Below are 72,089 nucleotides of genomic sequence, written 5' to 3'. Positions count from 1 at the left end.
TGGAGGTTGCTTGACAAACACTTTTTCCTTTAGATAGCCATTTAGGAAGGCACTCTTGACGTCCATCTGGTGGAGGGTGAATTCCATATAAGCAGCAAAGGCTATGAGAAGTCTTATTGCTTCCAACTTTGCAACTGGAGCAAAGGTTTCATCATAGTCTATGCCCTCCTCTTGGCTATATCCTTGAACCACCAATCTTGCCTTGTTCCTTGTAACAGTTCCATCTTTATCAAGTTTGTTTCTGAAGAACCATTTTATGCCAATTACTAACCAGATGCCAAACTTGACTCCTTTCAAATTGGTTGAGTTCATCTTGTATTGCATTTACCCAGTCTGCATCCTGCAAAGCCTCAACAATATTTTTAGGTTCAATAAGAGATAAGAAAGTATCAAAAGCACAAATATTCTTTAATGAAGATCTGGTTTTGATTCCAGAGGTTGGATCAGTAATTATGTTCTCAATGGGATGAGAACTTTGATACTTGTAAGGTTTCACAACCAACTGATTTCCCCTTGATGTTCCTTCAATGCTTTGTTGTTGTGGAACAGGTTCATGGACAGGTTCCCTTGAGGTTTGAGAATCATTTCCTCTTTGTTCTATTCCCCCTGTCAGGTTACCCTAGGTAGAAGGACTTGTTCCATCACATGTTCCTTCTTCCAATGCAGCTTTAATCTGGGTTGTGGTTTCATTTACGTTTCTTACGAGCCCAATTGCTTCATTGTCATGTTCATGTCTCTCAGAAAGAATGTTAGTTTCATCAAAAATTATATGAACACTTTCTTCAACACACATAGTTCTTTTATTATAGACTTTATAAGCTTCGCTATGTGAAGAATATCCCAAGAATACTCCCTCATCACTTCTGGGATCAAACTTACCGAGGGAGTCTTTACCATTGTTATGCACAAAGCACTTGCATCCAAATGCCCTAAGATGGGATATATTTGGTTTTCTCCCTTTAAGTAACTCATAGGGAGTTTTCTCAACAAGAGGTCTAGTCATGCACCTATTTATAATGTAGCATGTAGTATTTACAACTTCTGCCCAGAAGTTATGTGGCAGTTTACTAGAAAGAAGCATAGTCCTAACCATATCTTCAAGTGTCCTATTCTTTCTTTCAACTACTCCATTTTGTTGTGGAGTCCTAGGAGAAGAAAAATTATGATCTATGCCATGCTCATCACAAAAATAAGCAAATTTAGCATTTTCAAATTCAGTGCCATGATCGGACCTAATTGATGCAAGTTGATTACCTAGTTGTTTATGAATTTTTCTAATAAAAGAAGTGAACATGTCAAATGCTTCATCTTTAGATGTTAAAAACAATGTCCAAGTAAACCTAGAGTAATCATCAGCAAGCATCATCACATATCTTTTACCACTTCTGCTTAATGTTCTCATTGGACCACACAGATCCATATGAACCAATTCCATCGTTCTGGTGGTACTTACCACTTTCTTGTATTTAAAAGAGGATCTTACCTCATTCCCCCTTGCACAAGCCTCATAAACTTTGTCTTCCTTGAACTTGATGTTAGGCAGTCCTATCACCAAGTCCTTGGAGACTAATTTGTTGAGTTGACTCAGACTTGCATGTCCAAGTCTCTTGTGCCAAATGAGGGAATCATTGACCAACACACTTAAGCAAGTGAGTTTATTTTTTGACAGTGTGGACAGATCTACAATATATATATATATATATATATATATATATATAGATAGATCTACAATATATATATTGTTCACTCTTTTTTCCTGCAAAACAATCTTGTCAGTGGTAAGATTAATCACAAAGCATTTATTAGAGGTGAATGCTACCAAGTTACCTCTATCACACAGTGGTGATACACTAATTAGACTGTATTTTAGGCCGTCTATCAAATAGACATTCTCAATCGAGTGAGAGTCAGTCTTACCTACATTACCAACCCCAATGATCTCATCTTTCTTCCCATTTCCAAAGGAGACATTACCTCATTTGAGGTTCTTAAGTGAAAGGAACTGCCTCTTGCTTCCTGTCATGTGCTTTGAGCAGCCACTATCCATGTACCATATTTGGCTGCTCCCCTTCACTTGGACCTGCAAAAGGAAATCAGGGGTTAGTCTTAGGAACCCAAACTAGTTTGGGTCCCTTTCTATAGGCAAAAGGATGAATCAAATTTTTTTTAGCCCAACCTGGCAGCCTATTTTTCCCTTGAACAAACTTTTTATTCTTTTGACTAGCCTTTTCTTTTGCAGTGCATTCACCTTTATAGTGACCAGTCTTACTACAGTGTGTGCAAATTTTGTTCTCAGGAAGTGTGAGATACTTGCTTTTGGGATCCTATTTAGGTGGCAGATTCCCAAAGCCAATTCATCTTCTATTGCTACTGTGATGTTCCTGTAGCCATGACAGTGCATCAGAGGACCTGTTCCATTTACAAGTTCTGTCTAGTTCATGCTTGACCTTGCCTAGATCCTTTATCAAAATTCTTATCTGCTCATCATTCTTATACAACTCATCTTTTAGTTTACCTACATTTTCTTCTAGAGTGAGTTGTGTGCAATCAGCTGTCTTCTTACTTGTTCCTAATTTCAGTTTTAGGTTTTCAAATTTAAGTTCTAGTACATTTGATTCAAATGCATGAACCTGGTTCTTTAGTGCAGTATTTTCACTTACAGTCTCACTAACTCTAAGTTTCAAGTTCTTACATTTTGCTTTTAAAATCACACATTCTTTAGATAGATGTTTCTTGTCTTTGTTTATATCCTCAGATTCATCAATGAAATCTAGAAGTAACTTAGATAACCTTTCTTTATACAAAAACTTAATCTTGTCTTTAAGATGGATTATACTTACTTCAGATTCCTCATCGGATTCTCCAATTGCCATAAGTGTTTGTTCATCTTCATCATCTAAGTCCTTATCTGAGCTTTCTCCCCAAGCAGCAACCATAGCCTTTGTTTATCCTTTGTTCTTCTTAAGATGAACTTGTTCCTTCTTTCTGTTTCTTCGTTCAGCTCTTTCCTTCTTCCATTCAATTTCCCATTGAGGGCAGTTTTTGATGTGGTAATCAGTCTTCCCACACTTGTAGCAACCCTCATTGGTCTGTTTTTCACGAACCCTTGGTTTGCTGTAGCCTCCACTTCTTGAAGAACCCTTTCCTCTCATTAGGTACTTCTTGAAGTCCTTTGTGATCATAGCCATTTCATCATCTTCTAGATCAGAACTTTCAGTGATTCTGAGTGCCAGGCTTTTTTCCTTCTTGGGTACATCCATCTTCATGGTTTTCCTTCTAAGTTCATAAGCAGTGAGATTTCCAATTAGCTCATCCAACCTAAGAGTGGCAATGTTCTTTGATTCCTGAATAGCAGTGATTTTGCTCTCCCATGAGACTGGCAGAACCCTTGTCAAAATCTTCTAAACTTTGTCTTCTTCAAGAATAACCCTTCCAAGAGACTTAAGTTCATTTGTTAGTGTGGTGAACCTTGTATACATCTCTTGGATGGTTTTTCCTTCCTTCATGGTGAAATTCTCATATTGAGAATATAGTAGTGTTCCTCTGGACCTCTTCACTTGAGATGTTCTCTCATAGGCCACTTGCAAAGTGTCCCAGATTTTCTTGGCAGTGGTACAGCTTTGTATTCTATTGTACTCATTTGGACCGAGTCCACAAACAAGCCATTTTTTGGCTTTAGCATTCTTCTCCCATTTTCTCAAGTCGTCAGCAGTGCAGTCACCTCTTGTTTCTGCCACCTCTTCTCCTATGGCATTTATCTTCATGGAAGCCAGTGGACCATGTGAGCACCTAATTTTTGACTATATTTGAATTTTTATCACTTTCTACTATTTAATTACTTCTAGAAATTTAATATATATATTTTTTAGCTTTGTTATATTTTTTTTTATATAGGGTAAGAATTAAAAATAATCTAAAATGTTAAATTATTACTATTAGTATCATTTTTATTTTTGATCTTTATTTTTAAATGAAATAAATTTAAAAAAAACAGAAAAAATTAAATATTTTTTTAAATTTTCGGATGGGAATTAAATAATAGGAAAATTAAAAGTATGGACTAAAAAAAGTAAAAGTAAAAGTAGGTAAAAATTATTCTTTAAAAAAAGTAAAAGAAAGTGGAAAATTAAAAAAATAAAAGTAAAAGAATGTGAAAATTTTAAAAATGAAAAGTAAAAGAAGTTGGAATTAAAAAATAAAAGTAAAGGTAGCTGACTTTTTTTTTTAAAGTAAAAGAAAGTAGAAATTAAAAGAAAAAAGAAAAGTAAGATAAGTGGATATTAAAAAAAAAAAGAAAAGTAAAATAAGTGGAAAATAAAAATTAAAAAAAAAGTAAAAAGTGAAAAATTAAAAAAAGAAAAATAAAGGAAAGTGGGGAATTATTTTTTTTTAAAAAAAGAAGAAAAATGGGAAGTGGGAATTTTTTTTAATTAAAAAATAATAAAATAATTAAAAAATCTGAAAAAAAGTCCGAATTATTTTTCTATAAATAGAAGAGAAATGGAGGAGAGAGGGGGAGGGAGAAGGAGAAAAAAAGGAAGGAAGGAATTGAGAGAAATTATTTTTCTTCTTCTACGCTAAGAAAATTTCTACTCGTGTCATTCTTTCTTCGTCTTTCTTTCAAAGAAATCCAGCAAGTCATCACCCAAAACCCAATAAAAATACTTCATAACATCCCTTTTTACATGCCAAAAAGTGGAGTCAATAGTCAAGGTCGAGGATTCCGTTGGAGCTCCATTCACTATGTTTGATGTTATTCGTTGCTTATGCTTGTTCGGCGTTCGTCTGAGTTATTGTACTTGTTCTTGAAGACTCATTTAATTGAAAAATTTTTCATTAAAGGTTAATTCTTTCCTCTATTCTTTTTATCTTATTTCATGTGATTTTATTTATTTGCCTTTAAATTTTATAAATAATAATATAAATTAGTCCTTAAAAGCTATATGCTTAATTATGTTTCTCGAAATATGGTATTCAAATTTGTTTTAAAGTTGGAAAGATTTGGATCCTAATAAGTTTGGGCTTCAATTGTGGGGTTATAGGGTATTGGTATATGATGGTTTATTATGATGACCTAAAATATCATCTTTAAATTTTATAATTAATTCAGTGTTCTAAGACCTCGAAAAGCACTATTTATCATTTCTCGACTTGCGTGCGCGCAGTCCATAAAATTTTCCGAAAAGTTTTTAATGTGAAAAATGGATTAAAGCATGAATTAGAGCTTTAATACTCAACTCAGTTGACTTTGGTCAATATTTTAAGCAAACGGATTCGGATCAGTATTTTAACAGTTCTGGTAGGTCCGTATTGTGATTTAAGACTTGAGCATATGCCGGAATCAAATTCCGAGATCCCTAGCCCGAGATATGGAATTTTGATAAAAAAATTAAAAGTTTAAGTTTAAATAGTGATCGGATGTCGCATTTTGTGCAAACGACCTCGGAATAGAATTTTGATGAATCCAACAGCTCCGTATGGTGATTTTGGACTTGGGAGCGTGATTGAAATTTTATTTGAAAGTCCGTAGTGAAATTAGGCTTGAAATGGCTAAAATAAGAATTTAAGCTTGAAAGTTTGACCGGGGATTTGACTTTTTGATATCGGGGTCGGAATCCAGTTCTGAAAATTTTTACAGCTCCGTTATGTCATTTATGACTTATGTGCAAACTTTGAGGTCAATCGGACTTGATTTGATAGGTTTCGACATCGAATGTAGAAGTTGGAAATTCTTAAGTTTCATTAAGCTTGAATTGGGGTGTGATTTGTGATTTTAGCGTTGTTTGATGTGATTTAAAGTTTCGACTAAGTTCTTATAATGTTTTAGGACATGTTGGTATATTTGGTTAGGGTCTCGGGTGAGTTTCGGATGATTAACGGATCAAATTCGGACTTAAAAGAAATCTGGAAAACTTTCTGTCTTCTGGTGTAATCGCACCTGCAAAAAATTGACCGCAGGTGCAATGCCGCAGATGCGGCTCATGTTGCGTAGAAGCGCTTGCGCAGAAGCGAGAGGAAGGGCATAGGTGCGGGCAAGCCAGCAGGTGCGATGGAATTTTTCGCACCTGCGAAGGCGCAGATGCGGTCCAAAGCTCGCAGAAGCGAGGTAGCTGGGCTGAGCAATTTTCACAGATGCGGTATTTTACCGCAGATGCGGGACCGCAAGTGCAAGAATTTTGTCCGCAGGTGCGAAAGCACTGGGCAGTGTACAAAACAGAAGGGTCCGAGAAATTTTGTCATTTTTGACATGTCCAAAAGCGGGTGAGGCGATTTTTGAGCGAGAAATCACGGAAAATCTTGAGGTAAGTCACATGTGATCATTGTTAGTCAATTATATTGGATTATCATTGAATATTTCGAATAGATTACATGTTTTTGAGGTGAAATTAGAGGATTTGGGCCTAGAGATTGCAATACAAGAATTTGAGATTTGGAGGTCAAGTTAATGTCGGATTTTAGTAAAAATGGTATGGTTGGACTCGTGGTTGAATGGCGTTCATATTTCGTAACTTTCGCCGGATTCCGAGACGTGGGCCCCACGGGCCATTTTTGAGTTAAATTCGGATTTTATTGAAAAATATAGTATTTTCTTATGGAATTGATTCTATAATTTTTGTTGACTGTATCGAATTAATTATGACTAGATACGAGTCGATCGGAGTCGAAAAATTGAGGGAAAGGCATATTATATGATTAAATTGGAGCAAGTCGAGGTAAGTGACTTGTCTAACCTTGTGTGGGAGAAATTTTTTCTAGGATTGGTATTAATTGTAATGTGATAAAAGTCGTGTACACGAGGTGACGAGCGTGTGCATGGGCTAAATGTGAAGGATTATGTTTTAAATTGTGTAGATCACTGTTGCATATTAATTAAATTATTAAATCTTGTTATATTCTCCATCATTAATTTGATTTATATACTTTAAATTTGCTTGACCTTTTTCCTGCTAATTGTTTTACTTGTTTAGTTAGAACTTGGTTTCTTTTATTCTGTGCATTATTTGCAGGTTGATTTTCTTTAAATTAAATATTATTAATATGAAGTATTTGATATTTTTTAAAATTAGTATTGAAGTAACGTATTAAAGATTTTGAAATATTATTTTGCTGAATTAGTTATTCCTGAATATTATTAATGATTTATTTTGGCATGAGCCGTGAACTCTTTATTGTGGAAAAATATTATTGTTGAATTATTTTGGCAAGTTAAATTATTTGAGCACTTGAGGTGCAAATTGTGATATATTGTGATATTGATACGCATGCAGTGGTATAAGGTCTGGGTATTGAAACGCATGCGGTGAGATACGAGTGGCTTGATACGTGTGACTAGTAGGGGAAACTACTAGAAGTCATGCGGTGTGATAAGGATGGCTAAAACGCGGGATGCTATTTCGGAAAAAAATATTTTCTTTAAAATAAATTGTGAAGGCTCCCGCGGTGAGATAAGAAAATGAGATATTCTGAATTTACTTATGATTTGGGACTACGAGGCGGTACCTCGTGAGTGCCCTTGTTGATATTGATTTATAGCCATAGTTGCCTTTGATTATTTGTTGTGATTTTCATAAAGTTAAATGAAAATTCTGTTTTGATTCCAAGAGATATTATTTGCCATTATTTTATGTAATTAAATGGTGACATGCTACTTGATTCATTTCCATTGTCATTTTATTTTATTATATTGTTAAATATTTTACCATGAAATTATTATTTTCTAGTAGGGTCTGATCTGACCTCGTCACTACTCTACCGAGGTTAGGCTTGGCACTTACTGGGTACCGCTGTGGTGTACTCATACTACGCTTCTGCACATCTTTTTGTGCAGATCCAGGCACTCTTTACCAGCTCCTTCTTCAGTGAGTTACCTATACACGGAGACTTCGAGGTATATCTGTCAGCGTCCGCAGACTCCGGAGTCCCCTTCTATCATTATTATGTTGCTTCCCTATTTTTCTTTAGACCTTGATATATAGAGACGTTGAGGATAAAATTCTTAGAAGCTTGTGACTTATTTCTACCGGGTTTAAGGAGTTGAAATTGTTTGAATTGTAATTTATTTATTTCAGATTTAAATTTTTATTCTGCATTGATAGGCTTACCTAGTCTTAGAGACTAGGTGCCATCACGACATCCTACGGAGGGAATTTGGGGTCGTGCCATTTATTTATTCAAATATCTAAAATCATACACTTCTTCCACAAGTAATTCCATAATTCATGACCTCACAATAATCTCAAAGTTTAGGAAGAATAATGAACATCGTTAGAGTGCATTAGGCGTGATTTTAATTAGTTTATCGCGATTATGTATACGTTCGCGTGGCATAATTGTGATTTTCAAAATTAAAACCGAAGTATGTGTTCGCGCAATTTTGGTCAAAACAATCTTAATATAATAAAAATGCTATTAATTGCGTGCACGTACTCGTGACATAATTTTGGTACAATAAATAAAACGTATTCACACACGTGATTCGTTTCAAAGATAATTTCATATTTTAATATAAAAGCGGATATATAAAACATGTAAACCAATGCATCACAGTTTATCTAAAATTAATTAAATCCAAGTTGTAGTCAATAAAATGACCGTGCTAGAACCACAGGACTCGGAAAATGCCTTACACCTTCTCCCCGGTCAACATAATTTCTTACCCGAACTTTGTTTTCACAGACCAATAATAATAGAGTCAAACCTTCCTTTGACTAGGGATTCAAATAAAAAGTGACTTGGAATACCTAAAAAATCAATTCCAAGTGGTGACTCTGTAAATAAAATAATCCCTACTCAAATTTGTCACTTTAATTGAAAAAACTCTTTAACCCATAATAATCCATAATACATATCTTTTTTGGAGGGTATAAAAGAGGTGTGACAGACCATCTGTGACAATGTCCCATAGCTCATAGTATTCTCCTATGATGTGATCTCCCATCCTGTTTTTCCACCAAGAGTAATACTGGTCGTTGAAGAGTGGTGGCCTAGCAGTGGATTGCCCTTCCCAGTTTTCAGGTGGTGCACTCATCTTGATCTTCTCCTAAGGTGTTAGCCTCTTCAAGGATAACTTGCTCTGATACCAACTGATGTTTTAACTTCAATACCACACAAGAGGGGAGTGATTTGTGTGGTGTCAATTTTTCGTGTGCACAGATTATAGAAGGACCTGATTCTTCTATATGTTCCTTATACAACTGTTGCGGAATAATAAATGCAGAAATTAAAGAACACAAGTATTTTATGTGGAAAATACCTGGCTCAAAAGGTGAAAAAAATCATGACATACTTCCCAGTAGTATTTTTCCAAACTCTCCACTAAATTACTGAGCCAAAAACTACATTTACAAAATACTTTTGTAAACCTAGGATTAACTATAATCCCGTTGTAACAACCAGCCTCTAACTGCTGCGACAACTTCAAGTTAACTCTAACTTGAATACTATGAATACCTATTACAATTGCCTCTAGATAAAGCTGAAAGGTACAATATGAAAACACATACTACAATTGAACTAGAATAAAAGACAGACACTTGGAGCTGATTCTTCTCTCTAGTTCATGTAGTTTCAGGTTCGCACACTTGAATCACACATGAACTGCTTGCAAAATGCCTTGCTATTTTGTTCTCAATTCACGTTTAATTTCTGCTTTTGTGCGTCACTTGTTGAATGAGAGCATCCTGCGATTTATAGAGTTAGTAGAGTGGAAAATAACTAGAGTTCTAATGCTACTCTTCCTTGGTGGAAGAGTTCTAGTTAATCTCAACTCCTAACTCCTTCCTTATCTTGGATAATGTTCTCGTTGAGTAAGGAGTCATTCTCCTTATTAATTATGCAATCTTTTCGATCAGGAGATATCTATTATTATGCCAGATTTCATTTATCTCCTACATGTGCATCTCACGTGCTTTGAATCTGCCCGTGTCTATGCCTACCAGTGATGGACCTGGTTCATCCATGAGTTCCTTTGTCAATCTTCAAAACTATTCTTTACTTGGGCCAACAAACTGACTCTTGATCCTGGATTTGTTAGCTCTATAAGCTATCATTATAGAGAATATCTCAATTGTTCTTATCAAATTCAACTTGACTTGACTTTCTGCTCTCAGTGGGGTATTTAGCATTTCTCAACTTGATTGTAATATATACATACAATCAGGGGTGGAGCTAGAGATAGAGGTGCGGATTCGGGCGAATCGAGTAACTTTGATCCAAACTCTATATTTGTCTTAAGAAATTTATTTAATATGTTCAAATTATTAATATAGAATCCAGTAACTTAAAAAGGCTAAAATCTTGAATTCAAAAATTTCAGATTCTGGTTCCGCCTCTACATACACCAGTCATAGTAGTATGAGTTTAATAGCCTATTTAGCCAAGTTTATTTTTGGGCCAAAAGTATTTTTTTATTTTACCAAAAGTACTTTTGGCCAAAAATTGAGGTGATTGGCCAAGCTTTTGTAAGGATAAAAAAGTGTTTTTGAGAAGAAGCAGAAACACTTTTTGAGAAGCAGAAAAAAATAGCTTCTTTTCAAAAGCACTTTTCTGATAAGCACTTTTGAGAAAAATACACTTAAAAGCAGTTTTCAAAAGCTTAGCCAAACACTAATTACTGCTCAGAAGTGCTTTTCAACTTAATTAGCCAAACACAAACTGCTTCTCACTAAAAGTAAAAATATTTTTGAGAAAAGCACTTCTCAAAATAAGCTGATTTTAAAAGCTTGGCCAAACAGGCTATATGACGGAAAAGGACTAAATGATATGAGTTAAGTGCTAGTGGTGAATAGATTAGAGAAATGGGGCTGTGGGTTGGGGCAAGAAGTCAGCAGAGTGCATGTGCATATAAAATTAAGGTCTGGGACCAGATGACTCAGAAAGGAACCCCATGACCACTCAATTAAATGGTTTGCATCCCATAAATTTGGCCTTATATGGGCAACTTTTTGCCCTCCTAATAAAGACAGTGATATTTTGACACCTTTTCATTTCTCTCTTTAATGTGAATAGTCATTTTTTTCATCTGAGACCTGCAGTTAGTATGCTACATATTTATCATGATTTTCTTGTTATTGTAACTTTGTTAGTTTATTAGTAATCTTTTCAACTGCTTCTGGCTTTTGTAAAAAAAGGGCACTATTTTTGCCTTCATATTATGAGCCAGCAGATGATATTGATATGGATTTAGCTTATACAGTCCACTGATGATGTAATGAAAATTTTACAGCATTTGTTCAATTTAAATCCGATTACCTACAATTTTTGCCTTCAATTTTACATGTTATTGCTAATTACCTACAATTATTAAATCCGATTGATATACATCCCAAAAAAAAAACTTGTCTTATTGTCACTTAATGATGGGCCATATGCATTTATTTTTCAAGAATCGGCATTTATAGTATAGAGCATCACTGGAAAATTTTCAAAGTCAAGCAGACTTGGACAAACTGGTAAACTCTGCAAAGACCAAGCCTTCAATCATGGCCAATGGAGTCAAGAAATTTTGTTTTTAATGGTCCTGTTATGTCAGCAAATAATAATTCAAGAATGGCTATAATTGCAATCCAATTAAGGTCATATATATAATTGGTATTATAGCAGAACTAACTGTAGTTTATGTAATTGCTAATGATTTCCTGCCTAGTTGTATGCTGCTCAATCTTGGTATCCTGTTAATTGGGTTTTCACATGTTTTCCGCACTAACTTGTTGTTCCATAAAAATATGAACAGAATTCCATGTGAGGCACATAATTTGGATTTTTGTTGCATGTCAGGGATCTACTGAGATTCGTTGTAGCAGAACAATGTTAAATGGTCCGTTTAAAATGTGTCCACTGTTGTTGTGGATGTAGTGAACAGAGGCGGCTCAACAGATCTCGGGGCCTAAGTCGAAATCATATTCGGAGGCCCTTAATCCCAGTATAATTTCAATAGTGGGATCTTGAGAGAGTAGTTTGTACACAGACCTTACCCCTACCCTGGAGTAGAGAGGTTGTTTCCGATAGACCCTCGACTCCCTCCCTCCAAGAACTCCTCATTTTGCTTTTGGGGTGACTCGAACTCACAACATCTTGGTTGGAGGTGGAGGGTGCTCACCACTATAACAACTCACTCTTGTCAAATATACTAATTAATGAGGGAAGAAAATTATCATAATTTATAAATTTATTGTATAAAATAACCTCAATCAAGTAACAAAAAATGTACTGTAACACTTTCTTTATTTTAGTTATTTATATAAATTATATAATATATAATAGTAACAATAATAATAAGAATTTAAAATAAATTTGGGGGCATTCAAAATTTAGGGGCCTAAGACAATGGCCTTATTACCCAAAGCCTTGGAGCCGCCCCGGTGGTGAAGAGTTTGAACTTCTATAAATGGTCAGTGTAAAGGAATTTTCAAAGATAATTATAACTTATAAGTACCTGTCTATGATATTAGTAACCTAAAAGATAGAATAAGTAACTTGCTAGAATTGGTTAATATATACAAACGGTTTTTTTTATTTGTATTGTTAACGTATATAAGTTAAATCCCTGGTAAAAAGTGCAATGATTGTGGCAAGTTGTTCCCAACTTGAGAAACAACTTTGGGTCCTTTATTTTGCAATTGAGTAGTTTAATGTGTATAAATATGTCATATAGGTAATGTATACTCAAAAAATCACAAATTTTCAATATTAAAAAAGTAAAAAAAAGGAGAGGAAAGAAGTACTTCAAAACTAGCGTGTGGTATTTGTGAAATCAAATAGTTGGAGTATACTAGCTTGTAAGGGTATACATGGGTCGGGTTGGTTCGGGTTTTTTAATTACCAAACCTAGTCAATTGTATCGGGTTATTAAATCTAAAGACCAAACCAAACCAATAAAAGTCAGATTTTTTAACCTCAGTTTTTTTTGGGTTTTTTGGATTTTCGGGTTTTTTCAAGTTTTTTTCATAAAGTCTTCATACCACAAAATATAGAATTTGTGCTCCAAATATTTCTTTAATCCAAGTAAGACAGAACTATATAAGGTATTTTTTAAGAAAACAACATAAAATATGAGATGATTTATGATATCTGTCACGACCCAAAATCACGTGACTGTCACCCGGCACACTACCCGATCCGAGCGAACCAAACCATGTGATGCACCCAATTCATATGCATCAAAATCAATTTAACTGCGGAAGCTCCTTGAAAATCATATACATTTTCAAGTTAAATGATAAAATATTTTCCAATTCAAAATCTCACATGACGTCTTTCATGATAATAACAATGAGACTAAGTAAAATAAATATACTTTCATGTATGTCGTGTACAACTCCGTTACTATAACCTTTCACAACTATCTATGGAGCCTCTATACCAAAGAATAGAACCAACCGTTGGAGTAATTTCAACAAAATAAAATAAGAAAAAACATGATAGCTACCACGAAATAAAAGTGGTGCTTCATAATACCTCGAAAAGAGATGCATCCTAGCCTGACCGCATGCCACGTATCATACATCATCCTGAAACATGTAAAGTAAGTAGGGCCCTGGAGGGAGGGGGGCCTAAGGGCTGAGTACACCACAGCGGTACTCAATAAGTGTCATAGACTCTCTCTAACTTAAGTTCTTGGGATAAACTTTATAAAAATAATGCACCAATATTTGATATAAAACAATAAGAAATTTTATCAATTCTTGACCCTTGTTATTTTAAATAGCAACCAAGTAAAAATATAATCCACCATATAAACTTTTAAGACATTTACATCAATCCAAGATTTTGGATAAAATTATACAAAATCATTCAATTTGTTTTAAGTCATAGAAATCACTTTCGGCTCCTTAGGCCTAAACATAAGAAAATCATCCTTATTTTTCAATGGGAGTATTATTACATCACTGACATAAGAAGGTCAACTAGGTTATGTACTTAGCGACAAGTATCATATACCCTACTTGCTCAGGTCGTCTCATTGTAGTGTCGTACGAATCGACTCAGCCATGCTAATAATAGCATAAAATAGTACTCTCTCGAGGGAGAGCACTTTGTCATAGTCTATACCACAAAGTGGACATCTACACCTACACCGGCACGTGTAGTTTTATGACAACGAACACAATATATCCGAAGTCAATCTCGGTAAACATAAGTAACTCCCAAAACATTTGATACTTCAAAAATAGATTCATAGTATAGTAGCTTCAAAGGATCTATTTTTATCAACTCATAGCATTTATATAAAATCTAAATCATTTGAACAAAAATTAAATAAACAACATTTTGCATGCTAAAGCCTTTAGCAATTTAACAATCTTTAAAAGATACCACAAGTGCTATTCTATTCGTCAATTTTCAAAAGAAATACTTTCCATAAAAACTTATCTTTAGCACTCAAATATGTATACTCTTGTCAATACGTAAGTTTTGATAAAAACTTATAACATTTACCTTGAGTGTCATTTTGCCAACAAGGTTTAAAATAAAATTTTATAAAACGGTATGACACTACATATGCAACATAATATTCTAGTACATGGAGATATCCGTACTTGTTTGTCCCCACAAGTATGAAAGCACATTTGCAAACAACTTAAGTATTAACTTGAAACATGCTTTTAGAGAAAGTCCCTCAAGAAGAGTAAGTTTTAATCAAATTACCTCGCTTTCGCTTTATTAACATTCACAAGCTTTCAATCCTCCTCCATCATTCTAATGTTGATTAAAATGCTCAACATCACCAGCAAGTCGATATCTACAATTAGATATCCTAATTACATCAAAATATGACCTAAGATATTGATCAACATCCATATATGGCTCATAAGTTGGCTACAAGCCTCTAACAACTCAAATCGCCAAATAGTTTTATATGCTAGACCATTCAACTTCATTCTTATGTTTTAATACTCATTCAAAGTCATTAATGATACTACATCAATTGTCCATTGCTACCAAGTTAATATTCATCGTCTTCCAAAATCAACACTTGCAAAATATAGAATTCGGGTGATTACTTAGTTATCACTTTTACCTTTTGCTAACAAATAATTCCATAGGTTCATTGTATTCATAAATTTCATCGCCAAGATTATCATTCATCTTCTCTCTTATTTTCTCAAAAGTAATATTCATGCCATGAAACAGAGTTTTATAATCCAATCTTTCAACCATTAAAACTTGCAACAAATTTTTCAAATACTTCTAACTACTCATAATAAACAAGTTTGAAGCATTGAAATTACCTCTAGTAGCTCAATCTTGAAAAATCACAACTTTGGTGATTTTAGTGTTCTTAAGGATTTGATGATGAAATCTAGCATTTGGATGCAAGAATGATGTTAGAACTCATGTATATTGAGTAAGAATCAACCCAAAACAACATTAACAACTTAACTTGGTTGATTTGAGCTTAAAATTGCCCCTTCACCTCAAGAACCCTAACCCTCAATACTCAAAATACTCTCCTTCCCCGACTTTATATTTATAGTCCCAGATTTTTGGGTTTCGGACGTGGCCTTGGATGTTATGGCAGCACTTCACTGCCAGCCATTCTTTCGGACACGGCCCCGGATGCTTTGCATCCGTAGACTTCTCTGCCAGCCTTTGGTAATTTGGTCATAACTTCTTGTAGGAATGTCCAAATGACAAACAGTTTGAATTGTTAGAAACTAGACTAGAAGATCTTTCATTTGATATGTTGTCCATCACATAACTCCTTATATATATATATATATATATATATATATATATATATATATATATATATATATATATATATATATATATATATATATATATATATATATATAAGTTTGGTCTTGTGCGTACTCATTTGGAACTTTAGCCTATCATGTAATTTCTAACTTGACTTGGACTTAGGGCTATCCTTAGACCCCACATCACTTATAATATGCCTCGTACACTTATTACCATATCCAATTGATATCCATCATATTAATAGTCCTGGTCTGCACACAAAATTATATAATTAGTGCACATCAACTTTCTTAATAGCGCTAAAGTATTTCGAAATTTTCCGGGGTGCTACAACATTATGCTAAAATATTCAATAATAAAGATTATAAAATCGCATACAAAATATTATTAATAAGTCATAATAAAAATGAACATAATCTAAAATTACAAAGTGGAATAAGTACGACTAATAACTACTAGTATTATTTACATGACTAAACACTAAAAAAAGTTATGTATTTTTTCTAAACCATGGAAGAACTAAAAAAACAGATATCCAACACTATGGTCATTCCTAGTACAATTGAATTAAATGTCTTTTGTTAGCATTAGTATTGATTTGATTTTTGTTTAGATTTTATTTGAGTTACTAACATTTATGGAGTAAAAAACTTATTGGAGCCTTCAAAAATTATAAGTACAAACTTGAAATAATACGTTAAAAGATAAAACTATGAAAATGTTAAAAAATATTTATAAATTACATTACAATAAATACTTTTATATATTAAATATATTTAAAACTTCTATACATGTAATGTCGGATTAAGTTTGGTTGTAGTTTGACTTTTTTTAATTAAAATCAAACCAAACCAATTATGGTCGGGGTTTTTTATGTTTTATAATCCGTAATTTTTGGGGAGGTTCCCCAACATCAAACCAAATCAAATCGAACTATACTTGGGTTGTTTCCCTCTTTTTTACTTGGATTATCGGTTTGGTACGGTTTTTCGGTTTCCTTTGTACACCGCTGGCTGTTGCAAATATTTTGTTGAACATAACACTGTATAACTAATATCAATTGCCAATGGCCAAGACTTATTCTCTTTATTTCCCTACCCCATTAGTAAGCCAACTGGCAAATTTTGATTCTTCACAAAATTAAAGAAAAAACAATAAAGGCAATGGATAAAGCAAACGACAAACCAGTGTACTAGTCTCAGTGCTAAGTTTGGTATTATATACCTTACTCTTCTCTTCTCCCTACTTATAAATAGACTACCAACAAAGAGGAATCAGTCCATTTTAATCTTTAATTCTATCTTTTTCACCAACTTTTCTTTTCAAAAAGAGCCTCTACTCTGAAGAAACAAAGCTGAAATCTTTTTAGGTGAATTTGTTGCTAAGAAAGTCTAAAGAATGAACATATCAGCTTCTGAATGCACTAATGAGTGTGAATCTGGTTGGACAATGTACTTTGATGAATTCTCATATTCAGCAGATAAATGCAATAGAATTAAAGGGAGAAATAATATTCATGAAATTGATGGTAGGGGAAAAACAGCATATGTGGATGAAGAAGATTTGTCTATGGTTTCTGATGCTTCATCTGGTCCACCAAATTTCCATGAGGATAAAGAATACTACTCTGAAGAAAATGGACATGTTTTTTATCCTTTAGTTTCTGAATACGCAATGGCAAAGCAGAACAAGAAAATAAAAGAGCAGAGTGGAAAACAAAACAATCTCTGTCTTGATGATACTGCTAGTTCTGCAGTTTCCAGCTCCCCTAAGGCAAGTTCAATCATACAATTGTCAATAGTCTTACAAACCAAAAAGTGCCACTTTGAATTTCTTTTTTTTTCTTATCAAAAGACGTCGAGCCTTGGAGCAACGGTTAAATTGTGTTTGTGTGACTTATATGGAATCACCCATCAATAATGTGTTAGTTGCCTACATCACACCCTCTTGGGGTGCGGCCTTTTTTTCAAATCCTACGTTAAAAGCCTTCTTGTGATGGTATTTACCTTGAGACATGTATGTAGATATCACCGAAAAAGCAGAAAACTAAGAAGACTTTGTCTCGCCCCGGTGGGTTAGGCACTGGCGTTTACCTCTTGTATTACATGTAGGAGGGCATGTAATACCTTAACTCTACCGTGTTGATGTGTGTTACTATCTCGTCCAAAAACTTATATTATCATAGAAAGAATACTTATCGTGACTTAATTATATTATATATGTCTCAACAGTACTCACATCGTATATGAAAAACTCATTCTTTTACAATTGCCATTCCTAATGAGAAGGGCAAGTTCTACTTAATCTTCTTCTTTAATACTTAACTTTGCCACTTATATTTTCAGGATACTACAGGTTTTTATAATGATACTACAACTTACATGGAGCAAGTTGCAGGCTACTCTGGAACATATCCCAAGGTATTTTTTCTATTTCCCTTCTTTGCTTTTCTATTGTCAATTTGTCATGGTTTATTCATTGACCATTATATGCAATGCCAATCCCTTTTTTATTTCAGGGTAAATCTGTTCTGGGGAAACATTTTGGTTTCTTGAAAACATCTCTGAATGGGAAAGCTTCATCTGAGAAATCTGGTGTGTAATGCAGTTAAGATTAAAAAAAGGCTAGTTTCAATTATTGAATTAGTATTATAAAAAATAAATGATTTCTTTTGTATATATAAAAGGTTTGGCTTTGTGCTTTTTGCAGGTTCTTTGAAGGGAAGAAAGAAGGGATGAGGATTTTACAATTAGAGTTCTGAGGATCTTGTATTTATCCTTCTTATCTTTTTTTTTTTTTAAATCCTTCTTCTACTTATTTGTTCCTGTACATGTAATGGAAAAAAACCTGAAAGCATAAATGTGAAAAAAAGAAGAAGAAGAAGAAGAAGAAGAAAATTACGTCTTTATTTAAAATAGTAGCTAATCTTAATAAAGGAATAGGACCTTTTATCACTGCAATAGTGCTCATCAATGTCTATCATTCTTTACCACTATGCTATAGTATCCTCTCTGATTGTTCAAATAATTTATAAAATAATCTCTTACCCCACCCCACCTCACCCCCACAAAATGAAAAAAAAATAAAAAAATCGATGTCTCATTGTCTTGTGCTTCAAATGATAGAATTCTTGCATAAGACCAATCATTCACAGACTGCATTTGAGAAATAGCCAATATGGAGAAATTAAAAACAACCTATGTTGACATCAAAGGTAACAACTAGTATTTACATGTATCCGATGTTGACACCAAACTATGTTAATTTCTTATAATTATAATTTAGTGGTAATACTGTATTTAAAGGCACATGTCATGTATTTATTCACGAGTTGGTATAAACCCAGAGTGTGGTCGGTAACTTTTTTCGGAGCATTGACAGCCTAGCTGTGGGAATACATTGGGGGTGATTGAATCAGGTAATGTAATCAGGTAAAAATGTAACAAGACAAGATGAATGATAAAGATTGATCCATTTAAAGTCACCAAAAAGGCACAATCCCACCTTCTAATGACAGCTACACACTATATATAAATGACATCTATATATTGGTGCAATGCAATTATTGATTTTTGTCCTAGTGAAGGTTCTCCCTCCAAATCTTTATTGGTCATATGATCCTTAGAATTGCCATCCGTATCTTGGAGAGTGACATAGTTTCTGGAAAAAAGACAACACCTCCAGCTATTGTTCCTGAGTCCTGACAATGGTCCACTCTAATCAATTGTTATTAGTTATTACTAATATCATAGAGTAAAATTGGAATGCACTACCTGCAGAATTTGAAGAGAATAATGCAACTCCACTATCATATTGCACTCTTATTCTTTTCTTCTTTCTTTCTTTTTTCTTTTCGATAAAGATATATGGTGGTCGGGCAAATTTGCAGGGGTAAATTTAGGGGTTTCACCCGAACCTCTTTGGCCAAAAAAATCACACTTTACATATAAGGCAAGTGTCACGTCCTTAGTCTTGAACCAAGCGCATGTGCGGCACTTGACAACTTGCTTACGATCTTACACAACTCGATCACGATCTTGCTGCGCCAAGTCAGCACTCAAGATCGCTAAGAGAATATTAGATAAGAAAGACGAGAAATTTGCCAAAGGAGGCTTTTTATTTTAGAGAACTTGATTATTTTGCTTGGTGAATTACAAATGAATGGCCCCTTTTATATACTAGTCTCCTAGGAGCTATTATGTAAATATTAATTGTTACACAAGTCCTTAATATTTAAGATAAGGGCTTTCTCTAGAACTCTCTACAAACCTATAAGATTCCAAGGACTTTCCTAGCAAATACATAGGGATCTAGGGTCTTCCTAAGGAAGTGTTCATACTTCTCTAGAATCTTCTCACAAATGCTAGCATTCCTCCTTTGTAAGCTTCCACATGGCATTAATACATGTCAAATGGCACCTATGTGGCATGATGATGTGTCGGGTCATGACACAAGCCTCTATATTTTGTATTTTAAATCATCTTAATACATCCAAAAAGCATACATCATTGGTCAAGGAGGTTCAAAACTTTTTTGAGGTTGCTGGTTCAATTCACATTGGCCATAGTCTTTTTCAAATTTTTTTCTTTATCTTTTTTGAACCCCCTTAGCAGAAATTTTGTCTTCGCCACTGCCAACTTTTGTTTACCTCGACTATTCTGCCAGATATTTATTATCTCCCTCCATAGCACATGTATAGAGTAATTCTAAATGTTGTACTCTTTTATTCCCTTTCAACATTTATTGATTCTTTGAGGTTTTCTTTTGACAAAGAAATTAGGATATGCTATTGTGCCTTGTTCAAGGAAAAAGCACCTGTCAAACAATTGCTTCCCAAAACCAGAAAGGTCACGAAGCAAAAATCTTAAATCAATAGGAGTAGATTTGAACTACGTACGACCTGATTTAGGTGCGGTGTCAAGAAAAATAAAAATAAAAAGTAGGAGTAGATATCACCTTTCATATGTGTATTCTTGCAGGTTGCATGTGATTGAATGTTCCCTTTGACCCCTGCTAACATTGTGCAATACAAGGATGATCAAATTTTGTAAAACATGAGCGATACCTATTTTCACTCTATTGCTTTGTTTTAGTGTGTCCAGAAGAATAAAGAAATACCGTCTATACTCAAATAAGCATTAATGTAACATAAGATTTTCCACAAAGTGAGTTTTATCATGAGGACTATTTTAGGACTACTGACGATCGCTCATAAAGTTTATTACCAATTAGACCCTGCAAAGAAAAGCTTTATTCCAACAAATAAAAAATATTCGGAAAGAACACAGGATAATAGAAGATTTAGCATGTAGAACACGACGATTATCGTAAATCTTATGAACCAGAGATGCCTTGTATTTCAAAAGCTTTGATTTTAGCAAATTTTTTTTTTTTGTTAAGTGAGTAGTCACAACTAAACATACAGTTGACCAGCCATATAAACCATGTATGTATTGCTATCTTATTTTCGAGTCTATCATAATTGAGGAAAAACAAAACTACGTCGATAAATGGTAAGTTAAACTAATGTAAGCATGGGTGGAGCTAGAGGGTGGAAGCGGTCTATCCGAACTCCCTTAACCAAAAAATTATTATCATATATATATATATATATATATATATATATATATATATATATATATATATAAAATGAATTTCCTTAGTGAAAACCTCACTTTAGCGCCGCTAGATGTAAGAATATTGCGTCCAACTAATTCTAGATCTTATTGTGCTACAGAACGATCACACCAATCAATAACTAATTTTATTAGTCTAACTAGTGCTTTTGAGTGCACGAACACGAAGCGGTGTTGCTTACTTCAACGCTGAGTAGCTTTCTGCTCGAGTCATGAGATTTTTATGTGGAAAAATTACCAAACTTTTTCTTTTAATTGTTCTAGTGAAGAGAGTCGTTATTGTTGTTGAACTTAAAGGTAACGAATTCAAGTTATGAAAACTGTCTCTTGCAATTTTATATAGAATATAAAGTATTCTTATCCTTCTCGAAACTCACACATAGCAAGAGTTTAATGCTTTATGCTATTTTTTTTTATTAAGTTGTTACATTGAATATAAAATATTTTTAAGATACTGGCACAATTATTATCCATATTATCTTAACAAAATGAAAAAAAGAAGCATAGAGTTAGGCCTGGCGATTGCTTCCACAAAATCTTTACTTTGTGTCAATTATTGAAGATATCAATGCGCACACGTGCACGTATACACTAAGATCCGTTCAAGTCATGTGTTTGAACTTTGTAGGATAAATACCAAACTTTATTTATACAAAATAATAATAATAATTTGAAAGATTAATCAATAAAATTCACCACTATTAATTGATATTTCTGCTTCTATAATAAATAAATAAATCTACGACTCAAGGACGAAAGTCACCCCGTTCATGTGCTAATGTTTTTTTTTTTTTTTTGGTATTCAGCAAGTGTCTTAATCGTATTTGTATTGGAACTAACTAAACCGAAGTGTTTTATATTAGGGTTAAAAAGCAAAACACATGTATCCCATTTGTTTCAGTAAACGAAAATATTCTCTCACCTTTTCCAAACCTGGTTTTCCTGATATACCCATTTACCACCGTTATTTTGACTCTTTGCCTACTTTTCTCTAGGGAAGAGTTGAGGTTTGTATTGTATGGGTCAAAATCTGCTTCGGCGGGATTTAGCATGAGGCGGTATCGTGAAAAGCGATATGGTCGAGGTTGATTAGTAGATAACGGGATTCGTAGCCGAGTAGTCAATAACGACCGAGGTCGAGTATCAAGGGCAGTGCTAACGACTAGTTTTTGAATATTCTTGGTGTCTGTACTTTTAGGATTGACTAGGGAATGTCCTATATAAAGAGAAAAGGAGATATGGAGAGAGATATGTAATATTCTCTAATAAGAACATTCTTGGAAAGCAGACTTTCTCTCTAGATTAAAGACAATCACTACCTTTCTAAAGAGATTCGATTGTCTATTATTCCACAATTTTTTCATTAGATCCGAGAAGGATCCCAACATTCCAGTATTTGTCTATCATTCATCATTGTCAAAAAGAAGAATCATCTACCTCATTCAATATTGGGTGAATCATTTTTCTTATTTACTTTAATATCATTTATCGTTATTTATTGCTTGATATTCCCCCATCGTTATTTGTGTTAATCGATTATAGATATTAAGTTATTATCATTAACTAGGTTTAGCCCTTCGTCATACAAAATTAATTAGTTTAATCAAAAGTCTAAATTTTTTTGTCAAACAATTTGGCAGCGTATGTGGAGATTATCTAGTTAAGTTTTTAGTTTCTTCTAGATCTATAACTGACACAGTTCACAAAAAAAAAAAAACTCCTACTTCCTTATACACACGGATCTGACATGGCAGGTAATGGAGAAGAAAGAATGAAGGCAGTGGCCGATCTCACTACCAACCTCGTAAACACCATCAATGAGGTCTCCGAAATAAAAGGCGAAAACATAACACCTAACATCTCTCCCCGGCGAAGTGGGTTGCCCCTCCCTCATGGTAGTATCACAACATCACGTGGTAAAGGAGCTTCCACGTCCACCGCGAAAGAGGCGCCACCAGCGGTGAAGAAGCTACTCGAGGCTTGACTGACAAATACGCTGATCGGCATCCTCAACAAGCCCACCCAGGAGGCAGTTAGAGAAAATGCAAGGACTTTCTTTGCACCAGTAACGGCCAAGTAGCACGGCTCTCCCCCTCCAGTAACAGGTATCACTCGCAATATTAATAATGTAGGTAACGACACCCTCACAGTCATTCTCAGGAAAATGGAAGAAAAGGAAAATGAAAACAAAATGTTTCGGGATCAAATGAGAGAACACCAAAAAAGAGTCGACAAAATACTGGGTGCCCCAAAACTCTTGCAAAAAAGAGACGTTGGTCGGTTTGTTGAGCAACCCTACAGTGATGAAGCCACCCCGCATGCCATACCCAAGACCTTCAAGATGCCGCCTTATCTGAAAATTTATGACGGTACGACCGACTTCGAAGATCATGTAACTCACTATGTCACCGCGGTAAAGGGCAATGATCTCGCCGAAGAACAAATATCCTCCATCTTGTTGAAAAAGTTCGGCGAGACCCTTACCGGACGAGCATTAACTTGGTATTCACAGCTGCCCGCGCGCTCCATTGAAACATTCGAAAAGATGGCCGACAAGTTCGTAACGGCCCATGTTGGGGTTAAAAAGGCGGAGGCAAGAGTGAATGATATATTTACCATCAAACAATCACCCGGAGAGGGATTGAGGGACTTCCTCGGTCGATTCAACAGAGTAAGGATGACCTTACCGAATGTATCGGAAGGAATGGTTGTAGCAGCTTTCCAGAATGGGTTGAACATGAATGGCTCAAGGGCGACCAGAAAACTATTAAGTCGGCTTATGAAATATCCTCCAACCACTTGGTATGAAATATACAACGCCTACTGTGTCAAGGTCCGTGCCGACGAAGACGACCTGAATGAGCCAACCCATCGATTGACCTCGGTACAAGCCGAAACCAGGAAGGATCGAAGAAATGATGTCAGGAGAGATCTTTCAGCTCCACGATCCAACCTAGAAAGGCATCATCCATATGTCAGAATCGCCATCATGCCCCCATCCCGCCACGAAGATGGCCCATCTAGGCCAAGGACAGGGACTCACCGGAACAAGAGAGGTATGCCCACTTTACTATCCGCTCACATTTTTTGTCTGTCACCCTCAGAAATAGTCTACGTATTGGAGAAGCTCAGACCAAAAGTAAAGTGGCCACAGAAGATGAGTTCAGATCCAAGCACTTAAAAATCTAACGCTATCTGCGAGTTCCACCAAGAGCGAGGTCACAAAACCGAGGACTGCATCGCCCTAAGATATGAGGTTGTGAACATGCTTCATCAAGGACACCTCAAAGAATTGTTGAGCGACCGAGGGAGGACCAACTTTGCGAGAGGACTTAAATAACACCAGGGACCGACGAAACCACCCTCACCGACTCGCACCATTCAAATGATCATCGGGGGCGGCGATGACGTTTTGATCAACATTGTAAAGTTCGCCATAACCCACAAGCTCAAATGGCCAATCACTCATGAACGGTACGACGAACTCGAAGAAAGTATCATCTTCGATAAGTCATATACCCACGGTTTGGTTTTCCCTCACTATGATACCCTTGTTATCACTTTATGAATATTAGATACAGATGTAAGACGCATTATGGTGGACGATGGGAGCGGTGCGTGCATTGTCCATCCTCGAGTACTTGCACAAATGAAACTCGAGGATAAGATATTGTCGCGCTGTATCATGCTAACAAGTTTTAACAATGCAGTTGAATGAACATGCGGGGAAATCACACTCCTCATCCTGGTCGGTGACGTCACTCTGGAAACCACATTCCACAAGATGGACCAGGATACGGCGTACAACGCTGTAATAGGTCAACCTTGGATACACGCTATGAGGGCTATCCCCTCCAGCTTGTACCAAATTATCAAATTTCCAACCCCATGGGAAGTATTTTACATACGAGGAGAACAACGCACATCTCGAGAATGCTATCGCATCGCCCTAGATTGTACATATACCCAACAAATGAAGGGGAAAGTAGAGGATGCATAGCAATTAATAGGGTCAAGGTCGAGCTGTGATGAAAAGACTTCATTAGAGATCCCGAAATAATAGACGCCATAGGATCAACCGTAGAAGACCTCGACCCCGTCCAACTTGATGAAAATGACCACAGCAAGAAAGCCTATGTCGGCCGCAAGCTTCAAGAACCATGTAAATTCCGTCAATTCTTAACTGCTAACACAGACTTGTTTGCTTTTTCCCACGCAGACATGCCAGGTATCCCGAAGGAGGTCCGCACACAAAATTTGAACATCGACTTGTTCTACCCCCTCCCTCCCCCCCCCGGTAAGGCAGGTTAGGCGAAAGTTCAATTCTGCAATAAACGATGCAGTCCGCGAGGAGGTCGAAAAAGTTTTAGAAAATGGCTCCATCAGGGAATCAAAATACCCCCAATGGGTCGCCAATGTGGTCATGGTGAAAAAGAAGAAAGAAAAGTGGCAGATGTGTGTAGACTTTACGGATTTAAACAAAGCACGCCCTAAAGATTCATTCTCGCTACCTCACACTGACCAACTCATTGATGCAACGGCCGGGCATGAACTGCTGAGCTTTTTGGATGCCTACTCGGGCTACAATCAGATCCTCATGGAAGAGGAGGACCAGGAGAAGACCACCTTCATCACCGAACAAGGAATGTACTACAATAGGGTGATGCCCTTCGTACTGAAAAATGCGGAGGCGACATACCAAAGGTTGGTGACCAAAATATTCAAAGACCAATTCGGCAAGACCATGGAAGTCTGCATAGACGACATGTTGGTCAAGTCCAAAAGGAAAGAATATCACATCAACCACCTCAAAGAAGCCTTGGATATACTCAGACGATACGAAATGAAGCTGAATCCAGAAAAGTGTGCATTCGGTATGACCTCAGGAAAATTCTTGGGCTTCCTAGTATCGCAAATGGGCATTGAGGTCAACCCCGACCAAATCAAAGCCATAGAAGGAATACAAGAGTACTTAACTAGCAAAAAACAGGTTCAGAGGCTGACCGACTGCATCGCCGCCTTGTCGAGATTTATCTCACGATCATAAGTTTTTCAGCGTACTCAAGAAAGACATCGACCTCCAATGGACTTCCGAGTACGTTCAAGCCCTGAAGGAATTAAAAGCTTATATGTCGTCACCATCGTTTCTTTCCAAAGCGGAACCGGGGGAACGCCTTCTCGTCTACCTCGCCGTATTTGAAGTAGCGGTGAGTGCAATCCTGGTCTAAGAAGATAAAGGTACGCAATCCCCCATCTATTACATTAGTAGAACCTTAATCAATGCTGAGACGAGGAATCCCCGCCTCGAAAAATTGGCCCTGGCCTTGATCATAGCTTCACGAAAGCTTAGACCTTACTTTCAGTGCCACCCCATCTCGATAATCACAACATCCCCCTTGCGAAGTACTTTGCATAAGTCTGAGATATCAGGCAGGTTAGCCAAGTGGACCATAGAATTGAGCGAGCATGATATCTTTAACGACCCGGCCGGTCGTTTTGAGAGTTAGAGCCCCTATCCCTGATTAATGGCTTTTCCCATATCTATTTCTACTATTGTGACTTGCCAGGAGATTTCGTTTTGGTTTTTGGAAGTATTTGGGACACTTAGTCCCTAAATGGAGGTTTAAGCCTTAGGATTTGGATCGTAGTTAGAACTGTGTGAAGACGACTCCAGAATGGAGTTCTGTTGATTCTGTTAGCTCCGTTAGGTGATTTTGGGCTTAAAGGCGTGTCCGGAGTATGTTTTGGAAGTTTGTAGCTCATTTAAGCTTGAAATGGCGAAAGTTGAATTTTTGGAGTTTTGGACCGGTAGTGGAATTTTTGATATCGGGGTCGGATGTAGATTCTGAAAGTTGGAGTAGGTCTGTATGGTTGAATATAACTTGTGTGCAAAATTTAAGGTCATTCGGGCATGGTTTGATAGGTTTCGGCGTCAGTTGTGAAAGTTTGAAAGTTTCAAGTTCTTTAAGTTTGAATTGGAGGGTGATTCGTGATTTTAGCGTTGTTTTATGCGGTTTGAGGGCTCGACTAAGTTCGTATGGTATTTTAGGACTTGTTGGTATATTTTGTTGAGGTCCCGGGAGCCTCGGGAGTATTTCAGATGCTTAACGTGTTGATATTTGGACTTAGGCCATTGCTGAAGTTTCAGACATCTGGTGTTTTTGCACCTGCGGTGGGGATACCGCATGTGCGGGATCGCAAATGCGAATAAATAAGCGCATAAGCGGATTTAGGAAGCTCAGGCTAGGATCGTAGGTGCGAGGTTAGTTCCGCATCTGCGATGCCCGCAGATGCGAGAGAGGAATCACAGATGTGGCGAAGGACCGCAGAAGCGGATAGGTATCTGCAGGCGAGCTCACGCAGATGCGGACCTATCCTTCATGAGTGACTTTCGCACATGCGATGCTTTTCCCGCGGGTACGGTACTGCACGTGCGGTTCTAGGCTCGCAGAAGCGAGTTCGCTGGGCAGAAAAGAGAGAGTTCCGAGGGTTAGAATTCATTCTACATTTTGGACTTGAAAGCTCGGAAATTGGCGATTTATTGAAAGATATTCGGAGGAAGCTATTGGGTAATGATTTCTAACTCGTTTTTGGTTGTATTCCATTAATCTATAGTTGAATTCATCATTTAATTAGGGATTTGAGTTGGAAAATTGGGGGAAAATGGTAGAAACTTCATAGACTAAAATTTTGAGTTTTGGAAGACAATTTGAGGTCGAATTTGAGTAATTCTTGTATGGTTAGACTCGTGAGTGAATGGGTGTTCATATTTGGTGACTTTTACCCAATTCCGAGACGTGGGCCCGGGGAGGCTTTTTGGGCGATGTTTCTAATTTCTTGTGTTAGCTTTGATTTCATTAGTTAGATTAGTTTCTTGTAGTTATATTTATATTATGTAATTGGTTTTGGCTAGATTTGGGCCACTCAGAGACGGATATTCGTGGGAAAAGCATTGTGACCGATTGATTGAGCTTGGTTCGAGGTAAGTGGCTTGCCTAACCTTGTGTAGGGGAACTCCCCTTAGGATTTGGTATTGCTTTCGATATATGAGCGCCGTGTACGTGAGGTGACGAGTGCGTACACGGGCTATTATTTCTAAACTCTATTTTCATTAAATAAAATACATGTCTTCATTTAGTCTAGAACAGCATGTCTACGTATCTTAATTGCTTATGTGAACTCTGTACAGCATGCTTATGAATTTCATGCTTCTTCCTTGACTCGTACTTAGTCTAAATCGTAAGATTTTTTTGAAGTAGTTGTATTTCTATTGTTTGCGCTGCGTATTTACTGTGGGACTATGGAGCGGTATTCCGGTAGATCCCTCTGCTCTGCATATTTACTTTGGGACTACGGAACGGTATTCCGATAGATCCCATGTCCTGTATATTTACTTTGGGACTACGGAACGGTATTCCGATAGATCTCCCTGCTCTGCATATTTACTTTGGGACTACGGAATGGTATTTCGGTAGATCCCCATGTCCTGTATATTTACTTTGGGACAACGGAATGGTATTCTGATAGATCCCCCTACTCTGCATATTTACTTTGGGACTACGGAACGATATTCCGGTAGATCCCCCATGTCCTGCATATTTACTTTGGGACTACGGAACGGTATTCCGGTAGATTCCCATGCTCTGCATATTTACTTTGGGACTGCGAAACGGTATTCCGGTAGATCCCCCCTGTTTTTGCACATTTACGTTGGGACTACAGGACGGTATCCTGGAGATCCCCTGTTGTTATTTTTGTGTACTGAGCTGTTGACTTGCTATGATTTCATTCTTGTTAAATTTCATTACTTATTTTTACTGTAATATTTCATTCTGTCTTAGTTTATTATATATATATACTAGTAGGTCCCTGACCTGATCTCGTCATTACTCAACCGAGGTTAGGTTTGGCACTTACTGGGTACCGTTGTGGTGTGTACCGCTTATCAGCCGCATTATCAGTGAGGCAAGGCAGCTGTAGAGACTTCAAGGTATATCTGTCGCGTCCACAGACCTCGGAGTCCCTATCTACTCTTCCCCATGTCAAACACTTCTTGTATTTCTTTTTGTTAGATTCTGGAATATAGAAACACGGTTCTCTTTCTGTAGCTTGTGACTTACGATATTCCGAGTTTTGGGAGAGTTATGTACATTTCGAGAGTGATCGTGGTATATGCCGAGCGACATCTTAATTTCTTATTTAGAATTTACCTGTAAACTACCAGTTTTAATGTTTTCATTTCATTTTCGCAAAAGTGTTAGGCTTACCTAGTCGTAGAGATTAGGTGCCGTCACGACGGTTCAAGGAGGGAGAACTTGGGTCGTGACAAGTTGGTATCAGAGCTCTAGGTTCATAGGAGTCGTGAGTCATAAGTCGTTTTACTAGAGTCTCGCGGATCGGTATAGAGACGTCTGTACTTATCTTCGGTAGGCTATGAAACTATTAGGAAAGTTACGCTTCTTTTATTCCTATCGTGAGAGCTTATTGATCTCGGAGTTTGTACTTTTATCACTCCATTCTCTCGCAGATGGTGAGGACACGAACTGTAGTTATCGATGACGTTGCTCCCGGAGCAGGTGTCGCTAGAGGCAGAGGCCGACGAGTAGTGCGTACCGCAGCTAGAGCACCTACCAGAGCAGCAATTGAGGTGTTGCCAGTAGCTCCAGTTGGGGGGCAGGTACTAGAGGCGCATATTGTTACCTTCGGACTTCAGGAGACCTTAGCACAGTTCCTAAGCATATTTGGTACATTGGTTCAGGCAGGGTTGATTCTGGTTATACCAGCTACTTCATAGACCGGGGGAGGGACCCAGACTCCCGCCGCCCACACTCCAGAGCAGCGAGTTCACGTTGGTCAGGTTCTAGGTGTCATGGCGACACAGCCTGTGGTCCCATTTCAGCAGGTGGTAGGGATCGCTTGCCGGGTAGAGGACAGGTGGGTCTAGGCGAGAGAGGACATACGAGGTCAGGAGAGAGAGTACATGGAGGCGAGGAGACCTTGTAGACTGAAAATATCCATTGGTCTTTATTTTGGAGGCAGGGTACGGCATGGTAGAGGTTTTGTGGGTCAGCCAGTTGAAATGAATATGACTGAGTATGAATTTTCAACATAACCAATAATTCACAGTAATATGACCTCTGTGGGTCCTAATAATACTGGCACATAGCCTCAACATGATTTTTAATATGTTTTTCAGCTCAATTTCTTTAACTCATAAAATCGCATGGAAAATGCCAAGATTATTTAACTATAAAATTCCACATAAATAATTATGTCACAATTTCTATAGTGCACGCCCACACGCTGTCATCTAGCATGTGCGTCACCTCCCAACAATTCACGAAATACATATATTCAGGATTCATACCCTCAACTCAAAGATTAGAAGAGTTACTTACCTCGAACAAGCCAAATCCAATGTCGAGCAAGCTAAGTAATGCTCCAGAAATTCCATTCTGCGCGTATCAACTTCGAAATGGCTCGAATCTAGTCACAATTAATTTGATTCAGTTCACACAATTTATAGGAATTAATTTCATATCAAAATGCTAATATTTTTCACAAAATCCGAAATTACACTCAAAAATCGCTTATGGGGCCCATATCTTGAAATCCAACGAAACTCACAAAATACGACAACCCATCAAATTACAAGTTCAACCATACTAATTTCACTCAAATACGACTCCAAATCGGTATTCAAACTTGAAAAAATCATTCTGTGACATTATAGAAATTTCCTTCTATTTCTTTTAAAGATTCAATAATCTTACACCAAAAATGAAGATTAATTCATGAAATATAATCACAAGGGAATTAAGAACACTTACCCCAAGTTGTGTGGAAAATTTCCTCTCCAAAATCGCCCAACCCGAGCTCCAAAATCCGAAAATGGGTGAAAATGTTGAACACTCGAATTTTAAGGTTCTGCCCCAGCGATTTCCGCACCTGCGGACAAGATTTGCGCACTTGCGCCTCCGCTTGTGCGAGCAAAATGTCGCATTTGCGGACTCCACTCGCCTGTCCAGTTTTTGCTTCTGCGTGCATCCGTCCGCATCTGCGCTCATGCAGGTGCGGAATTTTCCCTCGCACCTGTGACCAATGCCTCACAGCCCTCTGCCCGCATCTGTGCTCCTTCTCGCGCAGTTGCGATTCCGCACCTGCGAAGCATCTTCTGCACCTGCGCACTTCGCTTCAGCACACCCCTGCTCGCACTTGCGAGCTCGCACCTGCGACTACTTTTCCGCAGGTGCGATTACACCAGAAGGCTTCAGTTCCAGCAGTCTTCCAAATTCAAAAATCAATCTGTTAACCATCTGAAATCACCCGAGGCCCTCGGGTCCCCGTCCGAACATACCAACAAGTTCCATAACATAACACGGACCTACTCGCGTCCTCAAATCATACCTAACAACTTCAAAAATATGAACTACACACGGATTCAAGCCAAATAAATTTCCAAATTTCCAAATTCTACAAATGATGCCGAATCCTATCAAATCACGTCCGATTGACCTCAAATTTTGCACACAAGTCGCATTTCACATTACAGACCTATTCAAATTTCCAGAATCGAATTCTAACCCTAATATCAAAAAGTCAAACCCTCGGTCAAACTTTTCAAAAATCCAACTTTCGGTAATTCAAGCCAAATTCCACTACGGACCTCCAAATAATTTTTTGGACACGCTCCTAAGTCCAAAATCACCATACGGAGTTATTGGAATCATCAAAATTCGAATCTGAGGTCATATACACATAAGTCCGCATCCGATCACTATTTTAACTTAAGCTTTAAACCTTGAAACTAAGTGTTCCAATTCCTTCCAAAACCTCACTGGACCCGAACCATTTACCCCGACAATTCATACAACAACTGTAAGGTACAATTTGAGAAGTAAATGGGGAAACGGGATTGTAATACTCAAAACGACTGTCCGATTTGTTACAGGGACTTTCCAGATCAAAGAGCAAAGGTTACAAAAATACCATGCCGGGGTCTGCAAACTGCTGCCCCAGTTCGACTAGTGCCAGCTCGACCAAATCCCTCGAGCACAAAACATTGAAGCAGACGGCCTCGCCAAATTAGCGGCAGGAACTAAAAGCATAATCGGAGAAGGAAATGTGGTCACCCTCCTCCACTCATCGATAGATCAAATTAAGGTAAGAACTATAAATCTAACCTGGGACTGGCGCAACTGTATTGTTACATACTTGCAGGACGGCGTACTCCCAGATGATAAAAATGAATCCAATAAGCTCTGGATGCAAGCGACCAGGTACAAGATCATCCACAATAACCTATACAAAAGGACGTATGGCGGCCCCTAGCGAAATTCTTAGGCCCGAATCAGACGCGGCACGTCCTAGAAGAAGTCCACGAAGGACACTGCGGAGCTCACTCAGGCAATCGAGCTCTGGTCAGATGTCTCATGCGGGCATGTTACTACTGACCCACCATGAAAAACGAGGTCGCAGCCTTCGTGAAAAAATGCCAACAATGCCAAAAATACGCCCCAATGATCCATCAAGTGGGCGAGCATCTCCACTCGGTTACCTCCCATTGGCCTTTCATCAAATGGGGAATGGACATCGTCGTCCCCCTCACTGCGGGGACAGGTAACGTACGATTTCTTTTGGTTTTAACTGACTATTTTTCTAAATGGGTAGAAACAGGAACATTCGCCCAAATGCGCGAAGAGGAAGTGATCACCTTCATATGGAAAAACATTGTGTGTCGCTTCGGCCTCCCCAAAGAGATCAGTTGCGACAAAGGACCCCAATTTACTGGAAAAAGGTCGCCGAATTTTTGAGAAGTGTCATATCAAAAGAATACTCTCCACACCATACCACCCTGAGGGCAACGGGAAAGTGGAATCCTCCAATAAATCAATACTGAACATCATGAAGAAAAAGCTTGAGGACGCCAAGGGATTATGGCCGAAGCTATTACCAGAAGTGCTTTGGGCCTATCGCACAACGCCAAAGACGAGCACAAGAAAGACATCCTACTCTTTAGTCTATGGGACTGATGCGGTAATACCAGTCGGAGAGTCCAGTTTGCGATATTCCCATGAGAGCGGGCCGAGGGACGATGAAAGCAAAAGGCAAGAGCTCGACGAAGCAGAAGAACAGAGAGATATGCCATACATAAGGATGGTCGCCCAAAAACAGCAGGCAAAACGCTATTATAACAAAAAGGCCGCGATCAGACCACTCAAAGTCGGAGACTACGTGCTCAAGGCCAAAACACAAGCAAGTAAAGACCCGTAGGAAGGCAAACTAGGGACGAATTGGGACGGCCCATACAAAATCATGGAAGCAGTAAATAAAGGGTCATTTCAACTAGAAATAATGGAAAAAATTACTACCAAACAAATGGAACGTCGCCCACCTCAAGTACTTTAACTTTTAAGAAAAAACATCCTCCAAGTCGCACTTTTTATCCCTCACTTGAGTTTTGACACAATTGGGTTTTCTCGGGGAGGTTTTTAACGAGGCGACAAGGGGACACTTCCAAGTTGAAATACGAACAGAAAGAGACATCGGGCGGTTAGTTCATTGCCCAACCTCTCAACACGTCTCCAGGTCACCCAATGAAGGGACTAGATAGACTGGGACTAGAATGCCAGCCCTAAAAACATGTAAATTTCTCCAAAGTATATGAGCAAAATGCAAATGTATGAAGTTCGCCCATGTTTTTGCCAGAACAACATCGCCTCAATATCTACCCGGCCCCCGACCACAATTAAGTAAATCACATTCGACCTCGTTCGAATCAACTCACATTCGACCACGTTCGAATCAACTCATATTCGACCTCGTTCGAATTAACTCATATTCGACCTCGTTCGAATCAACTCACATTCGACCTCGTTCGAATCAACTCACATTCGACCTCATTCGAATCAACTCGCATTCGACCTCGCTCGAATCAACTCACATTCGACCTCGCTCGAATCAACTCACATTCGACCTCGCTCGAATCAACTCACATTCGACCTCGTTCGAATTAACTCACATTCGACCTCGTTCGAATCAACTCACATTAGACCTCACTCGAATGAACTCACATTCGACGTCGTTCGAATCAACTCATATTCAACCTCGTTCGAATCAACTCACATTCGACCTCACTCGAATTAACTCACATTCGACCTCGTCCGAATCAACTCACATCCGACCTCGCTCGAATTAACTCACATCCGACCTCGCTCGAATCAACTCACATTCGGCCCTGTTCGAATCAACTCACATTTGACCGCGCTCGAATTAACTCACATTCGACCTCGCTCGAATCAACTCACATTCGACCTCGCTCGAATTAACTCACAGTAGACCTCGTTCGAATCAACTCACATTCGACCTTGCTCGAACCAACTCAATACATGTTACATTCGACCTCGTTCGAATTAACACCTACTAATCCCCGACCATGACCAAAACTAATTTTTTATGATTAAAATGACAAAACAAAAGGAAGAATTGTGCAAGCCCGAATAGAAAGAAAAGAATTAGATAAGAAACAGCAAAAATTCCTTACAAAGACTAAAACAGATGCCAGCAAAAGTATGTACAAGAATTACAAGCAAAATAAAGAAAAGCAACTACGCGCTACCTAACTCAGCAGCACCATCTCCACCCGTCTCTCCACCATCGTCGCCGCCGCCGGGATACTCATCTTCGTACTAGGCATCCTGCTCAATCCCTTCCACGTCTTCCTCAGCATCACCAGCTTGTGGTGTGGTGGGGTCATATCCACAAGAAAATCACAGTTGCCCGGCTCAAAAATCGAAATGACAGAGGCGCAGAAAACGATACAGGGTATCGGGAAAATGTGTAATAATGACGCATAATGATATGACGTCACTCTGAAACGACGTGACCATAGGTTGTGGCTCACGGAAGGCCACGTTTCCTTCCCGTCCGAAGCGCTACTACTCGACCTGCTCGCATAAAACTTCTCAACCCTAACTGACAGAGGCCGCTCATCAAGGTCGCCCAGGGTCGACATCAATAAACGGAGGGACTAACTGTATGGGTCAAAATCTGCCTCAGTGGGATTTAGCATGAAGCGGTATCGTGGAAAGCGATATGGTCGAGGTCGATTAGTAGATAACGGGGCTCGTAGCCGAGTAGTCAATAACGGTCGAGGTCGAGTATCAAGGGCAGTGCTAACTGCTAGTTTTTGTAATAGAATATTCAGGAGAATATTCTATTGAATATTCTTTGTGTCTGTACTTTTAGGGTTGATTGGGGAATGTCCCATATAAAGAGAAAAAGAAATAGGGAGAGAGATATGTAATATGCTCTGATAAGAACATTCTTGGAAAAGTAGACTTTCTCTCTAGATAAAAGACAATCACTACCTTTCTAAAGAGATTCAATTGTTTACTATTCCACACTTTTCCATTAGATCCGAAAAGGGTCCCAACATTCTAGTATTTGTCTATCATTCATCGTTGTCAGAAAGAAGAATCATCCACCTCATTCAATATTGGATGAATCATTCTCCTTATTTACTTTAATGTCATTTATCGTTATTTATTGTTTGATATTCCCCCGTCATTAATGATCTTGAAACATTGAATGTACATCACATTTAATCTTCTCTCAACATTGCTCTTGTGTTATTTGTGCTAATCGATTATAGATCTGAAGTTATTATTATTAATTAGGTTTATTCCTTCGTCATACAAAATTAATTAGTTTAATCAAAAGTATATATTTTTTGGTCAAACAAGTATGTGGAAGAGACATGACTGGTTCGGCCTTTAAGGTTTAGTGGTGCAGTTGATTCGAAATCTTTTTTGTAAAGAAAAGAACATAGATTCAACCTAGTGATTGAGGGGGGGAAACCTAGTGATTAGCTGCATACGTGTGCCTTTCTATCAGCCAATCATTGTTAATTTGTTATACCAAAATATCTACTCATAACTTTTGTTTCGAGTGACAACTGAATGTCCACAATGACGAGAAATGGCCAGCAAAAAGATTTGGAAACTGAAATCCTCCTCAGGTATACCCAAAATTAGGACATACATGACTTGACACCTCAAAAATTCCAAGATATTCAACAGTGAGAAAATGACAATCTGCAAGAAGCGAATAGTCTATCTATAACAAACAATTAGGCTTGGTCCCATGAAATGAAAGAGATTGGTTAAGGGGTACAAGTCAATTTTTAATACGAAAAGACAGTAGATCTTTTATTCCCTCTTCTAATCGATTTCAGAAAATTCAGAAGTTGACAAGGAGATTGAATGAAGGAGAAATCTTGTATTCCGTCTTTCGATCAATTTCACAAATTTAGAAGCTGACAAGGAGATTGAATGAGGAGAAGAGAACTTTAAAATTGAGACTGAGAATAGCTTTTCTGTTTATCGCGTGGTAACAAGTAAAAAGCTAGTTTAGTTTTCCCTTAATTTTTCCAATGAATAATTAAGTCAAACTAATTAAAAACAAATCTTAGTATACAACTTGAGTAAGAGCGGGAAGAAGTACAATAGAAGAAAGTAACTTTAACATTGTGGATCAAAACGTAAGTAAAATGAGGCAAAACTGCTTGATACAGAAACTTAGAAATAAATGTTATACAGGAAAACATTAATCAATATCTGAACAGACTAATGGACACTAGTTAAAGCTCATAAGTATATTTACAGGTCTACGCAATTTCCATAGGAGAACTCCTGCGGATGAAGTGAAGCTATATTGAACTTGAGTGTTGATTTCAACTTTTTCCCCACCCGAACTTCAACAAACAACAAAGAAGAATATATGAGTGAAAGGGGTTGAATACACCCCTCGGAACGTTTCCTAGTAAAGCTGTAACAAAAACTGTGATAAAGATTTATGTCCCAAAAATACGTCTGTGAACAGGTAGTGCATCAAGAGTTTTAACCACTTGAATCCAGGGTTTGTCTATGATCAAGGTGGAAGTTCTTGAAAGATGTCCAACAAACAAAACAGGATCCCTGAATGCACAGAATTCAAAATTCTTTCTACCATTTTGTTTCATATCTAAGTCATTCCCTATCGGCTTGCGCTTTAAGGTCCCATTCGCAGGAGTACTATGTAGCTTCGTCAAAGCTAAATCTTGACCATTAGCTAAGTTGGTATCGTCATCATCACCAACTGGCAACCCAAAGTCAATCAAGCACATCGCCCTACAGAATAAAGCCATAAAAATGTTTCTCATGTGACATTTATTGGAACTAAAGCACTGAGATAACGCAATTAGGTTTCTCAAAGTTAACCAGATAAAGAACTCAAGAAAGATCCAACTAACTGAGAAGGAATATGCAGGAAACAGGACTAGTGCATGGTCAAAGAAATTTCCATTGGGCCATAGCAAGGTACACATACTAAGCATACACTGCTCAGGCATTATAACTTTCAATGAATATTAAAGCCACAGGCAGTTCCTTCGGATTAAGTTGGGGTTCAACTGAACGCTTCTAAGAATACCCTGGGTCAGCGATTAGGCTGGATAAGAAATTAAATTTCTTAACACAGCAAAAAAAAAAAAAGAAAAAAAAAAAAGAACTAGCTCTCAGCAAATAAATTGCTCTAACCAATCGCAGCTATAATGACAGAACCACAGCAATCTACAGCACATCATACACATGCTGACTACTACTACTGTGTGCTGATGTGCCTAGATGCATCAAAAGCAAAATCTTTGTATCCAAACATATAAAATGAACAGCCTAGCTAAGAAAGCCCATTACTTCAGTACTTGGCTCCAATTAAGAGACCAACGTGTATTTCATGTAATCAGCATTCTCTTAACAAAATGTTACCAAAATCTTTGATGCACATTAAAGCAAACCTAAAGTGTCACCAAAAAGAATACAGCTAGAAAAGACAGCAGAAGACCAAGACAAACAAAAACTCCAAAACAGCTTTGACAAAAACAGCAAAACACACCTTGAACTGTAGACAATCACACATGATGAATTAGCAGAAGGAGCAAAAGAAAGCCCAATCACTTCTCCAGGAAATTCTTGAAATCTTCTCGGCAGGGAGAATATATTCCGGTTGGACCATTCTCCTAGTTGCTTAGCTTCAACATCAAAGGCATATACTTGGTTCGAAGATGTGGATACTATAAGCACATTGCTATTTCGAGGAGTAAAACCACCCGCTGTAACAGAAGAACCATTCAATCTTGATATAAACCAATGTTGCCTGTTCCACAATATTTAGTCAGTGCCCCCAAAAGGAAATATGATGAAGGTCCCCCAAAAATTATTGAACTGACTTGACAGCTAAAGTTATCAAGTGGTAAATGGGAGTTTCACTCAAAAGATAACCACACAACACATGGAATTAAGTGTTCATCGTTTCAATGCGCAAGAAATGACCGAAGAATTTTCATTCTAAAAATATGCCTATTTATCATGTAGTGTACCTAGAAGTTTACTGGAAAATACACAAAACCTAACCACAATGGGCAAAATGAAGATAGATGTCCCATACCTCTGCGTCTCAAGATTAAATATATACACATCTCCAAAGCAGTTGACAGCAGCTAACCACTGCCCATCGGCACTAGCGAACATTCTGGTAATGGGAGGTTCATTTGGTAGCAATTCTTCGTAATGCTCTTGACGACGAGGTGTGAAAACATGAACTAGTTCCAAGCTTACAGCATCAACCACCTAGAAGAGAAGACAAGTTTCAGAGACAAAAGAAAAACATCACAATTATACCTCAACTACGACTACTATAGGATTGACACTCTACATTGATACTTTTTATTATCCATTAACTGTTGTCTCCACCATGCGTTCTCCTATTAACATTGATCCAAATTTACAATATACATTAACTCCCCATCTTTGAAGAAAAAAAAATAACTCCGACATTTGACGTCTACATGAGGGACATTACAGTCGACAACAGTATTCAAGGCAAATATGACATCTTCAATTAAAGCAAAAAGGTCAATAATCACTCCGCACCAGCCACAGCCCGGCTCTCTCCTCCCTTTTCATTGGCATCCTACACTCCCCTCGCCATTTCCATCAATCCCCTCACCATTTCTCCTCTCACTGGCCATCTTCTCTCCATTTCCCCACTCCCTTAAGCCTCTTTTTGCCTCTATCATATGATCCCAGTTTCCCAACTTCCTTTCTGTTTCGCTAACTTTCCAGCAACTCCTCTTCACATCTTACCCATAATGTAGATTGGCGGTGGTGATTCTGGTGAGGCAAGGGGGGCTGATGATAAAGTAAGAGATATGGTTCAGGAGGGAGGCATGTGTCACTGTTTTTCCCTTATTATACAACAAAAAGTAGGAAAACATTTGTCCCACGTACTACGGAGTAATTCCCATTAGATTAAACATGTTTGTGAGAAATGGATCATTTTCACTGGGAGAAATTACAGTTGGTTCATCTTAGTGTTTTCAAATACAAAAGCGCAAAAGATGGTGTGGGGCTTTAAGCAAGAAGCAAGAAGCGAGCGCACTTTTTGAAGAAATAACAAAGTTGCAGTATACACATATATAATCAGGAAATCATCATAAATGCAAGAACAATACTCAACAAGTACATGTTATACAAGTCCTCACATAACCCTCGCACATAACAAGCATAATCTCAACTTTCTAAAATAAAAAGAAAAGGCAAACTCAAACGAAATCATTCAAAAACAAAGTTCACAAGCCAATAGGCTAAGAAAATCACCATTTGACCATAATCGTATTCCTAAATTTTATCCCAAGAAAGAATCCTACTCATGATAGTTTTAAATTGCTACAAATACATAGGAAAAGGTAGTAGAATGCAGACACAGGTTGCTAAAATCAGTTTTCACCATTTTCACATCACTATTAAAAAGAGGCTAAAATACAAAAACAACTTGCTTTAAAAACTTGTTACCATTTTCAGACTGATGCTAAAAATAAAAAGGGGACGACAAACTAATAGGCATTTTATAAGAAGTCTGCTTCAAATACTCTGTTCAATTCAAACGGAGTGAAAAACAGACTCTGTTCTCTGTTCTAAAACAATTAAAAAAAGAAAAATATAGCAGTTTTGCAAGAAGAAAAATGAAGCTTTAAACCCTTTCTGATCTTCAGTTAACAGCGAAGACACAAAGAAGAAGTGATGCAATGCTTTTGCACTTCTTCTTCAGAGCCCTAATACAGGGTTTGCAGCACTGCCACAGTGAAGCTATAAGAAGAGCGAAGCATCAGAGCCCTGATTCTGTAGCAATGAAACTTCAAAGAAGAAAAAGCGGAAGAGGGGGAGAAGGAAGAAGAAGATGAGAAAGAGAAAGAAGCACCTGGCTGATAGATCAGAGTCACGTGAGAAGTGTTGGTGCATGAATTCTGGGTTCTGATTAGCTGGTAACTTTCTGGCTTTTCATTTCCTTTTTCCCTTTTAATGGTAAAAGGGCAGAAATAAGAAGCAACAAAGCGATTGCTTGTTGCTTTTCGCCTCATCACAGGAAGCGCATGCTTCAGTGATATCACATCTTCGACATGTCAAAGCGAGGGCATCTTGCGTCGCTCTGCTTCGTCGCTTTAAGCGACAGAGAGAGCACTTATCCCAATACTGGTTAAAATTCACTAGCAGGACAAAGTTAGCGACCATCTCACCGAAAACTCAACAAATACGAGTTTAAGTACTAGAGAAACAATATCCTAAAACAGGGCAGCAGGATGCACGAAGAATACCACGTTCACGCAAGGTTCGGGAAGGGCCTCACCCTAAGGGGGTGTATTGTAGGCATCCTACCCTGACGCAAGCGTCGGCTCGAATCCATGACCTATAAGTCACACGAAGACAACTTCACTATCACTCCAAGGCTCTTCAGAGAAACAATTTTCTATTTATTTATTTTTTGGTGTGTGGGGGAAAGGAGGAGAGATGAAACACGATGAATATTTTTTGGTATAAGAAAATCCTGAATGCATATGCACCAAAATAAGGTTGCATCCAATTAGCTTTATCAACCAACAATAACAAACCCAGTGTAATACCACATGTGGGGGTCCGGGGAGGGTAGTGTGTACGCAGACCTTACCCTTACCTTTTGGAGAATTAGCTTTATCCACCAAACAACAAAATTAGGTCAAAAGTCTACTTAAAAACTTTTTAGTATTGCATGTGTAGGAGTAAGCATCTCCATATGCACACACCACATAAAACTAACATCGGCTTGTCCGTGTACATATTGGAAAAGGATCTGTAAGTGTATGCTTTACAGCAATAAATTCAATTAATCGATCAATCTACTTCACTTCATGGGTCAGCTATGAATCATTTGTATCCATTCCACATCAATCATATGAATAGACTATTGTTAGGATGGGACCAGCTATACTGAGTCAGCACATATATGAATTTGTGCCGGTACCACACACAAGAAAAGTTCACACTCTATTATTGACATAAAATATGCAAACTGGAGAAAATCCGACTACTGTAGTTACTCCCTCTCTCCTAATTTATGTGAAGGTGTTTGAGTGGGCACAGAGTTCAAGAAATAAAGGAAGATTTTTGAAACTTATGGTCTATAACAAACTATAGAAATTTGTATGGCTAGAAATCATCTGATTAGGGGTAAAAGAAGAAATTTAAAGTGAATTGTTACTAAATATAGAAAGGTATCATTCTTTTTTGGACTAACTAAAAAGGAAAGAGCGTCACATAAATTGGGATGGATAGAGTATTTAAGTTGGTATAGTTCTAAAATCATGATTCTTAACTAAAATGTTACAACCTTAGTAAGAACCTTACTACCTACAAACTACACCTAACATAGTCAGAGTTAACACCTCAAAAAAACTGTCATCAACTCACTCCTCAAAAGTGATAGCAACATGCAAAATACATTGTGAACTTCACCCTGACTTTATCAAAAAGATGAAACACACTTTATGCTTTAAACTAGAGAAGATAAACTGGAGAACAGAATCACTCACATAGATGTTTCTGTCACGCCCTGCTATCATCATTCGAGAAGAATCTGCACTGAAAACCATTGAATGGGCAAATGGCAGTCCCAGAGGGAGCTGCCTTCGGCTGACAGTCCATGGACTCTTGCTAGCACCACTCTTCTTAAGTTCAAAAAGACAGGGTTTTACATAGTCGGAATAAGCAAACATTACACCTGAAGGAGAAATTGCACTGCATGTGATCTTCCTCGAAGTTTTGCACTTAACACGAGCCACTAGATCTGTTCTCGCAGCCCCGCCAGACTGGCCACAGCTATCAGACACAACGCCCTTTTTTACACGAACACAAAAAATATCTATCCAGTACGCAGCCTGGACTAAGAGTAAAGAAGCCTGACTGAAAATTGTATTTACTGCAAGTTGTATAGGTGGCCTCTGAGGTGAAGGACAAATGTCATGCGGAGAAAACCTGGTGAATTCCTTTACAGAGTATGCAAAAAGTTTAGTGTCATCACCACCTGAGATAAGCATCGGTACACCCAATTGTGCCCATTTATGGTAACTAAAATCAAGGGGCTTCTCCCCGGAACGCTGCTTCTTTGCCTTATGTTCAGCTACGGGCTCTGTCAGGGAGAAGAAAAGTTAAAAATTAAGTATAACAAACCAAAAAAGAAGGGATATCTTGAAGTCCAAAATTAAAACAAGGCAAATATTTCAACTTCATTTTCAGTGAACGAGAGGCAAAACTAAATAACTGACCTTCATGAGCAATGGGTACAGCAACTGCCAAGGCCCTCACATCATGTGTATGGGCCCTCACATAACCAACATAAACCCATTTCTTCATGTCTACAGAAGAAATATCTCCATCATGAGACCCAACCTCACTGGTTGAGAGCTTATAAATTATAACCTAAAAACAATAGCAAATAATTAGCAGCTATAAAAGCATACTTAAATTGTGTTCTCAAAACAATTATAGCTGAGAATGTCTTAAGCAAGATATCAGAAGAGATGAGAATATACAATATCTAAAGAAAAACAAATCAAATAACAGATTGATACTGTAATATCTTCATTTTAGCAAGATTGACTGAAAGAATATTGTCGATCAACTTGAAAGATATAAGTACAAAGGTACTTTTTGGTGCCTTTGGATGAGAGAAACCTCATATGTTTTGATGGAATTTCAACTCGAAATCCTTCACCAAAAAGCCAAATGTCTGCTTAGTCTGTTTAGTTGGTCAACCAGTTCCATGTAAATAGTACTACTATCTTCATAGGCTTTGTTAGTTCCCTAACTTTAGACTAGCCATAGTCAAGAAAGGCCTTCATAAGATTTTTTGGTGTTTTGGCTAGCTCCCAGTATCTACAATATCATGTAACGAAGCTAACATATTTACCTTTGTACTTTCTGCATTTTCATGATGCCAGTAATGAAACAACTTCATAAAAAAAGAATGTTGTTGATCAACGAGGATTACAGCTACATTCTTATAAAATAGCAGGCACCTCTATTTTAGTCATTCGTCAACTCTTTGCCTTTTTGCTTTGACTTTTCTTTATCAATTTTTTTAGAAAAAGGTAGATAGCAAGAAATAGAAAAGGAAGTGAAGTTTTACGTGCACCTCCAAGTTTTTTGGCACAAAAAAAAAAACAGAAAGCACTTATACTGGAAATATGGAAGTCAAGCCTCTCAAGCAACAACCAAATGCTTCTAGCATATTTTATTTTATTTTATTTTAGACAAGCTATTTAACCCATGTATAACAACATAAGCAACTAACAATTTAAATGCTTCGAACATATTATCTTTTACTATCACAAACCATACAACCTGTTTATTTATTCATACTTAACCATTGAACCTGTTTTTTTATAAAAAAAAAATTGTAGTATCTCAAAGCACTGATAATTAGGGACAAGTTTAGGAGGCAATTTATGTATTATTCCATTTTAGTTCTGTGTTATCTTCATTTGCCATACCATTCCCCTGAAGCATTGAGGTCTACATATTTGAATTGCCTGCATTTAGGTACCACAATCCTGCCTAGTTCCACCTCAATTTCACTCTTCGTATGCTTGCTAAACTTGAAATACATATATTCTGTCTTACTTCTACTCATCCTAAACCACTTAATCCCCACAATGCTTATCCATAGTTCAAATTTCTGGCAGATACCATTGCTAGTTTCGTCAATTAACATCATCTACGAACTTCATAAAAATGGCACTTCATTTTTTATCTGGGTAAACAAGCAAGGGCTCAATGAGATCCTAGACGAATGAGCACAAATAGATGAACAACTTAAATAGAGTATTTTCTTTGGATAGGGAGTGTGTTTATGTACCTGACCATCAGAACCAGCAGAGAACACCCTCCTATGGCTGGGTGATGCTGCTAAAGCATTCACGTCACCTTTATGACTTGAATGTGACTGCAAAAGAGTGCCATGATGGGTGTCCCAGAACTGAACGCTACCAGTACTATCTGCACTAACCATGGTACCACATCTGCAAACAGCATTATGAGGTTCGAAGCAATATTAAAAACATAAAATTTTAGAATAACACAAGAAGATGAAAAAAAAGGAGTTTCCATTCTTTTTGAAACTTGTAAGGGAAGGGTTGCCAATTTGATATTCACCTCAACGCAAGCAATGACCATATGCATAGTTCAGATTCACTACCCAAACCTCCAAGTCCAACTGTTATCCTATAGACTTCATATGCTAACTTGGCATCCCAACATCTTATAAACCTGCAAAGAAACAATCTCCTCTCAGAATTTTCACAGCAGACACACCATGAAGAATAGACAAGTCATGTTTCAGCTGACATTATTGCCTCTGTTGAGTTTTTCATCAGAAATCAACAAGTAAATGTAGCACATAGTTAAGTTCAAAATAGAACATACCCATCACTACTACCAGAAAATATCCTCTTTGCATCAGAACTCCAAGTGACGCTCAATATACGCCCTGCAATTACACGAAAATTATAAAATACCCAAAGCAACAATCAGATATCTGCACTTTGACTCTCAGGGGCAGCTGTCTCACCACTGACCCTAGGCAATGATCTTTTGTAAGTCATATTCTTCTCATCAGTAGTGTAGATTCGAACGCAACCATCGTCACAAGCAAATGCAATTTGACCATTTTCACTATCATCATCCTCATGAAGAACAACCGAGTCATCATCATCTTCACCTTCAGTGCTCTCATTATCACTACTAACACCATTTGTATGATTAACATGGCCATTCTCATACTGCCTTGGAAGATTTTGATGAAGCTGCGAAGTATTGCATGGTTCCACAGCCATCTGCCATATTGAAACACCAATGGAATCTAGCACAGCCTGCAAGCAACCATAGAAAAAAACATAACTCGATTCGTCGAAATCAAACCCTAAAACTACAGGCAAGAAAAATGGATCTTGAAATGCATTGATCTGGGAAGACCCGAGTCTCCGATCATACAGCCGAAAAGACTGCATTTTTCTTATGCCAAATCCATGAAAGACACTGCAAGAGCATGGTATCTAAGACAATAGCAGCTAAAAACAATAGATTACAGCATTATGCAGCTTCTAAGCTTTTAACAAAATTCTTGCCATTTGTGACGAGTACTATTCGGTAAGACTGCATACAATAATAGACCCTTGTGGTATGGCCCTTCCCCTGACCCCGGGCATAGCGGGAGCTTAGTGCACCGGGCTGCCCTTTTTATTAATGAAAAATATCAGAGGATACCATCTCTTTGGAATCTCTCAACCCCACAAAAAGGAAAGCTAAGTATAGCTTTTTCACTAACAGCCGTTTCAAAAATCCACTAATTTATATATTTTAAAATAGTAGAATACTGGTAGAGAAACGAAAGATAAGATCAACATAATATTCTATAAAGACAGTCACTGCCATAAAATGTCAAAAGTTCCTTCTTTTGTCGTATTTCAGATTGCCTTCTTTTCTATGTTCAGCAAAAAAATGAAGTCAACAGGTTTATCTTTGTCAACTCAATTCAGGTCCATTTCATTGCACTACTAAACAGAGGCGGATTTATGTGGAGGGGGGTGGGGTACATGCACCCATGCTCCCCTCCCTAGGCTATGTATAATTGTATATACAGTACAAAATTTTCAGTTATATACATAAATATATTGGTGACCACCCATGCTCAATTGAATACTTTGGTGCATTGGTGATTGAGTGCCCCTTCTGTGTCTCTGGTCCAGAGTTCTAATCCCATCCCCACATACTTCTTTTAAATTAAATTTTCTATTTTATTTATTTTCTAAAGTTGCTTTTAACTTTTAATTTAAAATTTCTAATTTTTTTCTTTCCTGAAGTTCCTTTTGACTAAAAACATCTAACAAATCCCTAAAACACTAAGACCCCAACCCCACGTCCCTTTTTACTATCTTTTTCTTTCCCTTTTCTCTTAGTCAAATTTTCAAATCTCTAAAATAAATTAGATGCAACTACTCTCCCTCTCTCTTCGAATACCACATCTCTCTTCGCCCTCGGTGGATTCTTCAAGAATCAATAGCGCAATTTCTTCAAATTGGTCTCTGCTTTTAGTTTCTCAAGTATGCAACTACCTTGTCTCTCTTCTTGCTCTGTGTTTTAATTTACTCACTGAAGTTTCTTCTCCTCTTGCAATTTCCCGAATTCTCTTTTCCCTTTCTGTTCAATGTTTGAATCTCTTGCCAAGATTTTGTCTTGTTGTTGGTTATTATTATTGTTTATTTCTAAGATTGAGTTGTTGAATGCTTTCTTGGGAGAATTTGGGAGATGTATGGCTTTAAAGTCTTGAATATTGGCAGTATTCATATTGTGTTTGAGAAAATGCTTGATCGAGTTTAGTTAAGTAGGGGCTATGTGAACTTAATTTCTGACTAATTATTAGTATTTTGGGCCAAGATAACATAAGATCGAACTCTGTTAAAAACTAGAGTTTGAACTTCTGCTAAGAATTCTCTAAAAATGAAGTAATTACTAACAATCAAAGAAAGAATCATACTATGAAGCCAATGAATGATAAAACTGATCTAATGTAGTAATCGATTCGTTTGTGTCCCTTAAATCCAATTACTCTATGATTTGAATCATACTATTCTACTTGAATTAAGATAGATTGAATAAAAGTGTAAATGTTTAACTTTGTAGGAACGATAATCCTTAACATTGAAATGGACAGATATCTCACCAAACCGATAAATGGTGAGCCAAGTTCTAGTACTACTCAGTCATCAGTGAGTTCACAAATAGCTCCGGAAGTTCAAAGGATGACAAATCTTTCACTGATTTCAAATAGTGCACCCATGGTCTTAAAATCCTGGATATGCCTCTGCTACTAAATAGTGTATACCTTTTAAGGTCCCTTGGACGAGTATATTATAGCATAAGTAGTTCCTCCAATTCAATCAATCAATATACGCATATACTTATTACCCAATTACACGTACCTTCTGAGTCAAATCGAAAAGATCCCACTCGTAAACTGATCCATCAATGCTGGACGAAAATAACCGACCTGCATCCAACCTTCTCGACCCCGATTTACACCACACTAACGAAGAAACCCTAGAATTAGGATTTCCATGTATTATCTACACAGACAGAAACAGAAGGAGTAAAAAAACTCAATCACATATTGTAAAGCAAAAAAAAAACGAGGAACAAATAAATAAATATATATAGTCGTACAAGTTGACAGTGCCAGCCGACGGAGCCAGGAGAAACAAGCCAAATCTCAAGAGAGCCGTCTTCTCGAGCTGCGGCGACCTGAGAATCGTCGGCGCTAGTAGCTAGGGCTACTACTGGCGACGGCTTCCACTCAACTGAGCTGCTTCTATATACTTCGAGCATCTCTGAAGCTTAAAATTGTTGTACTTTTTCTCGAGTTTCAGAGGAGAGGTGCAGCTACGAAGAGGGAGCAGGACATGCTCAAATGTAGGCGATGCCAAAAAGAGGGCTAGGTTTTCGACGAACGAGGGTTTAAGCTTCAATGAACTAATTATTAATTCGGGTTTTTTAAAGGTCCGCCCGGCATAAACGGGTTAGTCAATCAATCCTAGACCATTTTTCAAATAATAGAAAAGACAACATAAAGCGGGGTTCCCAACTTTAGATACATGAAAAGTATGTATAATACTCTCGTTTGTTTGAAATATTTTTGTATATTATACGAAATTGTTATTATAGAGAACATATATTATAACAAAGCATGACATTTGATACTAAAAAAATTTGACTTTTATATTAAAGTGATATTATATAAGTATGTTGTTATAAAAAGGTCTGACAATAATATATTTTTTTTAAAATATTCAATATTCGGAACTCATTTTTCCAACTAATTAGAATTTGTATTGTGAAACTACTATTATACTTAACAGTAGGGGTGTCAATGGTTTGGTTCGACCAGTTATTTTATAAAATTTGTATCATACCATTTTATATACGGAGAAGGGTCAAAAATGCCCCTGAACAATTGAAAAGGTCTAGAAATACTCTTCATCTACTTATTGGGCTAAAAATATCCCTTCATCCACCTTTTTGGTTCATTTATGCCATTTGATCGTTAGGTCAATACTGAATTTAAAAAATAATTATTTTAAATTCCACGTGGCAACTTCTTATTGATCGGAATTAAAACATCTAACCTATTAGAAAGACCTACCCATATCTACCCATTTTTCGGACTAACCCACCCCAAACACTAACTTGACCCGAATAAAAAGTTCAAATACAAAAAAGACGCCCCACTTCCATCTAACCCGTGGATTTACATGTGTTCATTTTCTTGATTAATCTCGTGTATAGCATTATCATCGAATAAAATATTCATGAACAAATTACAAACAAGAAAGTGTAGCATGAATGAGCCAATGATTTTCTTGACAATAATGTGGGACGGAAAACTAGGGGTAGTCCAACGGTTTATGATATTTTTCAAACAATCATTTTTAAAATCTTTCTGTTATGTGGAAGTGATTAAATTAAACTCATCTTAAATATAATGCAATTTGTGCTTATCATGCAACTTGAACTAGATGCCATAGCAAGAAAAAAAAATCACGTAGTAAATTTGCGTAAGTATGTTCGCTGCAACTTCTATGGAGCTATTGTTCCATGGAGTTTGGGAGAAGCGGGGCCTCTTTTTTTTAGTTTAACTTTTTGTTCGGTTCGAGATTGGTCAAGATCGAGAACCGAGCAAAATAGAGACCGGCCGAGATCGGTCAAGATCGAGACCGAGCAAAACCGAGACCGATCAAGATCATGATCGGCCAAGATCGAGATCGAGCCAAAAAATAAAAAAACCGATATATCCGCAATTAGGGCGAGAATCTCGACGAAAAACCCGACGCATATCAAGGAGATGCCAATTAATTAATCTATCATGAGATTCCTTCTGTATTTAAAATTATATTCAAAATAGGACTTCCCTACTATATAAAGGGTTTTTGATCATTTGTAGAGCAAAAACTTCTTTTGGCAAGGAAAAGCAATACACTACCTTATTTCAGCTCTACCTTATTTCAGCTTTCAATACCTTGTTACTCTATTCATACATTAGCAGAGTTTTCACTTGGTTGGAGGGTGACTGAACTCGAGGGTCAGAACTAATTGATTCATTTGATTTGCATTTATCTCTTTTATAATTAATTTCAGTATATATATATATATATATTTTCGGTTTGTACCAAGTTATATCAGGTATCCTTAGAGCCGCGTATAAATTCAATTGTTATCCATTTTTTCGGGTAAACAATGACTCAACTGCATGTATATACTAATATTTTAAATTATGATAATTAATTCTCATATATAAGAAAAATCTTACTGAAATATTAATTATCACAAAGTATTATCTCTCTTGTTGAATGAGAGATTTAAAGTGTTCATATATATGAATTGTTCGGATTCTCCAAAAGTGTGCCTCAAATCCTCCAAAAGTTATTCATTTTGTTGGATCTCCTCACCAATCCCTTAGGTGACTTCTTAAATGATACTTTTTTGTGGAGGAGGCTGATTCCTAATCCATAACAGAGGTTCTTGGCTTAAATTGGATCCCAAGAAGATGAAATCGTTTGAATTCCAATTAACTGTAGCTTCAGAGTATCATTACCACATTGCTGCAATTCAATATCCAGTTTCTGATATGTAGTAATATTTTCGTAGTAATTCAAAGAAGTAAATGTGAAGTTAATTTAAAAGTTTACAAAGGTTGCTGAGCTATCCATCTTTTAAACATATGAAAGCTCTCTTCACGTTTGTACTCAGGAGCTGTGTGCCCTCCTCCCTAAAGAGAAAAAAAGACAAGAAGGAAGAACAAAAACATAGAGCACTGTGAAAATGTGAGCACAAGACAATTTTACTATCTGAGTGTGAGTACAAAATTCTAACCTTTACTGTTGCATATGTCATATGATTAGAGAAAGATCTTGTGTAACTGCGCATCAAAGCTATAAATTTAGAATTTCATAACAATTATATCGTCTATCCAACTGGAATAGAGATCCAGAGAAATTAAAATGGAGAATCATACCCTGCAACTTGACCATCAATTGTCCAAGGGCGCCAATCATCAATGATAGAATAATTTAGATACTTTATCCATGCTTGCGTCGATTGGAAAGGAACAACCATGTCATGATCACCACTGGGCAAAAAAAAAAAAAAAAAAAAAACTTTATTATGTATATAATAACTTCAGCTAAATCTTTTTTGCATAAAGCACAAATTAGAGAACTACAAACATTGGTTTAGGTTGAAAGTATCAAACCTGTATATGAGCGATCGATAACCTTTAGAACTAAGGTTAACATGGTAAGGTATACTATTCATGAAAGTAACTCTATAAGTTTTACCCATAATACTTTGCCTACATCTCGCCCACGGTCTTCTTATAGTTCCCTAATCAAAGAAGAACCAAAAAGAAAAGAAAAAAAGCCTTTTAATATCTTGCACCTTAATGCCAAGCAACCTTCACTGTGTACAAGTACAAACAATTGAAATACCTTTCTAACATGGAGAGCCTCTTGAACACAAGGGTCATTTGCCCAATGATTGGAGAGCTTGCGTGTCGCAACCTAAAATCAGAAAGCATATGTATATCTAAGTATCCTACATTTATCTGTTTATCCTGAGAAATCATGAAAAAGAACCGGGCATATATGCCTCTTTTAACATAAATAGGTATATATCTTAAAATTATTAAACAATATTCAAACTTTATTTGGTGTAAAGGCATTTAGTTGCTGCAATATTCAAACTTTATATAGTAATATTTGAGGGACTTACACGACTTTCTCGACAAATGAAGTCATCATGTTTTAGAAAGATAAAATCCTCTTCAAGAGATCTCCTTTCACCAGACAATTGGCGTGGGTTTGGCGATTCTGAGTCCGTTCCACAAAAAGGCTCTAGTATTTGCTGATCATTTATACTGCTTACAAGCTACAAAGTTGCATTACATGAACATTGTGGTATTACCTAATTACAAACTTAGTACCAATTCAAAACATTAAAACAAGAATATGTAAGAAGGAATATAACCTAACCTTCTTGAACATTTTAAAGTTTTCTAAACATAGTTTATTGGTAGGATCAATGTTTCGGCAATCGCCTTTGCAAGTCTCCTTCAGTGACTGATACAACAAGATCCAAATTATCATTTTTGTGCCAAACTGTGTTGGTATGATACAAAGTTAATATATGAATTGAAGTAAGAGATGAACCAACCTCATAAAGTTCATTAGATATTAGTCCCATACCATGACAGAAAGGAATTTGGTAATTGCTTTCTTCAGGAAATGTTAGCGGATTGCCAAGTGAATAACCCTGAAAGGATATTAATTACCATTAAAAATAATAATTTTTCATGTATGAGATATATTTTAAATAAAAGGAAAGGAATAGAAAACCTTAAGGTTGATTAGTGGATTTTTGCCTGCTTCAATTCCTGCATTTTCATATCACTCTTGAAGTGTCAACAGAGAACACTTTGGCTAGAAATGTTTTGAGAATCTTCTCTTCAACCAAGTGAGGCTACACATTCAGTTTTGAAGAGACAACAAAAGAATGTAGTGTTCTATATATCTTATCTAATATCTGTGGAAGTAATGATCAATAATAACAAAGCATAAACTTGGCTTAGAGCCCTAGGAATGGAGAACCTTTGATCAATAGAGTCACTTTACTCCCCCCTAGTGGACCAATTCAGCATTAATTGCCAGCGGGCTTCAAATAACGAATGGCTAAACCGGAAAAATAATAATAACAAAGCATACACTAAAGAGTGATGGGGTGATGAGAACGATCACAACCGCACATTATATGAAAATACTAAATGACACTTACCATCTGATATTAGTTGAACAATAACTGGAACTGTAATGCCTGAATATGAGTCCCCAGAAACATAGAAAGGGTTGGAAATGAATTCTGGATGATTATTGAACCACTGCAAAATAAATCACAACTTATTTCGCGATACATTTTTGTTATATTTGGTTGCTATTTAATTATTACTGTCTTCATTTCTTCACGGTTCATTTGATCAATCCACCAAGATACACATATATTAGGATTTAGGTGGGTGGAGGGAATTCAAATACGTATATATTGAGCCTAAAAAATTTATATCCTAGATCCTCTACCAATGAACAATGCAAAATGAGAAGTATATTGAGGAATACATGAAAATTCAGAGTTAACTCTGCTTACTAATTCAATCTAAAAAATACTCAGTTTACTAATTCATATGTATCTAACTAAATGAACTTGAAATGATTATCAAATACCTTTAGTAGAAATTCATAGACCTGGTCGCACGCTTGTAGATCAGTACACTTGGATGCCGCTGAAGTTGTTGCATATGAGAACCCAGTATTTACAGGCTGTTCCAAGAAAAGTATGCTCGCAAACTACCAAGTTTAAGGAACACATTAATTTGATGATCTAATGTTAACCATAAGAGGGTAAAAGAGAACATGAAGTGTGGATTAGAATATATATGCAGTTTGTTGACAGCAAAATGAAGTGTGCAATAGAAAAATAACATGCTCTTCAGTGTTACCTTTGTCCAGGAATATGGAGTTGAAACAAGAATTGGTAGGCTCCCATTGTATGCCTTCTGACCAAAAGCCAATGGCCCTACAAAAGAGAATTCAGAAGTTAATTTTCTCCAACTATGAGTTACACGTAATACCAAGCTTTTCCACACCTATATAGCAGTGTTAATACACATCTAGCTCGTTCCCTAACTCAATTAAGAATGAGATGCCAATGCTATTTACTACTAATTGACTAATTAGAAACATCGACTAAAAGTAAATTGCTTCTGTGATACTAACAAAAGCATTTCTGAAATGAGTTAAGTTAATCACAAAAGGTTAGACTCTATTTGACAAAAATTATATTTGAACACAAACAATAATGGTAACTGTTGGGATAAAGATAACCTCCAGACGATGATTACATATTTAAGGTGAGTTACTGATAAACATACTTGATAATACAATAGTAGTATAACTAACATACTATCATAGGTTAAATAATATTTTATAAAAAATATTTACATTGTCAGTATATACAATATAAATATTTACCTACTTCATACGCCACACCCGTGAAGGATGAGCAACCAGGCCCTCCCGTTAGCCATAGCAAGAGTGGATCTTTCTTAGGGTTGGATTCTGATTTGACAAAGTAATAGAATAGTTGCACTTCCTCGGATTTGCCAACTCCAATATATCTAACAATTGTATTCAAAATACATCACTTCAACAAACTTGTTTTACTAGTCCACTATATATGTAGCCAGTATGTTCTGAATGAAGTAAATTACCTAAGAAAAAGTTTAGATTCTTTTTATACTAATTGATCTTTTGATCAAATACAAGTTAAAATTCAAAGGGTGGTAAAATTAACGTACCCAGTCTCAAGATAAAAAGGAAGAGCGCCATCAAAACCAGGAAGAAACTCAACAGTTGAGCTATTCTGAGGAAGACTTTGTACATATTGTAGAAAGAGAGTAAGAGGAAGAAGAAGATGAAACAATAGTGGCAGGCGAAAACCAGACATGACTTTTCAACAAAATGGATAATACTAATGGATTGTCCGTCCTTATATATTACCTTATTTCTGCTTAATAGAAACAGTTCAAATATTTAGTGGTTAAAAATGAGTGGGTAACATCTCATTAAACTTAACGAGGAGCAATTTAACTAATTGTGAATTTGGACATAGATTTTTTAAATTTTTTGAAATAAAATCTGCATATATTAAAAACTACGTTAAAAAAACTTATGCGTCACAATAGTTAATAGTTTAAAATATTTAAAAATTATTTGTAAAATATATGATCAAGGAAAACCTTATCGGACTTCCCAAATAATAATAGGTTTATTCTTTTTAAAAAGGATGAAGTATTATTTATTCCTAATGAGTTGAATTGGTTAGATCGAAGAAAATTGAATAACACCACTGTTGGGTTTGGTTGAGCTTGAAAAAAGCTTGTTGAAGAAGACAATAATTTTTGAATGTTTGAGTTGAATCTATCCATCGAGAATTATTGAGATTGATATTAGAAGGTAGGATATTGAGAATCATTTGAAGGTGATTTTGACTGATTTTAAAGTAAAATATGTTGGTGAAAGTTTTACACTACTAATTACGACGATCCATCACGTTTTGTGATCAAATAGTAACGGTAAATACTTATTTGTACATGGTGTTTACATCAAACCATGATAATATATCGTGATTAATTGATTTGGTGAGATGAGAATCAGAGGCGGATCCGAAATTTGATGGTTACGGGTGTCACTCACAGGCGAATGCACATTTATCGAAGCAGTGTCATGCGACACCGCTTCGTCTAATGTTTTTGCTAAATACATCACTAGACATAATTTGTCTCTTGACGTATTGGTTACTCTGACTTAAAACTCAACAAAACCAATAGACTAAAACTATTTCTTGTCTAGAAGTATGATAATTAAAGTTATTATTCCCGTTCTTTTATAAATTTTGACATCGCTTACAAAAATTTTGCGAATGCCCCTGGTGCCACTGCTTTTAATGCAAACCGACTAGTGAAGAGATTGGACTTGGGTGTACATTTAGTTGGTTCGATCCATTTTTGATTAATTCGGTTCGGTCCATTTTGAATTAATTCAATTCAATTTAAAAGATTGTTTTATGCATAAGTGAATATGCGATCACAAAATCGAATAAGTTCTGTCCAATTCGGTCTAATTCTCTGGGTTCAAATTCGATTAATATGATTAAAAAGTATAAAGAAAAATAAAATTTTAAATTAGGAAATACACCACTTCAATCTATATATAGCTCGATTAATATTATGTCTTTGATGCATCACTCTAATTTTTAAAATTAATAAAATAACATTAAATGAATAAAAAGAGGAAATGATTAAAATCACATTCATCACATTCAAATAAATTGAAGATCTAGAAAAAGAAAAAGGAGCAAATATGCAATTTAAATAAATAAATAAAAAAGAGATTTTACAAATAGAGTAAGTAACATAGGTGAAGAAATTAAAAGAATTTAAAAGGAGCATAAAGAAAAGAAATGGAAGGGAAAAAAGATAATAACAAAACAAGTAGGACCACAACAAAGTCTCAATCATGAGCATTTTATGGGGAGTTTCAGTGCTTTTACCGTGGCACCTGCAGTCATTTTGTGACTTGGAGTATCACTCGTTATATATGTTCAATATTTTAAAGAAAATACCAGTACATGTATACGATTTTACTCGAGCGACCGGGTGGCGTATCACCCTCAATCCCCTACATAGATCCGCCCCCGATGAGAATACATATAATTCATCACGGTTAAGTACTTGAAGTCCATGTGCGAGACATATGTCATACATATATTGGTTTAGAGTAAACTAGCAATAGGATTAGTTACCATTTCGCCATAATTTGCGACAACACCTAACACATATACCTTGTCAGACTTTATAATTTTTTCAAATCGAAATATAACAATAACTCCGCCTCAATTTCAAACAAGTTACGATCTGCTATATAAGTTCTTACTTTATAATTTTGTCAAATCGAAATATAAAAATAATTTTACCTTAATTCTAAATAAATTAAATTCTCAAGTTACGACTATATAAATTCTCACACTAGTTTCTCCATTTAAATTAATCTCAAGGCTAATATTGATCACAAATAAATATATATATATATATATATATATATATATATATATATATATATCTTATTTTGTGTGGAAGTGTAACCCGGAGAAATTTAGAGATAGATTTGGGGTCACCGTCTATGAAAGATAACCAAACACGCCAATCCATTTGTATGCAAATCGATTACTCTAATGTTTGTCAGTTTCCTTTAGAACCAACCAAATCCCACATCCCCATCAGTTCGGCCTTCTTTTCCTAGGTAATATGGTTGTCTGTGAAGTATAAGTCAGTGGACCCACTCAAAAAGAGAGCTCTGCTTCTCTCCTTTAGATTTCTCACTTTTCTTATAAGAAAAATCAAATTATGGTGAATGTCTACTGTTTCTCTATAATCTTAATGACATATTTTTATACTTAACGATATATTCAATAACATAGTTTCTTCACTTTTTATGCGTATAAAGGCCTTGTAATAGATAGAAAAATACACACAATTGAAGAAGAAAATCTTTTCCTTCTCTCTATCTCCATTTCTTGTTCATGTTTTATTAAATTGCTTTTATTACATAACAATATTTCTTGTTCATATTTTACTAAATTGCTTTTATTTCATAATACGTTATCAGCACGAATTGCTCATTTCATGATCTTCTACGTCAAGACTATGTAAATTATAAGCAGACAATGAGATCAAGTACAATGAAAAATATCTTGGTTGATAATACAAAGATAAGTTTTACATCCATCTAAACACATTCATACTTTCATATCTTTGCATTAATTTTATTTGCAGTGTTTAGTTAAAATATATTTTTTTTAATTGTATCCAGTGAAATAAAGAACCGGAAAGGTATGTCTTTATTTGCTACATCTCTTATAGGACAAAGATAATATTCCAACATCTGTGTGTGTGTGTGTGTGTGTGTGTGTGTGTGTGATATATATATCTTTATTTGCTACATATCTTATAGGACAAAGATAATATTCCAACGTATATATATGTTATGACCGTTTACATACTATGTTAGATAATTATTAAGGTAATTTAGTAATAATATTTTTACCATCACATGATGTATTTTATTGAAAGCAAAACTATCAAATATGTAGCCGATTTTACAGTACCTTGCAAGTTTGGCATTCGAATATACAATCAATATAAACTCACTATAGTTATAATTTATAATAGTCACGGTTATGCATTAAGCCTTAAATATTTTTGCTGGAAACATAAGGCTCATTCCTCCGTATTGAATTTTTTTGGTGAAGTTCTTAGTCTTTGAAATATAAGTGGTTATAGGTTATCTGCACCTTTCCCCTAATTAATTTATTAAAATATAAAAGTGATTGTATCATTTGAAAAAAAAAAAGGCATATATCCTAACTAGCATTTTTGTTACAGAGGAACTGTTTCAAGATTGAAATAGTTATATATGTCTTCTTGAAAGTTAATTTACTTATGCCTATAATTATGAAGTAATAATATTTTAAAGGCTCGAGTGCGAGTCCTAGTGAATTTTAGCCTATTATGCCAAAGATTGAGGGTAAGACGATGGGTTCAAGTCCAAACGCACTATGTTGATGAAAAGACGTTGGATTCAAGTTCCAACGCATTATGGCCTAGCATGCCTTTATATGGGTAATGCATTGAGTTTGAATCCTAATGCACCATATTGATAATAATAATAACTAAAGAAAAATAATGTATTTTTCATGAAAAAGCATGAACCTTGTCCCACTTGATTTGCTTCATTCTTGAAGTGAATGTGATAGCAGTGCATGATAAGTCTAAATAAAGACAAATGATTGACCAATGAATGTGGGCATGCGAAAGGCCAAAATAATAATAGTTATCACTATGGTAATTATAAAAAGGGAGAACAAGACAATGTTTACCATCAAATTGGTATAAAAAAATAAAAACAAAATAAAGTACACCGCTATGATTATACTCCATTCTTTGAAGAGAATGTGACTTGTGATAAACATTGAGAATGCATACTCATTCCTGAAAGTGAATATGAATATATATATATATATATATAATGTGAAAATATATATGTGATAAAGATTATGCATAATAATGTACTTGTGCATGATTGGATAAATACTACAACTCACCTCTAAGGGAGGTTTGAGACAAAGAAAGATAATGAATATTACTGTGTAGTTACATGAATATATCATTGGTCGCATACATGTGATACGCCAAAAATATTTTGTCATGCCTTATGAAAGTTATTAAAAATAAAATTAAAGCAAGAAATTATTTTGCTTATGATGATTTTGAACATGACAATTATTATGATATGATTCTCTTTGTGAATGAGACATTCATTATATGGATGGTGTGACAAAAGATCTTGTAGTACAAAAACAGTTAAGAGCTCTGAAAGAACTAATTTGTTACTACCCGGATGAATGAAATTGTTCATGACATTAATATTGTAGTACGTCTCAAAAGAAATATTTTGATTTATAAATATATTAGCCAAAGTGGTTGGCATATTGAGATTATAAATGAAAAGAAGATTGAATATCTTTATATTACTATAATCATACCAGGTAAATATGAAAGGTTACCTGGTTTTTTTTGTATTTGTACTACACAAGTATAAGCATGATGATGCAATTACAAGCCACGAGTAAACTAGAGGTTTACTGAAATAAATATTAGTTGGCATGACCGGTTGACCATCTCAATTCAATTATGATACGAAAAATTAATTGAGAATTACATTGGCATATATTGAAGAAATATAAGATTCTTCAAGAATTCTCTTGTGCTGTTTATTCTCATGATATACCAGTTAAAGTTGGGATTGAATCTCTTGATTTATGGAACGAATAAAAGGTGATAAATATATAGGTCCAGTCACCTTCCATGTGGATCGTTTACTATTATATGATTTTAATAGATACATCTATTCTATGGTCACATGTGCATTTGTTATCAACTTGCAGTTTGACTTTTGCAAGATTCATTGCTCAAATTATTAGAGCACAGTTCCAGAATATAAATTATGATGATTTATCTTGATAATACTAGTTTAAATCCAAGTTGGTTTAGCAGAAATTGTATGCCTCCAATTATATCTAAACCATTGGTTATGAGAACAAAACTGCCAAAATAAAATTTGGTATGTGATGTATTATTTAATATACAACAACACTTGTATGCATCTAGCCAAGTTATGATAAGTTCTCCCTATCACAATCGGTTCAGGGTCAGGAACCAAATAATTTCCATCTAGAAATATGAATGTGCTATATGTTGTTCCACCACAATGCACAAAGATGGATCCCCAAATAAGGCTAGGGATATGCGTTGGTGATCCCAACAATATGGGAAGAAAATTGGCAGTTAAAAAGTTAATGCATGTAATGAATTATTATGAATACATCTAGATCCTCGTACGATATTTTAATGAATTTCGGATTTTTATCCGGAAAATTAGTAAATTCATATGGAATTAATTCTTATGATTCGTATTGAGTATATTGAATTGTTTATGGATAGATTTGAAGCTTTTGGAGACAAATTTAAAAGGAAAAGCTGTGGTCGAGTAATTGATTGGAATTTTGCAAAGCGAGGTAAGTGTCGTGGTTAACCTTGACTTGAGGGAATAGAACCCTTAAACTATTTGTTAAGTGAAATACATGTGAACGACGTATAGGCGAGGTAACGAGTGTCTATACGTTGTCAAATTAATTATTTGCATAATTATTTGAAAAATCATAAATCGTTTTAAATCATGAATTAATTGTTATAATAATTGTTTCTCTCCTATTCTTTGTCAAATATTAATTCTTGAATTCCTACAATAATTATTACATGCTATTTGATTTATGTGTCTTAATTGTTATTTGACATTTAACATACTAAATATTAACTGCTTATTTTCTCCACGATTTTCACAATTAATTGATAATTGCCATTGTTTGCTCATAGATAAATTATAATTATTGTGTGCCTTGATACTTAATAGTTTCTCATTGGACGTGGTATTTATTGGAGTAATTTTTATTACATTTATGAGTTGTTTAAAGTTATATTGGGGGAACGAGTTACACGCCGCAACAGACTTATTAAAAAGTCCATATTGGGGGATCGGATTGCATGCCGCAATAGACTTATTAAAAAGTTCATATTGGGGGATCGGATTGCACGCCGCAACAGACTTATTAAAAAGTCTATATTGGGGGATCGGATTGCACGCCGCAATAGACTTATTTAAAAGTCAATATATATACTTGATTAAAAATAATTATATGAGAGGATTGAAAATGAATATATTGTGAGAGCGGGTTGCACGCTGTAACAGAATTGAATGTGAATATGTTGTGAGAGCGGGTTGTACGCTGCAACAGAATTGATGAAAATGATAATTGGTTACGACTGCTGAATTGGCTTTAATTATTATAAATGAGTTACCTGATTTATTTATATTATTATTTGTTGTTACTAATATTGCGTACAGGTTAATGTAAGTAAATCGCCTTAGCCTCGTCACTACTTCATCGAGGTCAGGCTCAACACTTACCAGTACATGAGGTCGGTTGTACTGATACTACACCCTGTACTTCTTGTGTAGATTTCGGAGTTGGTCCCAGCGGCGTACCATAGACTTGCTCGGATTTCAGCTACTCAGAGGAGACTTGAGGTATAACTGCACGGCGTTTGCAGTTCTGAAGTCCCCGTCTATTTTACTTTAGCTGTGTGTTTATTTCCAGACAGCTTTATTTTATTCAGACCTTTATTTGTATTATTCTAGAAGTTCGTGCACTTGTGACACCAATTCTGGGATGGTATTTAGACACCGTTATTTTTATGGATTACTCACTATATTTCAGACCTTACTTCTGCGTTTATTTCTTTGTTATTAATAAATTAAAAAAATTATTTAGAAATGGTTAATAATATTCTAACTTTGGCTTGCCTAGTAAGTGAAATGTTAGGCGCCAACAAAGTCCGAATATGAAAATTTCGGAGCGTGACATATATTTACCAACTTCATATGCTAGGCCATAGAAGGATGGGCAACCAGGACCTCCTGATAGCCATAGCAAGAGGGGATCTTTTCTTGGGTCGGATTCTGATTTAACAAAGTAATAGAATAGTTGCACTTCCTCTGATTTGCCTACTCCAATGTATCTGATAATTTCAAAATGCATTCACTTCAACATATTTTTTTTACTACTAGTATGTAGCCAGTATGTTCTGAAAATACTAGTAAAAGAAAGTAACTTGGAGACAATATATATATATTTTTCTTCCGAATTTGGGGGAAAATATTAGGCACTATACCAAAAAAAGGTTAGAAACGAAGTGGTCAAAGAAATGATAATTTGTCTATGACATTTGCATAGTCCTTTACGCGAGGAAAACACCAGACCTCTACTAACTACGATTAAAAGTTGAGAGAAATACTAAGGTCTTGTATTGTTTTTTTATTTTTTATTTTGGGGTTAAAAAACTTGACAAGTTTGAGAAAAAGTGAAATGAAGATGGACATGCACAGAAAAGATAGATTATAGAGAAATTAAAGAGAAGAAATTTAACTTACCCAGTCTCAAGATAAAAAAGAAGAGGGCCATCAAAACCAGGAAGAAACTCAACAGTTGAGCTATTCTGATGAAGACATTGTACATTTTGTAGAATCAGACTAAGAAGAAGAAGAAGATGAAATAATAGCGGCAGGCGAAAACAAGACATGGCGTTTCAATAAATAGAATACTATAGGTAAGGCCTGATCAGAGGCTTAGTGATGCTAATGGATTTATCTGTTGAATTCTCTGTCCATATATATCGGTAACTGTTAAACTTATTCAGGGACTTTCCTAGTAAACGTAGTTACTTAAAGTCTTTTAAGTAAACTTGGGATACACACACGTATATACGAAAATAAGTTTTCTATTGGCAGAATAGCCTAATAGACACTTGTACTTATTCGCGTTTGTCATTCCGGTCCTTGTACTCAAAGAAGTTTTATCCGAATATTTATAATTATTCCAAATCAATATTTTAAACACTCTAACAATATGTGTTCTTCAAACGCCCTAATGTAGATGCCACATCAGTATCCACATCAGAATTTCTTTATTATTTAATTTATTTAAAAATTATATTTTTTCTTTTTCCATTCCACCATCCCCTTCATCACCTTCCCCCTCACTCACCATCTTTATTCTCCATAATTCACCACACATTTACCACCACCTTCAAAATAGCCCACTGAGTAACATTACAATGTTATGATACAAACAATCACTACTAGAAATCCGGTAAAAACCGTCCAAAGTTGGTCGGTAATGGCCAATAACCGACCAAAATATGACCATTTACGTGTGGACGGTATTTTAGGGGTCGGAAAGGAATACCGACCAAAGTTGGTCGGAAATTACCGACCAACTTTGGTCGATCAATTAAATTAAAAAAAAAATATTGCAAAAAAAAAACCGACCAAAGTTGGTCGGTATTTTAATTATGTAATCAAAAGATTCACCATCTGGGAATCGAACCGGGGTCTGTACTGTGGCAGGATACTATTCTACCACTAGATCATTGGTGCATTTTGTTTTAAGACTGCCTTTTATTTGATTTATACTCTTTAATTATATTTTCGCACGAAAATAACCGACCAAAGTTGATCGGTTTTATTAAAAAGTAAAATTACCGACCAAAGTTGGTCGGTTTTTTTAAATGACCGGCCGAATTAACCGATCAATTTTGGTCGATTTTTTTAATATTAATTTTTATTTATTTTAATTGAAAAACCGACCAAAGTTGGTCGGTTTCTTGAAAAATAAATTTTGCGGGACTCAAAAATAATTTTCCGCATTTTTGCGCCAAAGAAAACCGACCAAAGTTGATCGGTTTTTGCCGAATTTCTAATAGTGAATGAGAGAAAGAATTTATCCAACTCTTGTTTTTCATCGATAAGTTTTTGAATTTATCCAACTCTTCTTCATAAGTTGTTACCAATTTGGGGATATTTTGGAATTTGGGAGAACGAGGAACATTTATGGTGGATGAGAGGTGATGACAAGGATTGTATTGTAGTTGGGTTTCGGGTTAAAATGGGGGAGAGGTAATAACCGGAAGAAGGGAGGAGGAGAGAGAAAAATGGGAAGGGGAGGTGGGAAAAACGTAAAGAGAAAGTACTCATTGACTTTTCTTTGTATTTAACTTTTTGTCTTTTTCTTTTATTTTTTCTTATTTTATCATTTTAATTATTTTCTAGTTTAAATAATTATTCTCACGCTCCATATACGCGTGACATACACGTATTTTGTCCAGTTCAGCTGTCAAGCTACCACATAGTCCCAGTCAGAGGTCAGAGGGATTTAAAATATTGATTTTGAACAACTATAAGTGTCTGGATGAAACTTTGTTGAGTACAAGGATCGGGATGACAAACGCGAACAAGTACAAGTGTCTACGAGGCTATTCTGCCTTTTCTATTTAAAGAAAGTAAGTAAAGATTTTTACAAAATATCTATAAATCCGGTCAAAATCTACAATCAATCTATACTATATTAAGAGCACGAAGACTTTTAGAAAAATGTCGTTCGCTTTTTTTATCCTTTAAAAATAAACTTTATATTAGACAAAACTGTAATTTAGTTATTATCCTAATATTTAGGACTTTCAAATGAATAAATTTTTTAATTATTAAATTCTTTTCTTATTTGAATTATGTAAGAAGCTCTTTATTAAGGACCTTAAAGTAAATATTATTTGGGGAAAAAGGAGTGATATTACGTTTTATTTTCCTTGTATATCCTATGGCAATTTCAATGGAAATATGTTTCACATTCATTCTTCTTAATTGAGGAACTTATAATTCTAACGAGATATACTACTAAAAGTAAGAGATTTGGTACCAAACTAAATGTTTATTTTAATTACAAAAGGTAGTTTTTAAATATTACACAAATTGATAAAGAGAATAATATATTGTTCGAGTAGGGAAATAGTTCGAAAATAATCGCGTGTATCTATATCAATAAATATAATTTTTTAAAATTATGTAAATATTATTAAATAATGTGTTTGAGTTATTGAATAAATACTAAAATATATATAAGTTCCTAAAAAAATAAAATTTAATCTCACTAAGCTAGCTCAATAAAATTAATGACAGAAGTAGCTAAGCGAGATTAACATTTATTATTTTTAGGAACTCATAAATTTTAATATTTATTTAGTAACTCAAAACAAATTATTTAATAATATTTATATGATTTTTAAAAATTATATATTTATTTACATAGGTACACGCGCAAAGCGCGTATTCTAAAACCCTTAGTGAAATGTTGTTCGCTTTTTTACCCTTTAAAAATAGTTTTTATATTAGACAAATAATCATTTAGTTTATTTCCTAATTTTAAGGACTTTTAAATTAACTAAACGTTTTGTTATTAAATTCTTTTCCTTATTTAAACTCTATATGTAGTTAGTCCTAATTTTGACTATCGTGTACCAACTAAAGTTTTCCATAAGATCTTGAATGCTCTATGTAGTACTTTTGCTCCAACTTTTGAATCTATAAAAGGAAAAAATGTCCAAGTTCCAGTGAGCTTTGCTCCAGTAAATATCAATGGTTGTTTGGATTAGAGACGCGTGTCCTTCATGTCACACCCCTTTTTATCCCACAAAAGATATGCATTATGTATTTATGAATTGCTGTGGATTAAAGAGTTCTTCCAATTAAAGTGACAAATTTGAGTATGAATTATTTTATTTACAGAGTCGCCACTTGGAATTGAGTTTTTGGGTGTTCCAAGTCACCTTTTATTTGAATCCCTAGTCAAAGAAAAGTTTGACTCTACTATTATTGGTCTGCGAAAACAAAGTGCGGGTAAGGAATTCTGTTGACCGGGGAGAAGGTGTAAGGCATTCCCCGAGTCCCGTGATTCTAGCACAGTCGTTTTATTGGAAAACCTGTGATTTATTGGTTTCAATGTTTTATCTATCCGCTTTTTAAATATGAAGTTATCTTTGAAACAAATCACATGTGTGAATCCATTTTGTTTATTGTGCCAAAAGCATGTCACGCGTACGTATACACAATTAATAGCATTTTTATTTGGCCAAAGTTGCGCGAACACATACTGCGGTTTTAATTTTGAAAATTACAATTATGCCACGCGAACGTATACATAATCGCAATAAATTAATTAAAAGTGCGCCTAAAATACTCTAACGGTGTTCATTATTTTTCCTAAACTTTGAGATCATTATGAAGGCCATAGATTATGGGAGAATGTCCTTGTGAAAAAAAAGAGGTAATTTAGCCCTTTGGACTAAGTGTAATAATTACTCGATTATAGAAAAAATGAGCCTGATTTTGATTTATTAACTTTGGGCCAACTCTCATGCAAATCTCAAAGCCCATAACATTGTTAATGTTAGCCGAACCCTCACAGCACATTAATTGTTCCAAAAATCTAATTCATCTTCCTTATCAACCCAGGACCCAATTACTTATTTTATCTAAACAAACTTATCAACCCAAGACCTAATTACTTATTTTATCTAAACAAACTGGTGGTCCCTTTTGTCTTAATGGTCCATTTTACCAATTCATCTTTTACCTTCTTCAATTTTAAAACACGTGGACCAAAGCTCATTCTAAATCTACTACTCATACCAATCAACGTTCTCTACAATTTCTAATATTATTCAAGGAAATAGTAGTTATCACGAATCAATCTTTAAGCAAAGCAAATGAAGCCAATATATAAAACATTCAAAAATCTTAACAAAGAGACATGATCGTGGAACGGCACAGTAAATAACAAAACAGTGGATCTTTAATGAGCCTTTTCAATTTTAAGACTCCTATGCCAAAATTTTTGTAGCATATTACAGTATCAGTAAAGTTGAACAAAAGCATAATATCAAATTTATCAAAATATTGCAATTTCATGATCTATTAAATGCAAACTCATATCTTAGCATGCTAAATTCAGCTGAAACAAGTAGATCAAGAACAATAGGACATTAGCTAAACAAAGCTGAAATTTTATTTAAACAGTAGGTGAAACAAGACGAACCTTAGAGGCAACGAAAATACATATAAAAACTTCTGAGTGAGAGAACTTGATCTAAGAGCTAATTTGACCACAAACGGGAACTTTTCCGGCGATCTCGACTGACCTTATTTGATGATGATTTTGTGATGTTTACCAACTTATTTTTGGAATGAAAATAAAGCTTTGTTCCGCTAGAGCTGAGGGCTGTTTTTCAACTGAATTTCGGGCTAATTTTGGAATAATTTTGGGGCTGTTTAGTGGCTGAAGTTTTGCTGGGTGTAGGGCTATTTTTCAGCCATGCTTTGGAGTTATTTTTAGCTTGGAAGAAGCTAGTTTTTTGAGCTGTTTTTGGGGTGAATTTTGAGGTGTTTTATGGGGTGTTTTGGGGTTGTTTTGTTGCCTTTTTGAGCTGGAGTTTTCGGCTGGTTCCCATGGTAAAAACGTGATCTAGTAGAAGATGGGTTGTTGTGTGCTTTAATGGCTTATTTCGGATATGAGGTTTGTGAGTGGGGACAAAGAGTGAAGAATAAGTAGAAAAGTGGAGCGGCCACAAGCATGGGAAAAAAATAGGAGAGGGAATAATGAAGTAGAAGTGAGGTATTTACGAGATGAGCGAGAAAAAATTCATATATGGTCAAATAGAAGGTGCTCACCCTTCATAATTTCAAAGGTTAAGATTTGTTTACAGTTTGTCTACATTAATGGCAATAACTGAAAGATATAATAAAAATTCCGGCAATTATACTATTTTCTCTCTTTCCAAGAAAGAAGTACCGTAAAAGCTTAGCATCTACTACTTCCAAAGTGCGTCTTCTTCCTTTTCATTTACAATATTTTTGTGTAGTATTATTTAATTTAAGTAATCATGATTATGTTCTATCATCTATGTATTAACTCTGCAGACAATATTGAGACTATTAATTGTTTTTTATTTGAAATTCATCTGTTAAATATGTTTATTTGGTCTTTTAATTATCATTTCTTGTTTTTGAGCTTAAATTTGGATTTGAATTTAAAAATGATGAAAGTATAGCTGACTTTTATAGCAAATATGCAAGAGGAAATAATTTTAATTTTTTCTTATAATGCTGGTTCTATATATAACTTAGAACTCACTTTCGATGTAACAATTATGTGTCACACGTTATTATTATGATAAAATCCTCGAATTGTAAAAGTCAGACCAAAAAGGATTTTTTTTAAAAAAAGATTCTTGTTTACAGAAACAGAAAATAATCATGTTCTAGTGTGTTTAACAATTGATAAAGACATTCAAAAGAGAGATAAATTGGCGGGTTCCGATGCTGCTCAGTAACTAAAAGTAGATTTTTTAAAAATATCTTTTTCAGTTATTGCCATTAATATAGATTAACTGTAAACAAATCTTAACCTTTGAAATTATGAAGGACACGTGTCTCTAATCAAAATAATTATTGAGATTTACTGGAGCAGAGCCGAACCCGCTATATACAATTCAAGAATTCTCTAATCTTTTGTCTCTTTTTTTCTTCATCTAGGTAACTGAAAGCATTAACGATCATGGAGGATATCAATCGAAAACCGTAGTTACGAGCACCTAAATTTTTACTGTACTTGAATATTTTCCGTTCCTATCTTCACAGGCGTGTCCCCACTTCACTTTCATTTGTCCTCCATGCTTGTCCTCCATGCTTGTCCTCCCCACACTTTGCTCCCTACTCCACTCTCCATTATTCCCCACTCCTTGTCCTCCATGCTTGTCTCCTATCAGCAACCCCATACCTCATTTTCAGCTATAAAACACACACATAACACACAAAAAAAGGGGGGAGGGCAGCGGCAGACCTTGAAATTCCTGAGCTAAAAAAAACGAAATTCCTCCTGCTCGTTCTTGAGGAACAGACCCATCCCTACACCCAAAAAACAAACCACACCCAAATCTTCTTCTTGTTCCATATAATCTTAACCAAACTTCATTAAAAACCCCATGTAAACAACTTAGATCCACCGTAAAAATCAGTACAAAAGTAGCAGCAAAACAATTCCGAAATCAGCCCCAAAACCCATGAGAGTTAGCCCCCAAAAATTCAGCTCAAACCTGATGCAAAAAACAGAAAAATCAGTGGCGAATCTATTTAAAAATCAGTCCATAACCCCCAGTAAATCACCTCGTTTTCAGCCCCAAATCGCAGCGAAAAACGCAGCAGTTCGCCTCCCAAATCAGCCCTCAAAACCATCCTTAAACCAGCTGTAAATCGCCTGTTTCAACCGTGTAAGTACCAGCAACAGGAGCTCCAAAAATCACGCAAATACAGCCCCTTTTTCGCACAAAAAAACAGCATCTCCGAGGTCGGTTTGAGGTCACCGGCGAGGTTTAGTTTAGACGCTCCGTTTCAAGATCTCTTTGGTATTTGAATTTCAACATTGATCGAAGTCAAATTAATTAGCATAAAGGTCAGTTTATGTTTCTTTTTCTTCACGAATTGTTTCGATCTTTCTTCTTATAATTTGCTTGTCACTGATTTGGTGGTTCATATTTTATTACTTGGATTTGCAGTCTTATGTTAATGGGTGTGCAATGTTTGAGTTTTGGTTATTAAGTTTGTTTAATTAATGTTGAGTTTTCTTATTTAATTTGTGTAATCAATGTTGAGTTGTTACTAAGTTCATATAATTAAAGTTGAATAGAAATAGTAGATGACGTTAATCAAGTTTGGTTCCATTAGGTGATTTATCAATGATGAATATTATGTTAGTGAATTTTTCCTTAATCTAATGCATCCGCTTAAGTTTCTTGTTGGAAGCTTCTCTTTAAGAATGATTTTGTATGTTAGGATATTTGAGAGAGGGTGAAGTTAGAATTGGTTTATAAGTGAAAATTTGTGAGCCATGGGGAGTGACTAAAGAATTGAAAAGTGGTGAGCCTTTCACGCTTAAAAGTATTGAGTTGAATTAGTTCGGTCAAAATAATAAATTCTATTCAAGCCCAATAATAATCATATATATGTATCCACAACAACTCCCATATTAAAAATCTCAAAGGTAGCTTAGAAAAATAATTCATAAACATCGTAGATTGCTTTAGGCGCATTTGAATAAATTATCGTGGCCATGGGTACAGTTCCCGTGGCATGGTCACGATACCTAAACCTCAACTCAAGTGTGCGTTTCACGTGACTCGACCATAACTTCAAATAATTATAAAAACAAACATGTTGTAAATCGCGTGTGCATTTCATGTGACGCGATTCACAATATGTACAAAAAATAAACGAGTACACGACATCACAACTTATTCAAACAAATTCCATAAATTATTAAAAGCGGCTTTAAAAGGTAAAAATGCACAATAGGTCTCAAATATGTATTAAATCAGATAATTAGGCCAAGTATTAATTGTTAAGCGACCGTGCTAAAACCACGGAACTCGGGAGTGCCTTACACCTTCTCCCGGGTTAACAGAATTTCTTACCCGATTTTCTGTGTTCTCGGACCATAAATAGAGTCAAATTTCCTCGATTTGAGATTTAAAATAAAGTGGTGACTTGGGACACCATAAATTATTTCAAGTGACGACTCTGATAAATAAATAAATCCCATTTCGAACAATGTCACTTTAATTGAAAAAACTCCCCTATCCCCCGTGGAAAAAAAGAGGTATGACAGCTCTGGCGATTCTGCTGGGGACTTCAAGAATTCGAGCTTGTACATTGACTTTATTTGGATTTATTAATTTTTTTATATATTGTGATTTATTTGGGCCTAATGTGTTACTTGTCGAGTTTTTACCGTTTTGATATTGTTGAACTGTACATATAAATTGTGTCTTCTCTCGCATCCCTCTGAGTCTTCTGATAATTAGTTATGTTATGTTTGCCTACCAGCATCACAAATTTTCTGTCTTGAGATAAAGCCAGTTAGCCTACCAGCTTCTGGTGAAAGATTTAGTCACACGTATTTAGGCGGGAGAGCCGTTAGCTAGCCAGTGTTGTTCTACTACTGGTGATGCTTGACGCTCCTCGGCTCGGGTTGTCCGCCCGGGTAAGCCAGGTCTAGATACCATCTCCTTTAGGATTTACAAACTTAGAAGAACAAGCCACAAGCAATGAATATCCCTAGTAGGCTACGCTTTATTTGCATCATGTGCATTTGACTTAGCAGCGCTCGACTCATGGGCCGAGTTCTGTTTTAGGACAGGTTTTGTTGAGACCATTATGTCATGTTACGTGCTACTTGTTGCATTATTTGGGAGGCTTGCATGTCGACTGGCTTTAGCATATATCAGTTAAACGAAGAGAGAAAAAATGATGTGGTTTAGTGCATATGGTTTTTAAAGATTAATTTTCATAAAAAAAAGAAAAAGAAAGAACATAGTCGATTTGACCGAATTACGTGGGTCTGATTCTCACCGGATGTGAGATACATAGGCAAACCTCATCGATTTCGGCCCCAATTTTCAAAAAAAGAAAAATTCAAAAATAGTTTCCTTTTCCTTGATTCCCTCTCTAGAATTCTTTCCTTAGAAAATCCAAAAAGAAATTAAATCCAAAAATATTTTCCTTCTTTTCCGAAGCCTTTCATTCGAAAAAAAAAAGAACAACAAAAACAATCTTCAAATCAAAATCCAAAATATTTTCTTCCTTCTTTAGAATTCCTTCTTTTTAAAAAAAAACAATTCAAAATTTCATAAAAAGAAAAAAAAACTCAAAAAATATATTTAAAGGTCTTTATATATAAAAAAAGAAAAGAAAATGAAAAATGGGTGTGTCTATTCCCAATCCCCCTGAACTACGTAATGATCTGATTCATGCGGCGACATGATACGTAGGCAACCCACAAAAGGTTCGATCAAAATATATTTTTTTCAATGATTCTAAGATGAGGGATCAAAATGAGTTGTGAGTAAAAAAAAATAAAAAATATATATATATATATATATATATATATATATATATATATATATATATATATATAAATAAAAAAATAAAAAAATGATAAAAGCGTCAATAAGAAGCTACCTCATAAGCCGGAATGAAACATGAAGCCTCCAAAAGCATGTTAGAAATATTGACAATGATAGGAGCATGACACATTATGTGTGATTCATATCTATAAAATGCTTAAACCTAACACGTTTACTGTCTCTTATAAAGTAAGCTTAAGGTGGTTGGTTTGTGGTAAAACTGACAACACACCATTACTTCACTAGATCTAAGGGAGCGGTAGTAATGGCCAACGATGATGAGATCGAGTTGATCAGTGACGCCCCCCAGGGTCAATCAGTTGAACAGGAGTCGGAGGAAATAAGAAAATTGAGACAGCAATTGTCTTATATGTATCAAGCTTGGGTGTCTGGTCAGCCTCCACCCAGTGGTCCCTCAGAGGGAACTTCCACCGTACCCCTGGCTACTCAACCACCACCCCATGCAACGAGTGACCACATCCTACCACCAGGGTATGTGCCAAACTACAGCCTCCACATTGCTCCCGGTGCCAAACTACAGCCTCCACATTGCTCCCGGTACCTCTAATGTGCGACCTCCAGTCGCACCGGTCAGGAACACTCCTCTAGTCGTGTCTGGCGCGCCGGCATACACAATCCCGCCTCCACATCCTGTGACGA

At 36.0% G+C, this 72,089-nt stretch overlaps 3 protein-coding genes across 7 annotated transcripts; 1 reads left to right on the top strand and 2 right to left on the bottom strand.

Annotated features, from left to right (window-relative positions):
- Positions 1-16,899: 16,899 nt before the first annotated feature.
- On the top strand, positions 16,900-18,665 carry LOC104105580 (protein SOB FIVE-LIKE 5-like). Its single transcript, XM_009613931.4, has 4 exons — positions 16,900-17,478; positions 18,051-18,125; positions 18,224-18,299; positions 18,415-18,665. Exons 1-4 carry the CDS (start codon positions 17,104-17,106, stop codon positions 18,441-18,443), a joined length of 555 nt encoding a protein of 184 aa, XP_009612226.1. The 5' UTR covers positions 16,900-17,103; the 3' UTR covers positions 18,444-18,665.
- An 18,218-nt stretch (positions 18,666-36,883) lies between these two features.
- LOC104105573 (WD repeat-containing protein PCN-like) lies at positions 36,884-48,254 on the bottom strand. Its single transcript, XM_009613922.4, has 11 exons — positions 47,969-48,254; positions 47,728-47,871; positions 45,318-45,618; positions 45,173-45,236; positions 44,903-45,016; positions 44,607-44,769; positions 43,015-43,168; positions 42,283-42,878; positions 38,826-39,007; positions 38,274-38,534; positions 36,884-37,510 (listed from the first exon to the last, which is right to left on the bottom strand). The coding sequence occupies exons 1-11, from the start codon at positions 48,128-48,130 to the stop codon at positions 37,195-37,197; spliced, it is 2,457 nt and encodes an 818-aa protein (XP_009612217.1). The 5' UTR covers positions 48,131-48,254; the 3' UTR covers positions 36,884-37,194.
- A 2,106-nt stretch (positions 48,255-50,360) lies between these two features.
- Positions 50,361-62,211, bottom strand: LOC104105557 (serine carboxypeptidase-like 11). Of its 5 annotated transcripts, none has more exons than XM_070192182.1 (14): positions 62,014-62,211; positions 53,878-54,023; positions 53,346-53,422; positions 53,071-53,193; positions 52,628-52,730; positions 52,192-52,229; positions 52,010-52,108; positions 51,829-51,915; positions 51,569-51,724; positions 51,286-51,357; positions 51,051-51,181; positions 50,814-50,927; positions 50,672-50,717; positions 50,361-50,567 (listed from the first exon to the last, which is right to left on the bottom strand). In XM_070192182.1, the coding sequence occupies exons 1-14, from the start codon at positions 62,160-62,162 to the stop codon at positions 50,484-50,486; spliced, it is 1,425 nt and encodes a 474-aa protein (XP_070048283.1). In that variant the 5' UTR covers positions 62,163-62,211; the 3' UTR covers positions 50,361-50,483. The 5 variants fall into 5 exon arrangements, 4 of the variants coding, with proteins under 4 accessions (XP_070048283.1, XP_009612197.1, XP_070048284.1 ...); XM_009613902.4 differs by lacking the exon at positions 62,014-62,211 and adding an exon at positions 54,204-54,391; XR_688400.4 differs by lacking the exon at positions 62,014-62,211 and adding an exon at positions 54,204-54,392 and having other exon boundaries at positions 50,438-50,567; positions 51,136-51,181.
- Positions 62,212-72,089: the final 9,878 nt, after the last annotated feature.

The sequence above is a fragment of the Nicotiana tomentosiformis genome, chromosome 12 (genome assembly GCF_000390325.3).
Source record: "Nicotiana tomentosiformis chromosome 12, ASM39032v3, whole genome shotgun sequence".
NCBI lineage: Eukaryota > Viridiplantae > Streptophyta > Magnoliopsida > Solanales > Solanaceae > Nicotiana > Nicotiana tomentosiformis.
Note: the sequence above shows the minus strand (reverse complement) of the source record. Positions and strands in the feature narration are given on the sequence as shown.

What these genes read in the sequence shown, in the direction of transcription:
- LOC104105580 (XM_009613931.4), top strand. Translation starts at nt 17,104, where the DNA reads ATGAACATATCAGCTTCTGAATGCACTAATGAGTGTGAATCTGGTTGG. An exon ending in CAGTTTCCAGCTCCCCTAAG is followed by an intron (nt 17,479 to 18,050) that starts GCAAGTTCAATC and finishes TTATATTTTCAG; the next exon opens with GATACTACAGGTTTTTATAA. An exon ending in ACTCTGGAACATATCCCAAG is followed by an intron (nt 18,126 to 18,223) that starts GTATTTTTTCTA and finishes TTTTTATTTCAG; the next exon opens with GGTAAATCTGTTCTGGGGAA.
- LOC104105573 (XM_009613922.4), bottom strand. Translation starts at nt 48,130, where the DNA reads ATGCTCGAAGTATATAGAAGCAGCTCAGTTGAGTGGAAGCCGTCGCCA. An exon ending in TGGTCATTGCTTGCGTTGAG is followed by an intron (nt 44,770 to 44,902) that starts GTGAATATCAAA and finishes TGCTGTTTGCAG; the next exon opens with ATGTGGTACCATGGTTAGTG. An exon ending in CTGCTGGTTCTGATGGTCAG is followed by an intron (nt 43,169 to 44,606) that starts GTACATAAACAC and finishes TATTGTTTTTAG; the next exon opens with GTTATAATTTATAAGCTCTC.
- LOC104105557 (XM_070192182.1), bottom strand. Translation starts at nt 62,162, where the DNA reads ATGTCTTGTTTTCGCCTGCCGCTATTATTTCATCTTCTTCTTCTTCTT. An exon ending in ATTGATGGTCAAGTTGCAGG is followed by an intron (nt 50,718 to 50,813) that starts GTATGATTCTCC and finishes TTTGATGCGCAG; the next exon opens with TTACACAAGATCTTTCTCTA. An exon ending in TGACATATGCAACAGTAAAG is followed by an intron (nt 50,568 to 50,671) that starts GTTAGAATTTTG and finishes TTTTCTCTTTAG; the next exon opens with GGAGGAGGGCACACAGCTCC.